We start from the raw sequence: 71,651 nt of genomic DNA, 5'->3' as shown, positions 1-71,651 counted from the left end.
GAGTCCGGACTTGAACCCGATCAAACATCTCTAGAGAGATCAGAAAATAGCTGTGCAGCAAAGCTCCCCATCCAACCGGATCTGCAGAGAAGAATGGGAGAAACTCCCCAAATACAGGTGTAACAAGCTTGTACCGTCATACCCAAGAAGACTCAAGGCTGTAATCACTGCCAAAGGTGTTTCAACAAAGTACTGAGTTAAGTGTCTGAATACTTATGCAAATGTGATAGTTGAGTTTTTTTGTTTATAAATTTGCTAAAATTTCTAAAAATCTGTTTTTTCTTTGTCATTATGGGGTATTGTGTGTAGATTGATGAGAGAAAAAAAACAATTTAATCCATTTTAGAATAAGGCTAACATAACAAAATGTGGAAAAAATGAAGGAGTCTGAATACTTTTTTGAATGCGCTGAAGCAAAATGCAGTAAAGAGGAACAATGGGTACATATTGAAGATGCGCATGCTCATCCCCAGAATCTTTACACGTGTCTATTTTCAAAGGAAAAAGACAAGAACATTAACAATTTCATAGTTAAGAACACTATAATAATATTGAAGAAAATATCACTCCCTAGAAACACAACCTTATGGAACAATCCTTGGATAGCTTTTCAGAATTCATTGATAAATTGACCCACATGGAAAACTAAAGGCAAAGTATATCACAAAATCTTGAGGGAATCCTATTTGAGTCAGAAAATGATTTTCATATAATAGGTCAACTGTACAAATAATTATAACGTCTATTGGAACTAAGATTTAAAATAACTGATATTAGCATAAGATGTAGGGAATGTTGGAACATAACTAACAAGACTACAGTTAACAAAGATTTACGTTTAATCCAGTATAAAATAATGTATAGAATATACAATAGACAAAATTCACACATTATACAGCGTTATGCATGTCTGATAAATAAAACTACTGCTGACTTAATAGTTCATGCCTTCTTGAAATCTTACAAAATTCAAAAGTTATGGGCAGAGTTGGAAAGATGCATGTCAGAGGTACTGCAATGTAAATATGATCTGTCTGCAGTGAGATACCAGATGGGTTGGACAATATTTTTCAAATCAATAAAAAAAACATACAGTTGAATTTGGAAGTTTACATACACTTAGGTTGGAGTCATTAAAACTCGTTTTTCAACCACTCCACAAATTTATTGTTAACAAACTATAGTTTGGGCAAGTCAGTTAGGACATCTACTTTGTCATTTGTCCAACAAATGTTGACAGACTTATAATTCACTGCATCACAATTCCAGTGGGTCAGAAGTTTACATACACTAAGTTGACTGTGCCTTTAAACAGCTTGGAAAATTCCAGAAAATTATGTCATGGCTTTAGCTTCTGATAGGCTAGTTGACATCATTTGAGTCAATTGGAGGTGTACCTGTGGATGTATTTCAAGGCCTACCTTCAAACTCAGTGCCTCTTTGCTTGACATCATGGGAAAATCTAAAGAAATCAGCCAAGACATCAGAATCTGGTTCATCCTTGGGGGCAATTTACAAATGCCTGAAGGTACCACATTCATCTGTATAAACAATAGTACAAACAAGTATAAACACCATGCGACCACGCAGCCATCATACCGCTCAGGAAGGAGACACGTTCCCTCTCCTAGAGATGAACGTACTTTAGTGCGAAAAGTGCAAATCAATCCCAGAACAACAGCAAAGGACCTTGTGAAGATGCCGGAGGAAACAGGTACAAAATTATCTATATCCACAGTAAAACGCAAAAGGCAAGGAAGAAGCCACTGCTCAAAAACCGCCATAAAAAAAGCTAGATTACGGTTTGCAATTGCACATGGGGACAATGATCATACTTTTTGGAGAAATGTCCTCTGGTCTGATGAAACAAATATAACTGTTCGGCCATAATGACCATCGTTATGTTTGGAGGAAAAAGGGGGAGGCTTGCAAGCCGAAGAACACCATCCCAATTGTGAAGCACAGGGGTGGCAGCATCATGTTGTGTGGGTGCTTTGCTGCAGGAGGGACTGGTGCACATCACAAAATAGATGGCATCTTGAAGTAGGAAAATTATGTGGATATATTGAAGAAACATCTCAAGACATCAGTCAGGAAGTTAAAGCTTGGTCGCAAATGGTTCTTCCAAATGGACAAGCAATCTTCAAAAGTTGTGGCAAAATGGTTTAAGGACAACAAAGTCAAGGTATTGGAGTGGCCATCACAAAGACCTGACCTCAATCCCATAGAAAATGTGTGGGCAGAACTGAAAAAGCATGTGCGAGCAAGGAGCTCTGTCAGGAGGAATGGGCCAAAATTCACCCAACTTATTGTGGGAAGCTTGTGGAAGGCTACCCGAAACATTTGATACAAGTTAAGCAATTTAAAGGCAATGCTACCAAATACTAATTGAGTGTATGTAAACTTCTGACCCACTGGGAATGTGATGAAAGAAATAAAAGCTGAAATAAATCATTCTCTCAACTATTATACTGCCATTTCACATTCTTAAAATAAAGTGGTGATCCTAACTGACCTAAGACAGCAAATTTTTACAAAGATTAAATGTCAGGAATTGTGAAAATGTATTTGGCTAAGGTGTATGTAAACTTCTGACTTCAACCGTATACTCAAAAACTGGAAATCAGCCAATCCTCTGTCGTTCACGCAATGGAAAGGTCAAATACAATATTATAAGAGAAAAACAAAATTCTGCAGTTTGAGGCCATGTGGCAGAAAGTGATAATGGTGATCAACATCACCAGCTGTCATCATAGGCAGCTCTATGGTGAGAATCATCTCGGTCCCAAAGGCAAAAACCCTGTGCTACCCAGGAGCACGAGTACAGGACATAACAAGGTTGCTTCCGGCTCTTCTACCACAGATGCTGGAAGCTGACGCTGTTGTAGTCCATTTGGGGGCAAACGACATCAGGAGCTCTGAACACTTGAAAATGTATTTTAAAGAACTGATTTTAGCATTAAAAGACTCCAGAAAAACTGGACATTTCAGGTCCAGTACCATCGTTGGGCTGCGGGTGTGAAAGATTCAGCAGACTGCTGGCATTACACATCTGGCTAAAATACTACTGTAGCTCTGCTGGAGTCACTTTTATTGATAACTTTGCACCTTCTGGAAACAGAATATACTCTACAGGAATGACGGAGTCCATCCAGATCATCTTGGCTCCTGGACTCTTTTCAAGGCTGCGTTGAAACAATGACTGGTATGACGATCCAAGACCAGCTCAGTTAATCCTTACCATTGTGACAATGAGTCGTCATAATGCTGCATCAAATGTAAATGATCTTAGGTGCATTGAATACATCTGTTACAGCTATTGAAAGCAGTAATAATGAGCCTATAAACCAGAGTTACACTGTTAGAACTGAGGTGGTGTGCAATAGTAGGAAGACCACTTTATGCAGTTCACCCTGCACCTCATCAGCTCCAATGTAAATAACATGAGTAAGTCTAACTCTGATAAGCTTCACAGTAAAGCATTAAAAACAATCAAGCAACCAAGAAGTGCTACAAATAGCCTAAGAAACAAGGTCCATGAAGTCAATAACTTGCTTGTAACAGATGACATTCATATTCTGACTATCTCTGAAACTCACTTAGATAATACCTTTGATCATACAGTGGTAGCAATACATGGTTAGACATGGTTATAACATCTACCGAAAAGACATAAATGCCAACGGAGGCTGTGTTGCTGTCTATACTCAGAACCACATTCCTGTAAAGCTTAGAGATGATCTAATGTTAAATACAGTTGAAGTAATATGGCTACAGGTTCATCTGCCTCACCTAAAGCCCATTATTGTGGGAAGCTGCTATAGTGCTAACAGTCAGTATCTGGATAATACGTGTGAAACGCTTGATAATGTATGTGATATGAACAGAGAAGTATATTTTCTGGGTGATTTAAATATTGACTTGCTATCATTAATCTTCCCACTCAGGAAAAAACTTCAAACTGTAACCAGTGCCTGCAAACTTGATCAGGTTATCAGTCAACCTACCAGGGTAGTTTACAAACAGCACAGGAATGAAATCATCAACATGTATTGATCATATTTTTACTAACGCTGCAGATATTTTCTTTAAAGCAGTATCCAAATCCATAGGATGTAGTGATCACAATATAATAGCCATATCTAGGAAAACCAAAGTTCCAAAGGCTGGGCCTTATATAGTGTATAAGAGGTCGAACAATAACTTTTGTAGTGATTCATATGTTGATGTAAAGAATATTTGCTGGTCTGTGGTGTGTAATGAGGAGCAACCAGACGTTGCATTTATGAAACTACTTATTCCAGTTACTAATAAGCATGCAACCATTAAGAAAATGACTGTAAAAACTGTTAAATCCCCTTGGATTGATGAGGAATTGAAAAATTGTATGGTTGAGAGGGATGGCAAAAGGTATGGCAATTAAGTCTGGCAGCCCAACTGATTGGCAAACTTACTGCAAATTAAGAAATCATGTGACTAAACTAAATACAAATAAACTACAGTATGAAACAAAGATAAATTATATAAAGAATGATAGTAAAAAGCTTTGGGGCACCTTAAATTACATTTTGGGAAAAAAAGCCAACTCGGCTCCTTCATTTATTGAATCAGATTCATCACAAAGCATCCAACTATATCGTACCCAATTATGAAAGACAAGAATTGTACTTTTGAATTCCGTAAAGTCAGTGTAGAATAGATGAAAAAAATCATTGTTGTCTATCAACAATGACAAGCCACCAGGGTCTGACAATTTAGATGTAAAATTACTGAGGATAATAGCAGACGATATTGCCACTCCTATTTGCCACATCTTCAATTTAAGCCTACTAGACAGCGTGTGTTTAGTAGGCTTAAATTGTAGGGAAGCTAAAGTCATTCCGCTACCCAGGAATAGTAAAGCCCCCTTTACTGGCTCAAATAGCCGACCAATCAGCCTGTTACCAAACCTTAGTAAACTTTTTGAAAAAATTGTTTTTGACCAGATACAATGCTATTTTACAGTAAACAAATTGACAACAGAATGTCAGCATACTTGTAGGGAAGGACACTCAACAAGCACAACACTTACACAAATGACTGATGATTGGCTGAGAGAAATTGATTATAAAATGATTGTGGGGCCGGTCTTGTTAGACTTCAGTGTAGCTTTTGACATCATTGATCATAGTCTGCTGCTGGAAAAACATATGTGTTATGGCTTTACACCACCTGCTATAATGTGGATAAAGAGTTACTGGTCTAACAGAACACAGAGGTTGTTCTTTAATGGACGCCTATAAAATATAATAAGTATCAGGAATTCTGAAGGGTAGCTGTTTAGGCCCCTTGCTTTTTCAATTTTTACTAACGACATGCCACTGACTTCAAATCAAATCAAATCAAATGTTATTTGTCACATACACATGGTTAGCAGATGTTAATGTGAGTGTAGCAAAATGCTTGTGCTTCTAGTTCCGACAATGCAGTAATAACCAACGAGTAATCTAACCTAACAATTTCACAACAACTACCTTATACACACAAGTGTAAAGGGATGAAGAATATGTACATACAAATATATGAATGAGTGATGGTACAGAACGGCATAGGCAAGATGCAGTAGATGGTATCGAGTACAGTATATACACATGAGATGAGTAATGTAGGGTATGTAAACATATAAAATTGGCATTGTTTAAAGTGGCTAGTGATACATGTATTACATAAAGATGGCAAGATGCAGATGTAGATGGTATAGAGTACAGTATATACATATGAGATGAGTAATGTAGGGTATTATTATTATTATTGTACATTATATTAAGTGGCATTGTTTAAAGTGGCTAGTGATACATTTTTTACATCCATTTTTCCATTATTAAAGTGGCTGGAGTTGAGTCAGCATGTTGGCAGCAGCCACTCACTGTTAGTGGTGGCTGTTTAACAGTCTGATGGCCTTGAGATAGAAGCTGTTTTTCAGTCTCTCGGTCCCTGCTTTGGTGCACCTGTACTGACCTCGCTTCTGGATGATAGCGGGGTGAACAGGCAGTGGCTCGGGTGGTTGTTGTCCTTGATGATCTTTATGGCCTTCCTGTGACATCGGGTGGTGTAGGTGTCCTGGAGGGCAGGTAGTTTGCCCCCGGGAGTGATGCATTGTGCAGACCTCACTACCCTCTGGAGAGCCTTACGGTTGTGGGCTGAGCAGTTGCCGTACCAGGCGGTGATACAGCCCAACAGGATGCTCTCGATTGTGCATCTGTGAAAGTTTGTGAGTGCTTTTGGTGACAAGCCAAATTTCTTCAGCCTCCTGAGGTTGAAGAGGCGCTGCTGCGCCTTAATCACCACGCTGTCTGTGTGGGTGGACCAATTCAGTTTGTCCGTGATGTGTACGCCGAGGAACTTAAAACTTACTACCCTCCCCACTACTGTCCCATCGATGTGGATAGGGGAGTGCTCCCTCTGCTGTTTCCTGAAGTCCACGATCATCTCCTTTGTTTTATTGACGTTGAGTGTGAGGTTATTTTCCTGACACCACACTCCGAGGGCCCTCACCTCCTCCCTGTAGGCCGTCTCGTCGTTGTTGGTAATCAAGCCTACCACTGTAGTGTCGTCTGCAAACTTGATGATTGAGTTGGAGGCGTGCATGGCCACGCAGTCGTGGGTGAACAGGGAGTACAGGAGAGGGCTCAGAACGCACCCTTGTGGGGCCCCAGTGTTGAGGATCAGCGGGGTGGAGATGTTGTTACCTACTCTCACCACCTGGGGGCGGCCTGTCAGGAAGTCCAGTACCCAGTTGCACAGGGCGGGGTCAAGACCCAGGGACTTTGTCCTCAAAGTGAGCAAAGAAGTTTACTCTGTCTGGGAGCAAGACATCCTGGTCCACGATGGGGCTGGTTTTCTTTTTGTAATCCGTGATTGACTATAGACCCTGCCACATACCTCTTGTGTCTGAGCCGTTGAATTGCAACTCTACTTTGTCTCTATACTGACGCTTAGCTTGTTTGATTGCCTTGCGGAGGGAATAGCTACACTGTTTGTATTTGGTCATGTTTCCGGTCACCTTGCCCTAGTTAAAACCTTTTTGGGATAGAGGGCAGCATTTTCACTTTTGGATGAATAGCGTGCCCAGAGTGAACTGCCTCCTACTCTGTCCCAGATGCTAATATATGCATATTATTATTAGTATTGGATAGAAAACACTCTGAAGTTTCTAAAACTGTTTGAATGATGTCCGTGAGTATTACAGAACTCATATGGCAGGCAAAAATCTGAGAAAAATCCAAACAGGCAGTGGGAAGTCTGAGGTTTGTAGTTTTTCAAAGCTTGGTCTACCGAATACACAGTGTCTATGGGGTCAAGTTGCACTTCCTAAGGCTTCCACTAGATGTCAACTGTCTTTAGAAAATTGTTTCAGGCTTCTGCTATAAAGGAGGGGGAAATGGGAGCTGAATGAGTCATGGGTGTGGCAGAGTGTCTCAGGCTCATGACGCGCGGTCCCGACAGAGTTAGCTCTCGTTCCAGTGCTTTTCTACAGACATTGGAATTCTCCGGTTGGAACCTTGTTGATGATTTATGTTAAAAACATCCTAAAGATTGATTCCATACATCGTTTGACTTGTTTCCACGACCTGTAACGGAACTTTTTGAGTTGTTGTCTGGACGTAGTGCTCGCGCCTCATGAAGATGGATTACTGGGCTGAACACGCTAACAACAAGTGGCTATTTGGACATAAATTAGATATTTCTTTGGCTGGAATGGGCTCTGAGTGCCGTACTCAGATTATGCTTTTTCCATAAAGTAAAAAAAAAAAAATATGACACAGCGGTTGCAATGAGGAGAAGTCTATCTTTAATTCTGTGAATAACACTTGTACCCTTTATCAATGTTTATTATGAGTATTTTTGCAAAATCACCGGATGTTTTGGAATCAAAACATTACTACACGTAATGGGCCAGGTTTTCCTTGCAAAACGTTTAACACTGCAAAGTGTTTCACTATGGTTGGCTATGGTCTTCAGATGCATTCACACAAATGGAGATGTCATTGAATATGAATTACGTTTGTCAAAAATATCTAGATATAGCTACTAAGAGACAAAGCCTGTATGTCACACCCTGACCATAGTTTGCTTTGTATGTTTCTATGTTTTGGTTGGTCAGGGTGTGATCTGAGTGGGCATTCTATGTTACATGTCTAGTTTGTCTAGTTCTATGTTTGACCTGATATGGTTCTCAATCAGAGGCAGGTGTTAGTCATTGTCTCTGATTGGGAACCATATTTAGGTAGCCTGGGTTTCACTGTGTGTTTGTGGGTGATTGTTCCTGTCTCTGTGTTTTGCACCAGATAGGGCTGTTTTTGGGTTTCCACGTTTATTGTTTTGTAGTGTTCGTGTTTATCTTTTTTTATTAAACATGAATCAATATAACCACGCTGCGTTTTGGTCCGCCTCTCCTTCACCACAAGAAAACCGTTACACTGTATGTATAATGACCCTTATGTAATGTATATGCTTGGAGTCAGGAAGCAGGTGCAGAAAGTAAGTTTAATGATAAGAAGGGTTATAAATAAAAACAGGAGAAGCGTACTGAATGTGACAAAAAACAATACTGCTTGAACACTGAGCCTACTGAGGGCTAAATAAAGGGAGAGTAATCAAAGTGATGAGGTCCAGATGTCCATAACGATGGGGAGCAGGTGTGCGTAATTGCCAGGACCGGTGATTAGTAGAATGGCGACGTCAAGCGCTGGAACAGGGTAGCGGGTAGGAGTGACACATTAGCTAGATACAGTCTAATAACAGAGCTAACGTTCACTAGCTAACTAGCTGCTGTTCATGCACACTGACTTTCATACACTTCTTTTCACATTCACATTACATTTAATTAATGTACCGTTTTTTTTATTTTTTTTTTATTTTTTTACAGATAGTTCATGTTAACACTGCCCATTAAATGTATTAACATCAAATAAAATAACTACCTTAGCTTTCAATACAACATACCTACGAAGTCCTGTCTTGTCTCTTCCATAGAGGTATAAAACAACGGTATCTGTCCGAACAAAAATAATGCACCATTTTCTATAGTTTATTTTTCTTCTATGATATAAATAGTTGCTCAAACGCAACTGGTTACTCACGAGTGCTGAACTGTGTTCATATTAATAACTAAGCGTCAGTGACAATCCTCAAGAGCGCCACCCTGTCAGTAAAGGTCAATTAATTACCAACTCACTAACGCCTCACTAGCGCCTCACTAGGAATAACACGTCAGCTCGGTATTCAGCTCACTAGCGCCCCTCTGAAAGGAAGAATGTCAGAGGAATATGTCAATAGTCACCTGACAGTTACTAGACAGTTGGAACGGAATGACCTCAGCCAAACTGCCCTTTTCTCTCATTCGGGACGATATCTCTTCATAAATATCTTTATTTCTAAATGTGTGAACTAATTTTGACTGGACAGTGGCATCCGACCACAGTGCCCGTAGGCACTTGGTTTCCAATGAAGACCATGATCTTTATTCTGGAGGAATTGTAGATGTATCGTCGTCCCAGTGACATACAGTAAGGTCTGAGGCCAGGTAGGCACTTTAAATTGAGCCTTTTCCATTATTTCTGTTGTGCCCACTCAGATTGAAAATATCATGTTATTTTCTGTCCCTTCTTTTGATGTATGTCCCTAGGCTCAGGTGTTGGTCTTCCATCTGTTATAACGTTTCGCTAGAAAATCCAACTTTGAAAACGGTTTCAGATACAATATGTTCGCTATACTGATCACCAAAAGGAAGCAGATGACGTGTGACGTCCATTGGCAAGAGCGAGCTCTGCCTGTCCTCCTTCCTATCCCATTACTTTTTTAACAGCAATATGCATGCACATTTTATTATTTGAGTGCAATGAAAATTAATGGGACATATTGGCCTTACTTGAGAGCATCAAAACGACTGCAGGCAACTGCCGACTGACTGATCTACAAGTCACCTTGCATCATAAATAACGACTCATTATTTGTCTGTCAGTCAGTCACAAGTTACCTCTGATACATTGAGGTTTTGATCCTATCAAACACGGTAGAAACACGCATGCACAAGTCATGTCAGTGGGCGCATTCGAGCGGATGACTTCTGTAAAGTCGGTGGCGCCTTTCAAAGGGTGCTGCATTATGGGGATAAAAAAAAATCTGTTTTGTGTCTACATGTTCGACTGCATGAACGTTGCAAAAAACGTGATCAAAGGTCACTGTATTATGAGAGGCTCTATTGTCAAGCAATCGTTAGGGTGTTTTGTTTGACCCACGCGAACGTGACCAAAGACGTGACTGAAACAGGAACCAACTTTGCCGAACTTCATTTATACAGTGGATATGTACAAATAAGTATGATATGAGTCACTCTCTCACCAATTAATTGTACAATGTACACACATACAGTTTATTAGGTACACCCATCTAGTACAGGGTTGAACACCCCTTTGCCTCCAGAACAGTCTGAATTATTTGGGGCGTGGACATGTTGCTGAATTGGTATAAAGGGACCTAACGTGTGCCAGGAAAACATTCCCCACAGTATTACACCACCGCCATCAGCCTGTACCGTTGACACCGGGCGGGATGAGGCCAAGAACTCATGCTGCTTACTCCAAATGTTGACTCTGCCATCAGCATGATGCAACATGAACCGTGATTCATCAGACCAGGCGATGTTTTCCACTCCTCAATTGTCCAGTGTGCCCACTGGAGCCTGTTTATTTTTGCTTTTAGCTGATAGGAGTGGAACCCAATGTGGTCGTCTGCTGCAATAGGCAATCTGTGACAAGGACCGACGAGTTGTGCGTTCCGAGGTGCCGTTTCTGCACACCACTCTTACACTGCGCCCTTATTTGACAGTTTGTGGCCTGCCTATCAGCTTGCAGGGTTCTTGCCATTTTCCTTCGACCTCACATCAACGAGCTGTTTTCACCCACAGGACTGCCGCTGACTGAAAATCGATTTTATCATGCAGAAAAAACTAAGATGAAAACATTTATATTTATTTTTTATTACAGTTATTTTTTCATTCATTTGTGTGCCTACCCTGACCGCAAGTCACTGCGTTGTCCACAATTATGGCGCCATCACGTGCTAGTCGGAACTAGGAAACTCTGAAATGTCCCACTTGCGAACTGGTTGAACGTGGCACTTGTATAACTACAACCAATTTGCAAGTTATTTCGTGACATTGGCCAAACGTATATGCTTTAGTTGTCAGGATTAATTTACACTTCAAGACTATCTGTACAATACACGCCTTCGACTACCTCTGGATGTGGTCAGGAAGATCTCACAATCAGATCCCAATGTGTCTTGATTGTCTACACCTGCCGACAAATGTGGGCACAATCAAAATGTGGACAAGATCGGGACAAACAGACGCATGTTAGAACCTCTTGTGTTCATGTAGATTATTTCAGGAGAGGGAGTTTTGGGAAAATCTGTCTTGAATTTGAGAGAGTTAAAGGGGAGGTGTTGTTGACAGACGAACACTAGCGTGTGACATTCTATATGATTAATGTATGAACACAGATCCCCAAAGACTAGTAAGGCTGAAACAGACACAGGTCATCAAAGGCACACACTTAGTGCAGGTTAACAGGCAAATACTTTATTTTGAGAGGTAGATTAGATGGAATTTAGCGCTGCTGAAGAACCCAGTCAACTTGTCATTCCCTCGCGATCTAGAAACGGAGCAGAGGTGCAACTGAAAAACACCCTAATGCTCTTTCCTCTGATGGTGATAGAGTCAGACAGGTACATGGCACACATACAGTCCCCTCGGTTCAGCACAGGTGACGCTATAAACCTACACTCCAACAGCCATATTAACCTTACCTGAAAACACTTATCAACCATAACAGGTTCTGTCTCTTTTACATGTCTCTGTGAATAACAATAAGAGCTGTTTGAGAACCTATAGTGGGTCTTTGTTTGACATTGAGAATTCCACATGCCAACATGAAGTAATACCTGTGAGGCTTCAGAGACCTGTGAGGATGCCATATTGAATAATAAACAGGATCTTTAAAAGGCCCGTCTACGCTCATTACCAAGGAGAGCAGGTGTTGAGTGACACCCAGGTTCAGTGTGGGTGAAATATAGATGAGCAGTGAGTGATCTCTCTCCAGTTTCACACGCACGTGTTGACATGGTCCCTCCTTGAGCTGTAGAGACGCATTAATAGGAGGGTCTGGTTCTGAGTAAGCAAAGCCGCATCTTATAGGATGGCATGGTGTCAATCAATATTCATGGAAAATGTTAAGGCGGGCTAAAAAACATCCTGAAAATTCAAACAATATATATATATTCAAACAATATAGTACTGCATAACAAAAATACATAGGTGTGCCAAACTGAAAAATTCAAGAGTTACTATGTCCATGCTGGGTGAATATTTCTCATAGCATAGGGCAGTGTTACCCAACTCGGATCCTCGAGTACCCCCAACATTATATATTTTTGTTGTGGCCATGGACAAGCACATCTGATTCTACTTGTCAACTACTCTTCAAGCCCTTGACAAGTTGAATTAGTTGTTTTTGTCAAGGAGCTAAAACTAAAATGTGTGCTGTTGGGGGTACTAGAAGACTGGAGTTGGGAAACACTGGCATATGGTCTGAAACAACCACAGGCAACCTAAAGTGCAAATCCCACCTTGGCCAGAAGAGGGCAACATATGTCCAATATCATTCAATTGATCTGTTTTACAATCTACTGTAGCCTAGTTTCATATAAGATTACTAACTGAAAGTCAAGACTGTTGCCAAGTGAGTTTTCCACAACACTTAATCATTGTCTTTCTACCACCACATTTACCACCACTTTTCAGGACTATCACAAAGTTGAATGGAATGTATGTTATATTTATTTGTATTTATCTGTGTCATGTCGATTGTAATTTACACTATTTTAACTTGCATGATTTACATTTGAATATTAATAATTTAAATCCTATGACTGAACCAAAGAAACAGAACATGTATCATGGAGGCATAGCCTATATGTCGACAATTATAGGCTACTGTTAGGCTTCATTTTTAGACCTGAGTTACAACACATTTGATTTATTATTATTTATATTACTTTTTAAAATAGGGGAGGGGGTGCCAAATGTAGGCCTAGATCATGCACAAAAAAAGACAAATGACAATTTTCTAATTATTCTACTTTGAGTAATTTCCCTACTTTGAATGAGATGTATAGGCCTATACCCTATATACGTATCTACTGCCTGAGCTCAAAGGTGAGAGACGAGCGGGTCCAAGGGCTCTCGCGGTCTCAGAATGTGAATATCAACCTGACGAATCACGAGCGCAGTTGATGACAGAGGGGACACCTGGGACAAGATTGCACTTGAATGTGAAACATTGCTTCACTGATCAGATTTAAGTCATGCCTCAAGCTGACAGAAGGTTAAATAAGATGCCATAGACCTGTGGCCCATAGGGCCCCTACCTCTTGTGAAATTGTTTGTCATTAGTGTACTTGATACATAATTAATTCATGGCCATTATATTCCTTCTTTACCAATTATATACGTTGTGAGGATGAAAGAACAACTGATCTCGAGGTTTGGAAGTTTTGCACCTTATTGAGCCCGGCTCCACTGTGGTTTCGGGCTCCTGCTTGTCGCGCTATGGCCGCGCCTTTTATTTGGGATGCAAGAAGCGCTCTCGTATTCCTAACACCCTGCCATCCCAAAGGAGGACAAAAACAAATGTTCGTCCTCAAAATCAAACCGTTCTCATTTACCACGGTTTCCTTGTGGAATATTAAACAGATCAACCTCGCCTGGCTGTGCCACGGTTTTAATATAGGTTACACCAGTCCAGCTTACTTTACGGTGATTTTTACGCAAGCATGCATGATGGAAACAAATTTGGAGATTTTAGCTTTAATTACATATTTCAAACCTATTTTGTTTGGGTTCATCGTGACTAATATTTTCATTAATGCAGACATGGAAAAAAAACATGCAAGCTACACAGCTTAATGTTAATATCACAAATCCCTATTGGAATGCATGCATACCCTTCACAAGTCATTCATTCTTTCAGTTTCAAATGTTTTGATCGTATGTTCAATGAGGGGATGTAAAAGTTGTAGACAACAATGAATTCAGAGAGAGTTGGTTGGTGTGTGATGAAATGGTGATGAAACCCGTACTAATGTGCCATACATGCACTTGGCATGCTGTGCTCCTAGCTTTCTGACTTGCTTACTTCATGTGCTGTATGTTCACTTTAGACTCACAAATAAATAAAATAACTGCAGACAAGGCATTATATCTGGCTTTGACTATTTCAAATAGCGACAAGGCATTATATCTGGCTTTGACTATTTCAAATAGCGACGGGAGCAATGTTGATGACATTAATTAGGTTATAATTTTCTAATTTCACCTGAAGCTGGTTTGGATGGATGACAGGCATACGATTGCTTAGTTTAATTTACAGAAACTATACATTGAGAATAGATTGATTGGTAGACCTATCGATTTGCAACAACATTCTTTAACCAACTGTAGTCGTTGTGTTTTCAAGTTGAAGGCCAAATAAGAAAATCCACAGTTCTTTTCCCCTTGTAGACTAGGCTACTTTAAGTAGGCCTACCTTGCGTTTCTTTTTTTTTAAAGCTTCAATATTTGCTGCACTTGTATACACTTGTGGAGACTGGAGATAAAAAATATTGACAGAGGGAATTAAATCTAGGTTTAGTGGAGTGGAGACTTGGGAACAAATCCAGCATAAGGCCATGTGCGGTACACTGGATACCTCTCACACTGCGCAAACAGTAGTGCTCTCCGTGGACCAATTAACACGGCCCGCGAGAGGAGTCAGCGCTTTCCTGTGAGACATACTCACTTTAACAACCATTATTATATCTCACTCTCGTCTCCGTTACGATCGCGCTTATCTAGATTGCATCAGGTCGCTCTTCTACAACTCAACTGTGGACCGTCATGTGCGTTAGTACAGTGTTACAACTTCAAAGGATGTGCTATGATACTCGAAGGTTTAGTGTTATTTGGGACGGCAGGTGTAGAGAGGTTGTCTCCATCCTTTGGCTGTAATTAGGCTACTTGTCTCAATGAAACAGGGTGTTTCCCATGCAGATTAAACCCCATTGACCTTTAGTAAATACTCTCTTTTGAGTTAGGCTACTCTAACTCTCTGGGTAGGTCTGCTGGTTATCGGGAAGCGTATAGATGACAAGTTAAAAAATGATCACCTGAAAACATTACTTCTAGACAACAATATAGGTAGGCTATGCGACCCAACATAATGTGGTGATCCTGAATAGATTACATAAGGTGAGGTCCACGTTATCCATATGTTGTTATTTTTTATGTTTTTAGTTAGACATCCAAAAAACAAAGACTCAAGAGCCTTAGACATTGTACACAGACATAAGCAGTTTGTCCTTATGAATGTGGCAAAAGAATACTGCAAACAATAAAACTTTTTTCGGAGATGCAACTCAGCAGGTGTGAGCTGGTAGAGGGGAAACATGGTTCGAGCTCGAGACAAGAGGAGAGAGGAAAGGAAAGAGAGCAAGCACTGCAAATCCCATGGCAACAGCAACCAGAAAACACGTCTAAAATAGGGGGCAGTGTTCGCTATTACTATAGCAACAGGAAGACACCGCTCCTTCAATCAGCTTTTGGATTTGCTGAAAGGGGCGAAAAACAAGGCATTATTCTTTTCATAATCGTCATTAGCTGGATTTAATGTATCAGTGTATTAATTTGATTAGACCAGCTGTGTCTCCCAGGGCAAGCCTTTAGGCTTCTAAGTACAGACATAAACCTATGCCTAAACATAACCCCCATGAGATGCATGCCATTTTCAAGTGAATTAGGATACTACCAAAACAAAGAATTTAGCCTAACACTTATCCAGTGCGGTTTGTTTACATCACAACATATCATCCAGTTACAGGAGCGCGCGTGTCAGGTGTGCCAAGGCAGCAACAGGCAGAGGGGAGTAGGGGGTGCGAAGTGGAAGATTCCTTCAAGCCAACCCCCTACAGGCTAAATAAAATGTGCTGAAGATGCGATTAAATGAGTCGTTTCCACTTGCTATCGTTTAATCACAGTAGGTAGTAGCTACACTTTCCACATCACCCCGTGGGTCTAGAGTGTAAATTGGTCTACATATGATACAACATTAGGCTACGCACGAACAAGGGATGGGGTGATTGGAGTGGTTGTTTTTCTTCGTCTGTTGTTAATTTACTCACCAAGCAGTTGTCTATAGCCTAGATAAGACACTTGAAATTGAATACAAGCTTAATAGGTGTTTAATCGGTGTGACCGTGTTATCTTTTTCAACGTGGATTTTGGGCCGCATTAATAATTTCCCATAGCCTACATTTCTCACACGTTCTTTGTAGCACATCTTTATGACAATGTTACAAACCAGGTATAATCCACTTTACATGAGTAATGCTTGGGCTACAACGTAGTTTATAGTGGAATCCCAATACAACATGCTAACCCTTTTCAAAACATAGATGATGTGCCGCAGCCGCCTCTTTGGAAACGTTCCTTCTTCCTCCGTTTACACTCGGGATGTTGTTTACCTGGAGCATGTGCACACAGAGCGGTAAACTGAAAAACCACCGGGATGAATCCATAGCACCGGGTAGCCAATCGGGCAACATATCTCTCCTTCCACAGCCAATAGCGGAGCGACAGGTTCGGTGCATCCAGCGAATCTGCGCTCTGCCTGAAGCGCTGATGCAACTGAGTTGCAATAGCAACCAAGCATCCCCTGTATAGCATATGGTGTCCTTCCTCGCAGCATAAAATTAAATAGTCCCCATGTAAACAATGAGGCGCATAAGTGTGTTTACGCCTCGTGGCATCAAGAATAAGTCACATTTTTGGCATCAGGCATGTTTACATTTCCTGTGCACCTGTTCTGATAGGGAACCAGCTGTAGCCTACCTCCTCCTCCTCCCACCTAAACATCGATTTTCAATATAATTGTAACGACATCTCCACCAATAGCAAATATATTGAATAGATATTCTTCAAGTCTAAAAACTGGAACGTGCGTGGATGTCTCGAAAACAGGTTGGAGAGAGAGGGCGGAGGAATCTACAGCATGGTTTGCCTGCCCATCGTGACGCAGCCGGTTGCTAGGTGTGAATGAACTGATGCTCTCACTCAATAAATCGTCTCTCAGTCATCAAGTTCATCACAACAAAGAAGCAACAACAAGACTTCACTTCTGTCCCGGATTTTCCAAGGGAGCCATGGCTTGTTAAATTAGAGAAGAACTCGGACCCCCGAAAGACGCCGTGCTTTGCTCTTGCAACGCACCCCAAACTCACAAGAATTTTCAGCAAGAATGGAGTAAGTGAAACTTGTTACATTGTATCCTTTCTGAAGCGTTCGAAACTTTGTTGCCAGCGCACTCACCTGAACTGTTGTGCATATTACATTGTATCTGTTTGAGATACATTTAACTCAATAATGTAATCTACGGGTGGTATGTTTAACCGAACGTTTTTAGTGCTTATAATAGCTACAGCGTTGTGATGACTGCTGAAAACTTTGTCAACAACAACAGTAATCACACCACTACAATAGAAAGAGGCAGCCCATAAATGATAATGACAATGGCAGCAAAAGGCAAATAATAACAGTATGCTATGTTATTGCTGTTAAACATTTTGAACACACTATTTTTGTGATAAATGTACAGTATGGCCAATACTGTAAACTTTATTTGCTCAGTATATTTGAGTCTGCCTTGGCAAAAGGTGTTGTCATGTGGGAATAGGTTTGTTTAAAAAAAAAATGTATTCACTTTGTCTGAGTATCCATTAATTAAGCTGTTGTTATAGTTAGACAACCATTAGGCTAAGGTGTTTCTCTATTATCAATGACGTCTTAAAATGGTGCATGTGAAGGCTGATTGTTTAGAGTAGGCCAATTAGATAGTTAACCATATTGAGGAAGTAACGGTGCTCCAGATGAGTCTGGGTTATCCTAGAACATAAACAGGTGTGCATTATGTCATTTGCTTCAGCCCACGTGTTTTGAATGCATCAAGTGCATCAACATAACATTTGTGGTGTGGTCATTATGACAGCACACCCACGGACTCTCAGATCCTGTGAAGTTATTCTGACTTTTGAGAGATCTTTTATTTCTGACGATTATATATTTTTTAAATATTTTTTTTTACTGTATGTAAGTGAACATAATGTGTGAATGTTGCTGTCTCTATTGTGGGTTTGGCTTGGGCTGTTATCTCAGCTTTATGATCTGAACCTTTAAGATTTTGTAAGGTCAGATAGTTCAAAAACCCAATAACCTCAGTTGGGAGTGGGACCTTGAGGACATGTGTTACTTGCACTAATAACAATATGATAACATGGTAATAGTGCAACATTAGGTTATATTTCTATTTATTGCGATTGCCTGCTAGTCAAAAGCACAATTTTTTACGTAATGTTGTAAGTGTTGGGCTTGCAAACCTGTTGAGGTCATTACCTACCTAGCCACCTAGAGACTGAATGGGTTCAACCCAATATGTTTTCTTCTTGTTCCTTTGTTAAGTGGGACATCTATTCTTTTTGTATGATGAGTGACCCATACTGTTTTAAGAAATGTTTCAGCCACTGTTTTTGTGATGATGATCAGCAACCCAGTGTCAGTGTATAGTTTTTAATGATTCGCTTTAAACACCTCCCTACTCATTCTTTATCTCCTATAGGTGTCATTATGCTCACCCAGCCCTGCTCACTGTGGCTCAACTCTCAGACCCCACCAACTCATATTGTACGATCGGACTAATCGGATTGAATCAAAAGACCAATAGACAAAATGATGGCAACGTCAGCAGCTCCTCTCTGGAAGACTCTTCGCGTCTGCCCGGCAGACCCCCTCGCTCTCTCTCACCCACAGGCTAACCTCAGCCAATCACAGGAGTGCAGGGGGGAGGTGCCAGAGGAGAGCCAGCACTTAATTGGTGAGTTGCAGAGTACGCTTTTTTATTTTTCCACATTTCAGGTGGGCACCGCACTGCAGCACATTCGTTCTCCTTCGAACAGTGAGTAATAAAGTAGTTAACGTCTGAAGTTTTTTCCTGTTGAAATGTAGCTACTTTATACTAAACGATTGAAGTTGTTTTCACTCATTTTAATGTTCAAGCTTTAAAATACAAACACATTATTTGTTTTTCCATTATCGACGTTTAAGATTTCATTACCATTGCTATGTAGTTTTAATGAATTACAATCAATTAACGATGATGTTTGTTGCATTTATGACATTTTGTATTTTTCTTCTCTCAATAGGTGATGGTCTCACGGACTGGATGACGGAAGAAGTGGATTTCTCCTCGTACCTCCCAAACCCTCACCCCTCTCCCTCCCCCAATTCCTCCCTTCCTCCCTCACCCCTCCAGCATGACATCCAGGTGCCCTCTGACTTGGAGGTCATGACTTCTCTGCTGCAAGAGGAACTCGCTCAACTGGAGGACTACTTCCTGTCTGAACCGCTGCCGGAGAAAGGACCAAAACTGGGAAAATGCGACAAGGGTCCACCGCCAGTGGGTCCCCACCAGTCATACTACCAGTTGCCCTTTCATGCGTCATCATACTCCACCTCCAACCAATCGGAACACAGCCCTCTACTTGTTACCCTGGCAACTGGGGAACTAGACCTGCTGAGCTTTTGCGGAGGTGGGCCCATTGGGCGATCAAAATTGCCTAGACACACCCCTTACAGTTGTAGCAATCGCCCCAATGGGTGTAGTCGCAAAAGAGTTTCAGATGGGGTGAGGGTGGGCGAGGTCTACGAGAATAGCATATGGAGTTCCAAAGGAAGTAACCCATCGGTGACTCTAAGTGGCAGTTACAGCTGTGTAGAGGACGAGCGGGTAGTCGGGAAAGGTTACTGTCTAGGCAGCGGAGTTGAGATTCGAAGATGCCCTTTTTTACCCAAGGAAGAGAAAAATTGTCAGTTCGCGGAAGAGGTCATAGCTGTTGGCAGTGGGTATGGTGGCTTTGGCGGGCCGCTGGATATCCCACACAAGAAAGAGGAGCTGTTGATGTATGGCATGAGAGAAGTGAATGTCAGTTGTGGTGGTGGAGGATGTGCTAGTAGCAGTGGGATAGAATTGTTGAGTAGTAATGTCAAAGTTGGCGTAGTCGGTGAGTTGTCTTCCAAGATGCCCACTATTCCTTGGAAGACAGAGACTAGTGAGGGTTGTTATCTTCAGGCACCGTCCCAATCAGAGGCCTCCTACCACCACGGCTTCCAAGGGACGGTCAGCGAGCAGGTCAAGGCAGAGGGTTTAGAGATGGGCCGTCAACATCATGACTTCCACTGTGGTGGGTTCCTAGAGGACCAGCAGGGCTCTGAGTGTCTGGCAATGGATAGGGAGGCTCTTGACAGGCAGGTGGTGTTGGGGTTGAAGGAGGACCCCTGTCCCCTCGCGAAGCCTGAGCTGGACGAAACAATGCCAGGGGAGGTCCACCACCCACCAGAGCGCAAGCAGAAGAAGAGAGACCAAAACAAGACTGCCGCTCATAGGTATGATGATTCAACCAAGCGCTGAAAACTTAAGGTGGTGTTCAAATTTGAGATCTGCGCACAATTTCTACACAAGTCTCCCATTGACATCAATAAATGATTTTAGCGAAAGTCTGAGTTGTGTGTGCTTCTCTCAACTCTAAATTGACAGGTTTGTGGTTATCCAAATGTTGTTGTCTGATTTGTTGATAACAGAACTAAATAGAACATTGCCACTGGCATTTGACTTTTACTTTGATTTCACTCAGATTAATCCTATCTTCTCCCGTTTGACCCCACCCTACCAGGTATCGCCAACGTAAAAGGGCAGAGCTGGACTGCCTTGAGGAGCAGCTGCACGGTCTGGAGGGGCATAACCGGGAACTTCGGGACAAAGCAGAGTCAGTGGAGAGGGAGATCCAGTATGTTAAAGACCTACTGATCGAAGTGTACAAAGCCCGCAGTCAGCGGCTCAAGCAATCGGACACCGACGCCTGATGATGAAGATAAGATGACGAAGACTTTCTGCAAGTAGATTTGAAGAAAAAATGACAGGGAAATGTTAGTTTTTCAATGTTTTGAAATTTAATATTACATTTTTCTTTTTCTTTGGGAGGGTCAGGGTGGGGGGCAACAAAGGGGTTCAATTGCATGTTTTGATGACGTGATTATTATTTTTTTACGAGTCAAACAACTACTTTATACTTCCACTGTTTCGGCAATCGGCACTAACCAAGCAAGCCTGCACTGTGATGCTGTAATGTCTCAGCTGACAATCAATTTCTGAATGGGTTTCCTGTTGAATGGCGATGGGTTTGATTTCCACCATTGGTGTTTTTTATATACTGGTTAGACTAATGTGATTCAACTAAGGCCTTACACTGGTCTTGATGTCAATAACTTAGCTACTGGTTCAATATACTCATTAGCTTTTTATCAAAAGACAATCTTTGTTTATTTGTGGGAGCTTTGCACTATTTGTATATTTTCCCAAATTATTATTCCAATAATTGAAAGCAAACTAATATAAATATGAATGCAAAAACAGCCTTTTAGGGAAGACTTAAGATTTTGTTGAAAGTGTTGTCCCCTTAAATGCTAATTGCAATATGATACAATCAGTTTTATAGCTCAGGTTATGCAATTCATGCCCAAAGTTCTAGAAGTATGTAAGTTGGTAATTCTTGACTGAAGATTTTTTTGCATGGCAAAGACATTCATGGCTACTAAAATTAACGAGTTCTGTCTGTCTATATGATGCTGTATAGCTACTGTGCACTGATTCCATAGCAGCCTCACATTCCATGCTCTCTCTCAGCAAATTCACTTGTCTCTAGCTCTTTCCTAGTTGTTTCTCTTCACTGGATTAGATGGTATAGGATTTCAGAAATCAATGTGGGACCCTCTGTCTCTTTACTTGCTGTAAAAGCAAATCAGGGTTTGTGATTTTATATGGCGGGTATGCTCGTCTGATTTATAAAGACTTTTTCAATTGTGTCTTGAAGGAGAGATGGTAGGTAGGTAGTTAGCCTTTGCTTTTTTCTAAAAAAGAACAAAAAAACTATTTTTCACTAGAATGTTTGTGATAGCTTTTCATGTTGTTTCCCGCTTTTGTCTACGAGGATGCAGTGTCAATTAATTTAGTATAAACCTTTATTTTATAATTAGGTACAATTCTAAATTTTTCTAAAAACGGTCAATCTGCTTTAAGCAAATGTAACAATATATCATCTTTAAATTTGAAAATCTAATTGGATCTTTAGTGAATTAATCCAATTGAATTGCTGTTGCTTTTTTAATGAATTTAAGTTGAAATGCAATAACTCTTAAATGTCCTAACGAATAGTTAAGATCTTAATATAATGTAATTATCTAATTATCTGTTATCAATCTTTTGGATGAATGAGTAGGACACTGCATCTTTTTCAAATATGGTCTGTTATCTTGGCGATATACAATCATGTTTCTGAAATACAGCTTTTAATGCAATGTGTATTAATGTTATTTTGTGATATTGAGATTCTATTACTTTCAATATTAAGCCTCACGCATTTCAGCAACACGATTACGACCAATAAGTTACACCAGATAAAATAACCAACCATTTAGTAATTTGGAAATAATTCCAATGTTTCCTCTCAATATATTTCCTTTGTGTTACATGTCACTCGTTTTATTCAAATAAAGTGATTTGTGTCTACACAGTAGCCTAACAGTTTATTCTTGTTTTGAGCTCATCTCCGTTATGCATGGGTAATTTCTGGTGAAAAGCCAGGGGAGATTTAGCCCACATAAATGAAATAACGGATAGATTAGGATACTTCTTGGAACTGTTTTGAAATGAGGCATTAAAAGTATTTTTTTTTTGGATGCTTACGCTATGTTGTTGTCTTTTACACAGCGTGGATTACATGGACTGTTGTACAGAATCTGGCTCGATTTCAAATATATTTAACGTTCTATTGCTTTATCAATCTGCTCCTCGGAGGGTAAGGCCAAAAACACCCGTCTCTATATTTTTGTTATGGAGGGCAAGCAATTTTTATACAAGACAGGATTTTCTTTGACATACATACATACCTCTAGCATATATATTTATACATTTTTTCAAACAAGTGCAACCAGTCATTCCATGTGAGATGGACCCAGTATTCACTCCAGAGGGTGTCATTTTCTGTGTAAAGAAGACAAGTTCTAAGTGGTGTAGACCTACATATAAAAAAAAAAATGACATGCTAAAAATCCCAACATGTCATTTTACATATAAAATAGTGTTACTACATACATATTAAACTGTCATATAGGCCCTATTCAGCACGAAATCAGGCACTAGCCTACTCAAAAACACATTAAATTATCATTGAAGGTGTGTATCGACTCTATCAGTCACATTATATCACACAGCCTAGGACCAAATGTTATCAAGCATATAATGTTCAACAGTATTTGAAATATATTTTATCTCCTCAAAAATGATGTTTTAAGGGGATGCATTACACTCAAATATTGATTTATATACTCTGGGGGAAAAACATTTACTTTGACAAATACTAATTTGAGACATTTTCACAAGGGACCTTATGCCCATCTAAAATGGAATTGGATCATACGAAGCATATTTGTGCCACAAGGAAATCCACAACATGATCTCTCTCTTCCTGGTAATTGCCGCAAACTGCACTTTGGCAAGAAAGTTGTACAACCAACATGTGCAATGCCAATGTTCTAAATCCCTTTATATTCATACATGAATGATATTCCGTCTCATAAAATGGGCTAATTTAAATGTTGACAACATCTTAATAATGCAATCAAAATAAACAGATTTTTTGAATATTATTTTGTTCTGAATACTTGCTCACTTGGCCACCTGTAGTTTTTTTGTTTTACAATTGAGTTATTATACTTCGTTAAATTATGATTTGAATGAATGCATTGATAGTGTGTGCATATGTCATTTTTATCTAATTATTAAGATTGTTTTACCTGCTTTTGAGCCAAACTATCACAAATTTAACCAAGGGTTACACACAGGAGGGTTTATTAATACCAGTGCATAACAAATCAAAAGTCTTCGTCAAGAATTACTTGAAAACTACCTTTTTACATAGTTAAACAAAATCTATCAATTTATGATAGGCTTACACTACATACTTTATTCAAATTCAAAGCATTACAAATTACATTACACTTAAAAAACTTGACTTACACCGTACAAGTCCAGACCACATTGCCCAAACTAAACAAATCAATTACGCACCTTTCAATTCAAGAGAGTAAAACATGTTAACAAGCTATCCCAAATTACAAATGACAATCCCTAAATGTAATGAAATGTACTTTTATCTTCTAAAACAAAGACATAAAATATTGATGGCAATAATTTTATCAACCAGCGTGCTGCACAGATGAGTTATGGGTAGGGGATATAACATCCGGCATCCAGCTTATACATTGAATCCCGGTATTAAGGCAAAGGCAGATGGGCTGATCCACAAGTCTGATCTTACCAAATATACACACTATTCTCTCACTCGCTGCATTGGACTTCATAGCAGCTTGATGATCTGACAGTAGTCACACTGTGGAGGTGCGACATGCTGTGAAGCCTGACGAAGTTTCTCACGTGCATCAAGGGACAGCAGAGCCTTAAGACACAGATGAAAGAGGTCGGAATATGGCCTTAGTAGAGACAGAGTTAGTCTGTTTGTGTATGTGTTAGAGAGAGCGAGAATGTGTGTGTGTGTGTGTGAGAGTATGTTTGTGTGAGAGAGTATGTGTATCTGTGTAAGCATGAGAGTGATAAGAGAGTGAATGTGTGTGTGTGAGCAGACATGCAGTGTTGCATCCAGAGTTAAATTACTAAATAAAGGCAATGGTGAGTAAAGAAAGTTTTGGTGTTTGATCATGACATGAGATATGGCAACATTTAAGAAACTCAATAAATTATATAATAGAAAGACTAAATAAAAACTTTTTGTGTTTGGGTTCTTGGCCAATGGGTTCGGAGGGGATAACATTCTACAACAGCCTGGCCTCAACACACTGAAAACGGTTTTAGAAATGTAGAAAGTCTAATAACTACATAAACACTTCAAAGAGTAGTATTATTTGCATTCTAAATTAGATAACAAGCCAGTTATTTTATTTTTTTATTTTATTTTAAAATGTGTGTTAGATAGACATTCACCATCTCATGGAGGATATGAACCCATTTTTCTTTAAAAAAAATGAAGTTTGATCCACTGTGACTAAACTATTCTATGGTGCTTATATTTATTTCAATGTCTACCCCTTGGTAATATCACCCTCTATTACCTGTCGTAGTGCATCCTGTTGGCTGTATAAGCTCAGGGTAGCAACAGCCGCTTGTTGGACTGTATGCTGGGAGTCGGTACATGCGGCCTGTAGGAGGAGAAGGGGCACGTCTCCCTCCAGCAGTGAGGCCACACCCCCTTCCACAGCAGCCATGTTGCCCAGGGCAGCGCAGCAGTGGCGGCGCGTCAGGGCATCAGGGTCCGCTATGAGGGAGAGTAGCTCAGTTGTTGCCCAATTGGCTTCCGCCATCCATCCACTTCCATCCCCCTGGTCTGCTACTTGCTGTTTGAGTGTTGTGGATGAGTCTCCTCCGTCTCCTACCAGGGACTGGGAGGACACAGTTTTGTCTGGCTTGCCCTTCTTCCTGTCCCGGGCTGTAATAGGGGCACTACTGTTCTCTCTCCCATTGGCTCTCCGTGTTCTAAACTCTGCCTTTCCAATAAGCCCCAGCCAATTGCCCACAGCCTTGCAGGCCATCCTCCGTACGGACGTGGAGGGGTCGTGGAGACAGCCAATTATGTCTCTGAGGATGGCGGGTTGCAGCCGGGTCCATTGTGGGTCACTGGTGGAGGGAGGAGTATGAGGTGTAAACGGGTCCAGGTTACCTAGCAGGCTACAGGCAGCAGCTCTGACCCTGTCGTCTGGGTGAGCCAGGGCCTGGTGCAGGGGAGCAGGCTCCAGATAGAGATGAGGGGTGGAGGGTCGGGACCTGGGGGAGCAGCGGGCAACCTGGGATAGTAGGGTGAAGAGCTCCACGGCCGACCCCCACAGGGCTTCACTTTCAGGCTTTAGCAGGTCAGAGAGAAGGGAGCTGGCAGTCCTAGATACAGACACTGGGTGCCCAGCCTGGTCCCTGACCCTGGAGGCTGGGGCCTGGTCTCTTCTATCCTCCTTGGGGTCACTGCTGGGTGGAGAGAAGAAGCCTTGGGCCCTGGCGGCAGCTGTGAAGCAGGGGACAGAGCGGCCGGGGTCACACAGCAGTAGGCGACATAGTAGAGAGAGAGGCAGTTCCAGTAGAGACGGAGGAACGGACTGGATAACCTGATCCAGAACAGAAAAAAACAAACACACACAATCCAGTTCAACCATCAAAGACACCAGACATTGAACAACACAATGTTCTCCCAATGGTGTCAAGACAGCAGTGTGGTGGAGTAGCAGTTCTGGGATGTGTGACTAGAGCAAGCGGTGTCTTAAATTGCATCAGTCACTCGGTATGTCAGACAGACATATCAACAGAGGGAGATTAATTAAGAGTGGGGTCTTTGCACATTGTCAATATATACTCATACATCCAAAGGCTTAACAATGTTCTTGTAAGGGTGCTGTAAGGGGAGAGCCTGACCTGCAGCAGGCCAGAGACAATGCCAGCGCTGTGGTACAGCTGGAGTAGTCTGTCCATGGTCTCTGAGGACAGGTCCAGGGCAAAGGGGAAACACAGCAGGTGGCAGCTCAACACTGATAGGCTGTTCACACTGGAGTCACAACCCCAAAGCTGGCCGTGAGTCTCGTCAGACGGCCTGGAAACACTGGAAAAGAGGCACTCTCCACATATCACCACCGTAACAGTATGGTATTGATTGACTGTTGATATGCTATAAGTATTATTAGGACAATCACAAGTGAATTAGAAGATGTGTTATGCAAGAAGACAGCTAGACGGAGAGAGAGCGAGAAAGAGATGGAGAGGTCACTAACCATTTAGTGGTGAGCAGGTGGCCCAGGGTGAGTATGCAGTTTGTGTCGCTGTCTGAGAACAGGGGAACACAGCAGTACGGGTCCCTGGTAAGGACAAAAAGGGCGAGGGACAGGAACACATACAGTCCTGATGGGAGAGGAGATGGAAACCATTTATATTAGATTGGTGAGAGCTCAACCTAAAACTTGTCAAAAAAATGAAGGGTAATAATAATAACAATAAGACAGAATTCCAGAAAATAATAGTTTGTTGTTCAATGTCTTTTTTAAGTAGGCAGGGAAACAGATTAGACAGACGTTTCGGTTTTAGCCTTCTTCATTGTGTTCAACGTTGGTGAGAGACCAACATCATCAGGTAGTGTAGTTTATACCATTTGAGGAGCAGAACTTTGTTCTGGCTGATGTTTTCTCCAGTGAAGTACCAACTTTCACCCACAGGAGGCACAGAATGCTTGGATCCAAAGAAGGACTTTCATGCTATTCAGAGAATAAAAGGGGATCTTTTTTTAAATGGATCAAAATATTTTTTGTTATTGACAAATCTGTATGCAGGCACAATTAACCTCAGTTAGGGTGTGGAGAACCAATGACAAGAAGCCATCACAGAACCCCCAGCCTGATGGTAACGGGACGCGTGGCTGGGAGAGAGAACATTTCAGGGAACAGTCTAGTCAGACACAACAAATCATATAGATTTTTTCATTGCAAAACTATTTCTAGAAGTAAAAAGCTGTCATACAAATAATTTGTATAAATATTTACACACAAAGATAACACCATTCAATCATACACAATCATTAGCTATGCAAGTCATAGCCTACCTCATCGGAGTCTGAGAGAAGCTTGTTGAGCTGGGCAGTGATCCTGTCCATGCTAACAACCACAGAGACTCCACACTGGCTGAATATGGCCAGAATGGCTGCAGCCAGAGGCTAGATGAGAGATGGAGAAAAGGAGTCTGTCCAGAGCCAATTCAACACGACTAGCCTACTGCATTTCTTTGAGTGGTTTCATACTTACTGCCAATGGGTTAGGGTCAGGCCGAAGAAGAATCTTGAAAAAGGGCATGGCGTAATCTTCCAGTCTACAGTGAGAAAAGGTTTTGTGTCATATGACATTGAAATATTGTTAAACATTGTCATTTTAAACTATGACCTCTAACTATGTAAACATGCTAAATACAAAAATGTTAAACCACTAAGAGGGGAGAAGAAATAAAGAAACAAACCTGTTCTCTGCTTGTTGCCAGTCACGGTGCTTCTCCCAATAGTTCAAGAGTAGAACAATAACTTCCCCCAGTACTGTCACACTCCATGGTTGCTGATGGAGATTATTAACATGATGAGAGAGACAGAAAAAGCGAGTTAGCAGTTGAGGGGATATCCACCGAAATTAACATTGCAGTCCTTACTGGCACATATTTACTTGAATAAAACAGCCATCAAATAGTTCTCACAATCTCATTGGATTATTGAAGACCAAGTCCTGATCTATGAAAATATAACATGTATACCCAGGGCCCAGCTGTAAAAGAGACCTTGGTCTCAGTCTGTGTTCCTTGTTGAAATAAAGGTAAAATAATAATACTGGTTAATATCACCAAATTAACCTTAACCACCACTGGATTCTCCACAATATCCTGGACTAGGTTGAACAGGAAATGAGGTAGTCCAACTTCCTGTCTAAGTCGATGGGAGTCCTCTGAGTCGGAGGTCAAGATCAGGTTGGACAGGACCTTCAGTGGCTGACGGATCTGACATGCCCCCTCCAGGATACCATCCAATAGCTGACCAAGAACACAGAACAACAGGGTTTATGTCAAAGAAAACATGTGAATAAACGTTATTGATCCTTAGAGGGGAGATTGGATTTGTCACCAGCATAGAAGACATCCCACACTTTACGGTGTAATTGAATTCAAATCACACCAAATAATTTTTTTTCTATCCAACTTGAATTCAACTAACTTGATTCTACTGTAGTTGCCTGTAAGTAGTAGTTACCCGGGTTTTGGATGTCAGCAACTTCTCTTTCAATCGAGGTATGATTTGAATGGTTTGGCCGCTGGAAACGGAGGTCTGCTGGATCAACCTCTCCCACTCCTCATCACTGTCAACATCCTAACAAAAAGTAGTAAAGAACCAACAATGAATTACAAACCAAGAAAAACTCATGAAACCCAAAACCCTATCCTAGACTGTGTCTTCGTCACTCAAAGAGCACTTCTCTCCAGCAGCAGTGACACTAACCTGGCCGTGGAGCCTCACAGCACTCAGGCTGGTCCTGGCCTGACCCCGCTCCTGAGTCTCAGGTCGCCTCAGGGCCTGTCGGGGCCCAACCTCCACAGAGGGGAACTCCTGTTCGTAGTCCCGGCTGATCTGACCCCTGCTAGGGACACGGGGGAAACCCCTTTACATTTACATAAACAACTTTTATAAATTAGTAACGTTTCAGGTTGACATCCTTTGTCAAAGCTTTGAACATTTACGATGCACCTGGAGAAGCAACCCTCAGATGTGTGAGTGCTTTCCATTGATCATTTTCATAGAACACACCTGTCTGTGGGGAGTAGACTGTCTGGAATTTTAAAGGCTCACCACATTGTACCTGTTAGTGGAAATCTCAATGGCAGACTGTTTTGGGGTAAGGCTCAGATTGGCGGTTAATTGTGACAGATCTTGATCCAAACCATCTGAGGGAGCCACCAGGCTGTCTTTGGACAGGGGCTTCACTACAGGTGCTGTCCTTGAAAGTGCCCGACTAGATGATTCAGTCTTTCCGTTTCCCACCTGAGCATAGAGTGTATGAGTGTTAAAGTTACAGTGAATAGAACAGCTTGTCCTTCCTTTCCATTTCTATGTACGTTCATGATTACGACACACACAATTATGATACACATGATACTTTACTTTTACAACATTTCTGGCCTGATACTGTGTGTTGATTCAACAGCTCTGTCTGTCACTTTGTGCACACAGTGTTTGACATTAACCTTCAGACAAGTAGGACAGATTTTTGAAACACAATTTTTACATCATTGTATGATGCAAGGAACCACTTTACAAAATAAAATGCATTATTATTATTACCATAGAAAATCTGTTTTTTTAGCCTACATTCTGCCTATCAAAATACAACAAGGCTCCCTTGGTTGGCCACCCTAAAGGCGTCCACATGCTTCCCAGTTTAGTGGAGTTCGTGAATTTATTATGATGACATTTTGTGACATTTTTGTTTGTTTTGGACTTAAGGGTTTTCTTGGCTTATCAGGCACACAAAAAGTCTATGCCCCTTCGTCAGTGATTGGTCAACAGTAGAGATTCTTCAATAAAGTGTTGTCGTTCAATGAGAGACAACTTGTTTTCATGCACATTCTTTAATAGAAAAATACTGCACCAAACATCTGTTTGAAATTAATGACAGATTTCTTGAGTTATCTTAAATTAATTCGGACTCTTTTTAGGAAGTGCATACTGGCTACTTCGTCTCAAAACGGACAAAGAGTACTATTGCAGTTTTTGTTCTAGTTTTTCAAGCAAAGATCTTTTAAGGGAATATGCACGCACACTCATTCGGTTAGGCTAGGCACCAGCCGAACTGAAGCATTCGGATGCCTTAAGTAGCCTATAAAATATTGCTACACTACAATTAAAACTATTACTTTATGTCTTTATAAAATAATTCCCTCATTCAATTAATCAGGGATCAAATGGCTAAGGTAGGCTATTTCAAAGCAAGGTAACAAAGATATGTTTATCTATAACCTTGTAAGGATAAAATATTCTGAAACTCCCAAAGCCACCAACTGTTAATAAATTAAAGCAATATAGGAAGATATTATAATTTCAGCACTGTTTTGATTGGGACAGCGCCATCGTGATGCTTTGAGACAAGTTTGGGGGACATGTCTTGATAAATCAATCAATATCAGACTTGAGTTTTCACTGAATCCCCATTTGGATATTTGGTTGCAATTAGGTCAGGAAAATGTTAGCTTAATTGAGGTGAGTGCTTATGATCATCCTTAGTCTAGTTTGCTCATCTCAACAAGTGGATTATTTTTCTCTTCACTCCCAACCAAAAACCCATGACATGTCTGATAAACAAAACCACATTGATTGATTAGCCTAACTGAATCGGTCTGTGTATTTGGTTAATTAATCTCTAGCTGGGCAAATAAGTGGAGGTGATAGCTCATCTATTTGTTGTCTCATCTATCACTGATAAGAAACATTTAGCTTGCTAATGTAACCTTAAATAACCTCACGCATATGCAACTCCAAAAGCCTGCAGAGTGTGTGTGCAATATGAACCCGAGACACTTAAAAAGTGTGCTAATATTTTCTTTGCCTATCATGATGTAGTCCCAATTTAACACCATACGCCTGCTCCCCACTAGTCGTTGAATTTGCGCCATTTGTAACTCATAGAAGGGCTGGTGCAACCAGTGATTGGTGATTGAAAAAGACTGCTCGTTCCTGTCATTACAAAACAATTCTACTCCGATGCGCTCTGTTGAAATTGGGAGAATAGTGCGCAAATCATTGCATCCGGATGACATTCTGATCAGAGTAATATATTGTTTAAGATAGAGATTTGTGTGATTTTTTTTACTTGTCCATTCGGTCTACTTAAATCTTTAGTCTGCTATTTTTTATTATTTAAAAAAAATTTTTTTTTACTTGTCCCGAGCAAGTGTTCATTTTTATTTAATTTATTTCACCTTTATTTAACCAGGTAGGCTAGTTGAGAACAAGTTCTCATTTATAAACTGCGACCTGGCCAAGATAAAGCAAAGCAGTTCGACACATACAATAACAGTTACACATGGAATAAACAAACATACAGTAGAAAAAGTATATATACAGTGTGTGCAAATGAGGTAAGATAAGGGAGGCAATAAATAGGCCAAAGTAATTACAATATACCAATTAATAAACTGGAGTGTTAGATGTGCAGAAGATGAATGTGCAAATAGAGATTTTTTATTTTACCTTTATTTAACTAGGCAAGTCAGTTAAGAACAAATTCTTAATTTCAATGAGGGCCTAGGAACAGTGGGCAGAACGACAGACTTGTCAGCTCGGGGATTCGATCTTGCAACCTTTCGGTTACTAGTCCAACGCTCTAACCACTAAGCTACGCTGCCGCCTCAGATACTGTGGTGCAAAGGAGCAAGACAAATAAATAAATACAGTATGGGGATGAGGTAGTTGGATGGGCTATTTACAGATGGGTTATGTACAGGTGCAGAGATCTGTGCGCTGCTCTGACAGCTGGTGCTTAAAGCTAGTGAGGGCCCTTGCCCAGTCTACCTACCTGTCTGTTCCTCTTGTCCCTCTGTTCCCTGGCCTTGCGCAGTAACCTCCCCTCTCCACCATGTGGCGCTGCTTTCTGTACTGCCTGCTGGAGTTTCAGCACCTGCAGGTCTGGGCTGGCGGCCACTGTCAGCGGGCTGGACACAACGGGGTCTGAGAGAACTACAGACAACAACAACACAAGGAATAGACAAGGTCTCTATGTCTACTATAGAAGCCTGTTATTTAAAAAGGTCTATCATAAAAAGTAAAATATAGAATAAAAAAAGGGTCTTACCTAGAACTCCATCAGCAACAAATGGGTGTTTTAGGAGGTGTGGCCACGACAACCTCTTCTGTGGGTCTTTGGTCAACAAACCTTTCAGGAAAGTCTGGCATGGAAAGATTATAGACAAGCCATGTGGTGATGGGATGCTATCTTAATTAATATACATGAGCTTAAAATCAATAGTTTCAATTCCAAATTGAATTACACAAACTAAATGTTTCACTATTAGTTTTACTATAGTGTCACTGTGAAATGTAGCCTGATTCAGTTTGTATTTCAAGGTAAAACACTGGATTAATTCAGAGTTAACATGGACTCTGTAGTACCATGCAGGTCTGGCTCATGGTGTCCGGCCACTTGACCGGGTCTCTGACTATGAGCTGGACCAGCTGAAAGATGGAGTTGGTGTAGAAGGGTGGCGCCCCCGTGTGTAGCTCATAGAGGATGCAGCCCAGAGACCAGAGGTCGGCTGTGTGGTCGTAGGGCTTCTCCTCTACCAGTTCTGGGGACATGTAGAGGGGCGTCCCCTTGATGGAAGTCAGGACCAGGGTGGACACACTCATTGCTCTAGCAAATCTGGAGGATAGGACACACACAGGTACAGTTAAAGGCAGGCAGACAGACAGACTCGCTATAGGGTATAATTAGGCATCATTCTCCACTTGAGTTTCCTCTAGTTTCCTCTTCTCATACATATAATGAAGAGTGTACCCTCATCAGTGAGATTTCTATAACTGATTGAATCAAAATTCAAAAAAGCACTCGCACATCTGAGCTGTCTGTTGCAGGTGCATGGTAACAATGAGAATACTTGAAAGAAAAGAGAAACCCGCAGACTGTTCTTGCTAATAGCTATCACTATTTTTATTCAAGCTTACGTTTTGGCCTTTTGGCCTCGCCAGAGCTTTTCTTAACAGATTGAATGTCACAGCTTTCAACACCACAAAGTTCTCCTTCAACACAAAGGCTGTCCTTTCAGCACCAAATATACTCACCCAAAATCACACAGCTTCACCACCCCTCCTTTACCCAGCAGAATGTTCTGTGGTTTCATGTCACGATGGAGAATCCGATGGGAATGCAAATAATACAAGGCAGAGACCAGCTGGCAGGCAATATCACGGACCTTTGCATAGGATGAAAAATACATGCATGAATATCTACTGTTTGATTGATAATAGGTTTCATTTTACAGTACTTTGTCGTTCTTATTGTAGTACGTTGAGAAATAACCTACTACATCATGAGTCAATGGCTTTACCTGGCTCTCTGGTAAGTTACCATCATCTTCAAGGATCTGGAACAACTCTCCCTCTGCATACTCTGTCACAACAACAACCTGCCATGAATATACAGCATTATCATCATGTTATTAATGCAATTAAAATGTATTGTAGGCATGTATCTTCCATACTAAGTAATAATGTAACGTATAAGTGATGACATTATATGAAGGTGAAGACAACAGCTTTTACATACCTCTCTTTCGGTCTCAAAGCTGTCTAAGAGCAGGACAATGTTCGGATGTTCAAGTCCCCTCATGATGTCAATTTCCCTTTTGAGATTGCGCAGCTCCTTCTCAGAACGGCCCACCTTGGGGATAAACTTTAGTGCCACGACCTACAACGGACCAAAACAAAATGGATGCGCAATGAAAGGGAGCACTACAAGCTATTAATGACAGACCAAGCTGATGTTAACGTACAGCAGAAAGGTCAGTGTGTAACTTTATATTTTCCCAATATACCATATACTCACTTGGCCACTGAACTTTTTACGTCCTTTATACACTCGTCCAAACGAGCCCTCTCCTATCATCTCCAAAACGTGATACAAGTCCATGCTGAAGAGTGTTTGAGAACTTAGCTAGCTCGCTTAACGACGTTAACGTTCGCTAGAAAAACTGTAATATCCACGTTATCCCTCGAAAAATGATAGAGAGGTGAAGTGAGTCGCAGAAACTAGTTATTTGAAGGACCTTAACATATATTAAATTTGCTCCATGAGTATAAAATATATGAATATTTGTTATTTTTCTGCAATGAAGTGCTAACCAATGTGCAGAGGAAGAAAACAAAGAGCGCTTGACCACCTGTTGCGTCTAAAGAAAGCGCCGTTTTAAAAACAGTCTCACAAAGAAGCATAGAGACAATACTAATGATTATTACTACATCGCATGAATTATTTCATAACAAATTATTATAATTATTGGTAAAATACTTCATTACGTTACTTTGAATGGTTTGTATTAAACCGTAATACATATTCGAGGCAGGCTACTGAGAAGACAGCAAATTTAACATGGGTCCTTAGCCTAACAACCGATTTTGCGTCTCAGTAACCGATGCTGTCGGTGGAGTTGGGCCATATAAATATAATGAATAGATGGATGTGGAAAAAGATTGATAAACGAGTTTTTAAACCATACTAAACCATATTTGGATAAACTACAGCTCTGGATGATCAAAAACGACAACCTTTTTTCAGTTTCATTTTATTAACTTGAAAAATAATTATGGCAATCTATAAAAAAAGTTCCTTATCTCACTTTCTCTCTCTCATACACTCACACACACAGCTGGTAGACCCTGCCAGCCCTAAACCTCAGGTTGGTCTCCAGATGGGGCACAGAACAGAGTGCGCCCAGCCAGCCACCATCTCCCCGCCACCCTCCAGAAACTCTGTATTTAAACATGACTCATGCTTGACATTTTCCATTTATAATAACAGTTGTCCAAAGTTGACCCATAATAACCTGTGCTACTTAGGTCAGGGCATCCACTGTATTGTAGAGGTCGATTCAGTAGGGTTTGAGTACACAGAGGTATCATATTGAGTGACATTTGTATTAAGCGATATGTAAGTGGGATCCACAGGGTCTGAGTATTCTTGTAGTGAGGAGGGGAGATGATGGGTGTCCAAAGGATTAATTTTCTCTGGTGTGCAGGCCGGAGTCCAAGTCTCTAATGAGGACCAGGAGGCCTGCAAAACATGAAAAGATGATGTTCAAGAAAATATGCATCCAATTGTACCCTTTTCATGCACAAGACACGGTCAATCGCGAAAATGGATAAATTACAAAAAGGGCCGCATCAGAAGCCTCTGTACCTTTTTAGACTGTAGAATTCTGCTCCTCATAGAATGTTCGGGATTGTATCCACGACAACAATAAACCTTACATATTGATGTGCTGTTGTGTTGCCTTTCTGTTTTTTTAATGGTAGGGTAGATATGTGTTTTCTTTCTTACTAAATGTATTGGAAAGTCATTGTATTTAACGACTTCAAAGTAATTCTCTTAGGATCTAGTGGTCTGCACGCAGGCAACATGCAGACAGCTCAAGATAATTTGATTGACAGTGCTGGATGCCTTGATGGACGTTAGACCCCCTTCAGAAGCATCATTCCTTCCCAGACACGTTACACCCCTGTTCGGTGGCGCTTCGAAACTACACTATTTCCAGAGAAGTCTTCGCTGCGGCATTTAAAAAGTCGTAGTGTGTCCTTTCAGACAACCAAATATGCCTTAGCCAAGGCGCTTTCAAGGCGCCACATTCCGAAAGGGATATTCAAGACTTGGGAACATTCAAAGAGGCTATTTAACAGTCCTAGACATCTAGGAAGATAATCAATTAGCCTACAGCTAGAACAGAGGGAATTAGCGCTAGATCCACCACATAAGCATTTAAGAAGGGGGAAAAAACAGGGGAGGAAGCTAAAGGATATCACTGTGTGAATGGCCATTATGCGTACCTGTCCTTCCCTATAGTCCTTGTGCAATATATGTCCAAGGGACCAGGGCTGTTGATGAGTGTAGTTGCAGGGTTCACTGTATGCTGCAGGTTCAGTCTGTTGAGCCGAGCTGAAGTTATCACTGTATAATGAGAGACACTCTGTCCCATAGTCACTGGGGTTGTCCTCACAGGGCCAGGGTTGTGCACTTGGCTCTGGCACCAGACTTAAGGAAGGTGTGGCAACAGCATCTTGATACCAAGAGTTTGCACATTCCTGTAAGATATCAAAAATGTGTTATTTTACACAAAATCGTATGTTTAATATACCACATAGTAAAGGTGCGTTGTGAAGTTTATCTTATCATATTTTACTGCACGTTACTTTTTTGCAAAGTTATTTAAAGTGGAAATGATGATGATGGCGAGAGCGAGCATGTGTGTTCTTTCTCTGGTTTTGGAACGAAGGATCTCAGCTTACCGATGACAATTTCATTTGACGAGCTCTGCGCTTTTCCAGCAATTCCTTTACCGTGATCTTCACCCGAACACCTTCGTAGACCTTTGGCTTTTCTGTGTCAAGGAAATTAGTATATTTATACATAGGAAAATGGCTTTTCCCGCGGCCTTCTCACTAATGCATTTACGCAGGTGCTGAAGTTTGATAGCCTATCCATTTTACGCAATGTGCTTAGTTTCTTTTTTTGCGCACTTAAATCCGTAATTGGTGAATATGCCGCCAGCCTTATTGTCGACCGAATCTTAACATTAGGCTACACTTCAGTAATTTCCTGCCAATGATCCATTTAAATGAGTTTGAGCATGAGAATAACAACGTCCTCAACTTATTTTATTTCATTTCACTTACTTACTTGCTGATGCTTTTTCAGCCAACCAATACACAGTTATCAAAATATAAAATAACTCACCACCCGACATTTTGCTTGGAGACACAAAACTGAGAAGAATGCAGTGCAAAGCCGATCAGGTAGAGGATTCAGTCAGTGGACAGCGGCAAGGTGCTGGATCAACTCACTCAATTGAAACAAACGAAACACGAGGTAGGACCTCCAAACGTGGCTAAGACGTGAACCAGAAATACAGGTCCGTTGTATTTATTCTGTATTTACTTCTGCGTTTTGTGATTCATATATATACACAGTGTACAACCTTGTCGTCATAACGATTAACAATGATTGTGGGGTATGTATTTGAATATTCAAATATGCATCTCAAAAAGAGAAGCGTTTTTTCCTGGTCTAAGGCGACCTCTATTGTCTCATCCATGTTGTTACAATGCTCCCAAAAGAGGTAGGCCTAATGGTGCATTTTCATACTAGCTTCTTGAATAATGTTTTTAAATGGTTATAAACACACACACACAGAGACAGACAGACAGACAGAGAGTTATAAAACACAGACACATATGTCACAATCAAAGATTTATATCTGTATTTTATCATTTGCACAATTAAATGTTTATATACAGGTCAAACGGAATACAAAGTATATAATTATATTGTATAACAAACCCACATCCACATTCAGCCACATTCTCTGTGGTAGTGACTCTGAAGTGAACTGTACTGTAGCTATCCATTAATGTCCACAACAACATGTCAGTTCGTGTCTCAGTCAGTGTCCATGCGTATCAATAGGCCTTCCTGGGTTCATATGGCAACCAAGAGCCAGTCCCGTCATCCTTGGCCCACGAGGCATCACTGAGGGTGACGGCTACACTGCCAGGGTCCTCTGAGGGCACAGGTGATACCTTGACCCCTGAAGTCTCCCCCGGGGAGGTCAAATATGTGTAACTGGAGGGGTAGCTGGATGAGGGGCTGTACGAGGCACCAGGGTAGTGCACCTCTTCCAGGGGGTGTAGAGAGTAGGGCTGGGAGCCGGACAGGGTGGATCCTCCACTACGGCCAGGTATCAGCCGATAGAGGGAGGGGCTGTCAGTGTCAGGTGAAGCCAGGCCAGAGGTGGCTGTGGTGGGCACTGGGACCTCATCCTGGCTCATTGAGTGTCCGTCAGACTGCTCCCAAGAGTCTCTCTTTTGAGGGAAGACATATGAGAACAGTGAGGGGAAGGTTAAGAGAGCAACACAGATCTACTGTATTCACATAATACTCAGAGGTTGTGATGATAAAACAAATATGAAAGTAATGGAGAAGCATTTGAGGACTGACTGGTGTCTTTTACAACTTAAAGGTCTTACACTTGACTTGACCGTAAAGGGAGACCTTTACGTTTTATAAGACAGCAGCTGAAATGCACTGTGACACACTAAAGGAAGACTCTCTGTCTCTCTGTTATTTTTTAAACTGTCTCCATAGCAGTTAAGGTGAAATGTGTTTGTACCAAGAGGAGATTTGATGATTCCCCAGGGAGAGGTGGTAGCAGATGAGGTAGAGACGAGGTGGGGAAGAGGGATCCTCCGCTGGTAGAGAAGGCTGTGGCACCACGGTAGTCCCCAAATGACTCGGGTGTATAGTAGCTGTCAATATAGGCAGGGTAAGTGGAGGTGTGGTCGAAGGAGAGGGCCTTTCCCCCCAGGGCTGAGCTGTAGGGATCTGAGGAGTACTGTTTAGTGGACGGGCTGAAGTCTGAGTCAGTCAGGTAGGGGGGCCTCCTCATGCTATAGTAACCAGGAAGCATATGGGATCCTGTAGAAAGAGTCTAGAGGTGAAGCTTCCAGTGTAACAGTGGAACCCCCCCCCCCCATAATATATACCATTTAGAAGATACTTTTATCCAAAGAGACTTAAATTACTGTGTGTCCATACATTTTAGTATATGTGATCCCAGCCAGACTTGAACCCATGACCCTGGCGTTGCTAGCGCCATGTTCTTACCAATTGAGCTAAATAGGAGCAGGTATATTTACATATGAACCCCACATACTGTATGCTGTGGTAAAAAGCTTCAGCCATAGTGATTATTACAATAGGCTCCAACAATAGACTCACCTGGCATCTGCACAAAGGCTGCCTGGGAATTACTTGTCCCAGCCTGCTGGTGAGACAGAGACTGATGAGTACTACCTACCACACTGGCACCACTTGTGTGTGTGTGTGTGCGCGCATTATGCAAAACAATGCACTGAACTTGGATCAAGCACAATTCCGGTGAGACAGAGTGAGAGGAAGTAAGCAATGAGCATGAGAGAGAATGGGAGAGACTGAGTGAGACCGAGGGGGAGGGAAGGAGGCGGAATGGAGGGCAGGCAGGCAAATGTTGTGGGTAAAAATTTGAATGTAATTTGCCAATTCGCCATTGGGATGTGCCCTACCCCCTCCAAGTGCCATTTCCCTAGTGAGTACACGTTGCTTGCTCTTTGGGGTTTTAGGCTTGGTTTCTGTATAAACCATTTGTGACATCTGCTGATGTAAAAATGGCTTTATAAATAAATGTGTTTGATGCACAAACTAGTATACTACAGCACAGACAGAATACAGAGCCAATACTGACTGAGAAGACATCACACCTGCAGAGTTGGACTGGTTTATTTAATTATACCATACCTATCTAAACACTTGACTAGTGAAAAATATATGAGTGTTAAATGGACTTGTATTTTCCAATTACTCTGAGTAGCAATGCACGGGCAAAATGACCCCAGTCTATCATTCCGTTTAGAATAAATCAATTGTCCTTCCAGTTAGTCCATTTTATTCAAATCACCACCAAAATTCTCCTTCACACAGGTTTTGTTATTCTTCTCAACTGTTTGGACGGTATGATTACAGGGTAATAGCAGAACTAGGTAAATTCCCTCATGCTCTGCTGCATGAACCATTTGAAATGGTTTCACATAAACTGTCATAAGACGCACATGTGAACCAAGCTTTTCAGGCAGCCAACAATGACCAACCATGTATCTGCATTCTATTTTCATAGAGGTGCGTGAACCAAGCTTTTCAGCCAGCCAACAATGACCAACCATATCTATGAGAATACAAATATATGTCAATTGACAATACATCAGTTTATTTAAACAGTCCCCATTCCCATTGAGAGTTAATGAAAAAGAGTCGAGCTCTTTGTGATCGGTCATCAGACTGACCTGTCCCCAACTGAAAACGAGCAGCCATTTTATGATTTGGTGGTGACTGATGAAAGGAGCTTGTTGTCTTTCCCTGTTTGATCTAGGCCTGGGTTTAGAGATGGCCTAACCTCAGCTTAACTGCCTGGGGCCCAACAATGGCTTGCTTGTCTGAAATGATCTGCTGGGGAGAAGGCTAGTAGCATTGGCAGGTGTGTCTGATTTCAGGATTCTGATAGGTGACCTGCTAGTGCTACCACAGAAAGCCCAGCAGGGATGTAGCCTACTGTCAACCGAAGCCTCTTGGGAGCACACACTTTCACTCTCTCACACACTCTCTCCATGGGTATTTCCTTTGTGTGGTCGGTGGTGGTCACGTTGATTGTTTAATTGAAAGAAAGACGATACAGAATGTAAATAATCTGAGAGGCGACTAGGGAGCGAAAGACCGAAACAGAGAAAATGGATGGGAGCAAAAGAGGACAAGCCTGAAAAGTAAACTCACGTTGAACCTGGGAACACTTGTCTGTCTCTGCCTCTTCTCTGCCAGAAGGTCTTTGACAGTGTGTTTGACCCTGACACCCTGGTACACTCTTTTGGAGTATTCTGCAAAGAAACCACGGGAGAGTCATAACCTGTTTATCCAGAGAATATTAATTCATGATCATTGTTATGATAATGTTATTAAACATTTGACCTGTATGTATTGGTCAATATATTAGTAGCCTACAGGCAGGATATTCTCTCTCTCTCTCTCTCTAGACACATTGTACAATCAAATGAAAAGGAAAATCTGCTCAGTCTAGTAGCTCCAAATGTAATAAGTTTTTCATCAGGGTTTCAAATGAGACAACATGAATATTATGCAAGAGCTGCGGGACAAAATAATACTTTTTTGGCAGCATATTTTCCTCAGGACTGTCAAAAGAAAAGATATGATACAGAAAGTCCCTATTTGAGATATTATATTAACAATGGCTACAACGTGCATTGGCATTGTCCAATCTGATTTCTTTCATCCCTTGTGATGTTCTAGTTTCCATACCATGAGATCATGGGAGAAGTTAGATGGAACCCACCCTGTCATATGATTTAATTTCAGATAAAATAATTTTAGATAATACAGTCTAGGAGATGCAAGATACGCCTAAACAAAATCAAATCAAACTTTATTTGTCTGATGCGCTGAATACAACCTTACTGTGAAGTGCTTACTTACAAATCCTTAACCAACAGTGCAGTTCAAGAAAGAGTTAAGAAAATATTTACCAAATGAAATAATAATAAAAAGTAACACAATTAAATATTAATAACGAAGCTAGATTACAGGGGGTACTTGTACCGAGTCTATGTGCGGGGGTACAGGTTAGTCGAGGTAGGTAGGGGTGAAGTGACTATGCATAGATAATAAACAGCGAGGAGCAGCAGTATAAAAACAAATGGGGGGGTCAATGTAAATAGTTCGGGTGGCCATTTGATTAATTGTTCAGCAGTCTTATAACTGAGGGTAGAAGCTGTTAAGGAGCCTGTTGGTCCTAGATTTGGCGCTCCGGTACCGAATGTCGTGCGGTAGCAGAGAGAACAGTCTATGACTTGGGAGTCTTTGACAATTTTTGGGGCTTTCCTCTGACACAGTCTAGTATATCGGTCCTGGATGGCAGGAAGCTTGGCCCCAGTGATATACTAGGCCGTACATCAATGATATAACAGTGATGTCAGCAGTCATTCTAAGAAATGGTAGGCTATTTCTTGCTACTCAGAAATGTTACAGATCCATAAAAAGTGTTATGGGGAAGAAATTGAGAAATAAATTAAATATTGACATGGAAAATGTCATTTTGATTTATTCAGTTGGCTAACGGTGAGCCCTAGTGGCTTAAACTTCAAAGTTACCAGATACCAGTAATATAATATGCTAAACCTTAAGCAAAATATTTTAAGGCATTGAACAAATGCCATCAGAACACAAAACATACATGTTGTTTTTCCTCAGTTGTAACCTAACATGGCTTCAACGTCAATTAAATCTATAATAAGGACTTAGCCACGCTCTTTTATACGGCCACTAAACATAAACAATTATTGTTTGAAAATGTTTTGCACAAAGGCCTTTCCATGTTGAGATGAAACATGAGAAAATATACTGTACCGTACCCTCCATGAGCGTACCTGCTTCCATCGTGTAGGCCTAGTTATCCACACAAGGATCTTAAAGGGTATTCTCTTAATGTATCCAGGAGTTGAAGTGAACAGTGTTCATGATACCAAACTTCAGCCCCTTACAATCTAACTCTGTGCCAGTCCTATAGAAGTTCAGATGTGATAACCCAGTCATTGAAGTGCCTCTGAGGCAGTCTTTTTGCTTTGTGTAAATGCAAATTATTGGCTGGACGTTTAAAAAAAAATCATTTGCATCATTATTCCAGATTAGACAGAGAGAACCTAGCTTTCCCATCGTACTGATGCAGGGGGATGTGTTTTGGGAATTGTTTTGGTGATGGTGGAGATGATGGTGTTGATGATGAGGAAGAAGATGAGATCGGTAAGAGAAAGAGGAGGGCAACAACTTTTGATGATGAATACTACAACATCATTTTTCTTTTTTTTTAAGCTTTCAGCTTGTTCACCTGTCAAGCTACAGTATATCTCACAAAGCCAACTTGTTCTAGTAGAGGGGGTTTTCCCAGGACTCAAACGGCTGTATGTAGGTAGACCTGATGACCCCACACTGGGTAGGGGATTAAACAGGTGTCCAATATGAATCTCTGGTAAAAGTCCTGTAAAAGTCCTTTATGCATGACTGTAATTCGCTTGTTGTCTTCTAAAATGCATATATATTTTATTTTTTTATTTTTATTTTTTACCCCTTTTTCGTGGTATCCAATTGTTTAGTAGCTACTATCTTGTCTCATCGCTACAACTCCCGTACGGGTTCGGGAGAGACAAAGGTTGAAAGTCATGCACAACCCAACCAAGCCACACTGCTTCTTAACACAGCGCGCATCCAACACGGAAGCCAGACGCATCAATGTGTCGGAGGAAACACCGTGCACCTGGCAACTTTGGTTAGCGTGCACTGCGCCCGGCCCACCACAGGAGTCGCTGGTGCGCGATGAGACAAGGATATCCCTACCGGCCAAGCCCTCCCTAACCCGGACAACGCTAGGCCAATTGTATATCGCCCCACGGTCGCGGCCGGTTGCGACAGAGCCTGGGCGCAAACCCAGAGTCTCTGGTGGCACAGCTGGCACTGCAGTACAGCGCCCTTAACCACTGCGCCACCCGGGAGGCCCAAAATGCATATATTTTATCATTATTATTACCGTACATTTATTTTCTAGGATTTATTAAGATATTTTGGAATTTGTTGACATTGATTGGTAAGGCATGTCAGTGGGTCATGTACAGTAGTAGTGAATTACAGTATATGACACAGGGGTGTTAAACAGGAAAGGGTAGTTATTTTGGAGGGGTTAAATGGGAAAGGGGAATACCTAGTCAGTTGTAGAACTGAATGCCTTCAACTGAAATGTGTCTTCCGCATTTAACCCAACCCCTCTGAATCAGAGAGGTGTCAGGGGCTGCCATAATCGACATCCACATCTTCGGCGCCCGGGGAACAGTGGGTTAACTGCCTTGCTCAGGGGCCAAATTACAGATTTTTAACTTGTCAGCTCGGGGATTCGATCCAACAACTTTTTGGTTATTGGCCCAACACTCTAACCACTAAATTACCTTCCGCCCGACTAACCGCTTTTGTAACCCCCTGCAGGGGATCCTATGTAGAAAGCACCATCTCTTTCCATGGAAATGGCCAGGCTTAGTGAATCATTATAGTTTCAAGCTGCATTTCTGTTTTCATGGGAACATTATAATCAGGCTAACTAACTCCACCCTCTCCTAGAGAGAAACCCCCTGCCCATGCTCTGTGTGTACAGTTTGATAACGCAGTGCCCTCTTTATCTCTCTCTGGCAACACAGAGCTACAAAGGCCAGTGGCCACTGTCTGCTGGTTTGCAGAAGAAGCAAACATTGAACAGACTCAATATCAATGGAGCCTGGGCACCTCAAACTTGTGCATGTTTGTTAATATGATACATGTTTTGTACCCAATTGGGTCATGGTTGATGTGGGGGGTATAGGCCTGTGGGTTACAGATGGCCTGACAGAGTGGAGTACAGCCTCAGGCGCTGGGTGTTCGTTATTGTCTGAGTGGTACATCAACAAGTGCAGTTGCGTTCAGACAGTTAGGTGGGAGTCGTCGATCAGAGATATCATCTCGTTCAAAATAACAGTACAGTATTAATAGCACAACTTGACCTTATCTTTGCTCCAGTTCTTTCCATGGCAGGCAGACAGACAGAGAGACACATGTAGGCACAAGCAACAGTCATTGCAGGACTTGGTCTTCATTGACTTTATTCTATAGACAATTTCTCAGGTCAGTAGGGACAGGCATTGGCTCAGGATGCTTCATGGCAGATCCAATATGGTGGGTGAACAAAGTGGACTTTGACACGCAGCCACCCGCTCCCGGGCAGCTGAGAGGAGGAGGACGGCAGGAGGAGGCGCATGAGGACGTTCACGCTCCTGACCTGTCAGCACTCTTAATTAAATACAGGAAGGAGCACTAACTAGGCCCGCAGGCTCTGTGTGTCGATGGCTATCGAAGCGAGGAGGAAGTGGGCAGAGGGAGCGGAGGCAGTGTGACATGGTCTACACCTACGACAGGCCGGGCAGTCTTTGAGGTTTAAGAGAGGCTGGCTGGCAGCAGAACACAACAGATGAACCTGTGACATCAAACTCTCTTTATAGTTAATTTGATCATGGCTTTGTAGTTTGTCTTTGGGGCACAAAATGACATGGGTTTAAACTAAATGGTTTCAAAAGATGAATAATGAATTGATTCCTTTCTCACCTGGCCGTGGTCTTTGACTTCAAAATGGACTTTGAAGTCTTGAGGAGAGTGGTGATTTGTGTTGTGATGTGGGCTTAGCTCAGGTGTGAGAGAGTGTTGATGGCAGAGAGAAAATGTAGCTTTTTGTGTTTTAGGACCTTTTCTTGTTGCAGTGGAATTTCAACTTCTTATCAAGGAGTAGCAGTGGCTTCAAACATTTTCCCTTCTTCAAAAGAGGGATGTCATCAGAGGGAGAGAGAGAGAGGGATGGTTGTGACTGACATCGTAAAGAGACAAACAACCAGAGGAGAGATCAAAGAGCATCCTAGAGCATAGAATGAGAGAAGGGATGGAGACAGACCAGTTAATCATTTTGGAAAACTGACCAAAAAGTCCCTAACATTGCAGCATCCATCTTTAATTAAGGCCACAACAGCACAGGCATCTGACACTCATTCACATATCAGAACGAGACATCCTCTGATAGTCAATCCACAGGATGTAAAGTATCTGTGTCTTTAGCCTATTTTTTTATCATAAAAACCACATGAAAAAAACTAATTTCAGAAACAAAGGACCCTTATTACTTCTAAAGCCCACATCAATGGATCCCTGATTAAAAAACAGCCTCAATAGACCTACAAAAGGATATTCTCAGTCAATGTCAGTGCCATCTCTTCTCTAGTCTCTTTTAATCAGTGGAGGGTACTGAGAGTACTGTCTGGCCTATAGTGCAGGCTACTGTCTGGCCTTGGTCTTGTAGCAGGTGGGGTACTGTAGACACTGCAGGACTGACACCTGAGGCACACTGGGCCCTGTATCTGTCTGACACTACAAAGGAGCCAACAGGAAATCCCATCCTGACTCCTTCCTGGCTACGGGTGAATCACTGTTCTCTCCTTCCTGGCAATGGGCCAATCACTGCTCAGGATTCAATATACTAAGGCATTCTTATTCGACCTACAGTATATCACCACTAAACTAGATGACCATGGAGATATATTAGTCACAATCAAAAAACCAGCAGGTTAGACGGCTGTAAGAACCATATATTTATGAAACATCAGCTCTTTGACCAACTGGCTCCGAGACAGCTTCTACCCCCAAGCCATAAGACTGCTAAATTGTTCATTAAATGGTTACCCGGACTATCTGTACTCGGTCTATCTTCCACTGACTCTATGCACACTCACACTCCTATATATATACACAGTATATAGACACTCACTCACACACACTACACTGACACTCTCACTCATAGACAAACATTGGCAGTAGAATGGCCCGTACTGAAGAACTCAGTGACTTTCAATGTGGCATCGTCATAGGATACCACCTTTCCAACAAGTCAGTTCGTCAAATTTCTGCCGTGCTAAAGTTGCCCAGTCAACTGTAAGTACTGTTATTGTGAAGTGGAAACATCTAGGAGCAACAACGGCTCAGCCACAAAGTGGTAGGCCACATACTCTCACAGAACGCGATCACAGAGTGCTGAAGCGTGTAAAAATCATCTGTCTTCGTTTGATACACTTACTACCGAGTTCCAAACTGCCTCTGGAAGCAATGTCAGCACAATAACTGTTTGTTGGGAGCTTTATGAAATAGGTTTCCATGGCCGAACAGCCGCACACAAGCCTAAGATCACCATGCACAATGCTAAGCGTCAGCTGAGTGGTGTAAAGCTTGCCGCCATTGGACTCTGGAGCAGTGGAAACGCCTTCTCTGGAGTAAAGAGTCACGCTTCACGATCTGACAGTCAGATGGACTAATCTGGGTTTGGCGGATGCCAGGAGAACGCTACCTGCCCAGATGCATATTGCCAACTGTAAAGTTTGGTGGAGGAGGCATAATGGTCTGGGGCTTTTTTATCATTCGGGCTAGGCCCCTTAGTTCCAGTGAAGGATAGATCTTAACCTTCCAGCAACAATGATATTCTAAGCTTCCAACTTTGTGGCAACAGTTTGGGGAAGGCCCTTTCCTGTTCATCATGACAATGCCCCCTTGCACAAAGCGAGGCCCATACAGAAATGGTTTGTAGAGATCAGTGTGGAAGAACTTGACTGGCCTGCACAGACCCCTGACCTCAACCCCATCGAACGCCTTTGGGATGAATTGTAATGCCGTTTGAGAGCCAGGCCTAATCGCCCAATGTCAGTGCCCGACCTCAGTAATGCTCTTGTGGCTGAATGGAAGGAAGTCTCCACAGCAACTTTTCAAAGACTAGTGGAAAGCCTTCCCAGAGGACTGGAGGCTGTTATAGCAGCAAAGGGACAGTGGCAACACCATATTAATGCCCATGTTTTTCGACAAGCAGGTGTCCACATACTTTTGTTCATGTAGTGTATCTACCTCATACCTCGTGCCCCTGCACATTGATTTGGTACTGGTTCTCCCTGTAAATGGCTCCATTCTTGTGCATTTTATTCCCCTTGTGTTACTATATTTTTCATTTTATTATTATTTTTTAACTCTGCATCGTTGAACAGTTCGTAAGCAAGCATTTCCCGGTAAAGTCTACACCCTTTTTATTCGGCACAAGTGACAAATAACATTTAATTTTATTTGACGATTTACGAGTTGTTCGTTCACTCATTAATTCATTAATTTAGAGCAAGATAAATTATTAGAAAATCGTCATTACTGTCTGTTGGTTGACTAATTTCTATGATGTAAAGACAGTGATAGAGCACATACAGGTACATACAGTAGATGACATCTGCTGATTATGTTCATTGACGGATTTGTTCAGGAAACTCTGCCCCTAAAGGCAATCACTCATCTGCCAAGTTTTTATAGTCAGATGACAACGTGTTGCTATCCTTCCATGATGCTGTGTTGGGGAGCCAAGCTAAGGGCAGATCCTGACAGAATACAATAATGCCTAACAACCTACCTGTTTATCCAAAACAGGTAGATAGGTGTCGTCATCCAACTGAGAATACTGTAGCATCACCTTTTCCCAAAGGTGTGTTACTGTTAGTTACCTGTGTTTCCTCACTTGGGGATGATGTCAGAGGCAACTGTCACCTCACCTGTAGTGGTATTATGTTCGCTTAGTGACCACACCCAACAGTTGAGGAGTCAATACTGCTTACAATAACATTACATTTATCTGTCTGTTTACCGCTGTGTGGGTGATCTGATCAGTACACACTCTGTTGCTATGCTGTTTCATTCATACAGTTGTGTCATCCTATTTATAAATCCTAAGTATAAATAATGTCATGGGATCACTCATGGGCCTTCGGATCTGAGAGATGAGGTAGGGTGACAGGGCAAGATAAATAAACATCGGGTTAAGGAGCTTTAATTTCAGTCAACCTATGTCTCACTGTTGACATTCTGCGTTAAAACCAGTGTAACACCCAAGTTATTGATATACTTACTGTACAAGGTAATGGAGAACTGTAAAATATCCCTCTAGTTCTATTTTACCTTCACTAGGTGTCAGTATTCCCCTTGCTTACAGTAGGCTAAATCTGTCTGACTGTCTCAGATGGTTAAACAGGGAGCCACAAGACCAAGCCACAAGCCACACAGTTTGATATCCGAACCAGGAGGCCACATGCCAAAATCCAATAGTCTTCTGAAATACCTGAGCACAGCCTTTGCTTATGGAACTTTTGAATGAGCCCCATGCATGTTGCTCACGACATATTCTCTGCATCCAGAATCCTGTTGCTTTCCAGGAAACTGCCTGGGATATGTTGACCATACGAGAGAGGATATGGTGGTGGAGCCTGGGAGATGAGGCTCTGTCTGTCTCATCCATTGTGTCTAGATGACGCACACAGGCACGCATGAACACACACACACACAGTCTGGAGTTACAATCAGGAGTCAACCATGACCTCAACCTGCACCGTCAGCCTCCATCACCTCATCTCTTAGGCTTAGGGTTAACCTCAACATCCTCTCATAACAACAAGCTGTAAATTCACTCCATTCTTCTGATTTTATTCTCTCTCTACGCCATCATCTTTCCTCTTCCTCCTCTGATCCTTGATCTCTTCTTTCCTCCCCATTCCCCATTTTCACCCCCAAAGTCGCCAATTATTATTTCAAAAGAAATTGGCAAAACAGTCCTGTATTGTCAATGAATGTTGGTGTTAGGTATTGTGCAGTATACAGTAGATTCTCATTGTTCACTTTCGAGGTTCTGTGATAACTGCTTCCGTTGTTTCTGGGATAGCAATCATTAATAAACATCCAGGGGACCAACAGACGAACGTCACAGCATGAGGAAGTGACTGAGAGGTCAGCCATGGCGCTGGGTTCCTGGAGGAGAGAACCAAGCCAGGAGTAGTCAAGTCTGGTCCTTTCCTTCCCATCATAAATAAGCATAAGTGTTAGCTGCCTTACTGGGCTCTGGACTCCAACTCAGTGACCAGGAGCTAGCTAAACCTGATGACACTACCATCTGTGGACTGCACTCTCTCTCTCTCTCTCTCTCTCTCTCTCTCTCTCTCTCTCTCTCTCTCTCTCTCTCTCTCTCTCCAAGTCTCTTTAAATCCAAGTCTCTTTAAATCCCTTACAATAGCTTTCACAGATAACAAGAACCTACGTTCTATCATTCTCTCCCCATGCCCGGCCCGCTTTTGTCATTCGACTCGGCCGATTTCTTTATTTTAATTTATTTGTCTTATTTTTTCCACACCAAATACAATCACACACGTACAAACAACAATTTACAGACGCACATAACCAACTACTACATCTCCTCTGCCCAGTTCTGCACCTCACTGTAAATAGATTTTTTTTTTATTGTGTCATTGACTGCACGTTTGTTTATCCAATGTGTAACTCTGTGATGTTGTTGTTGTCGCACTGCTTTGCTTTATCTTGGCCAGGTCGCAGTTGTAAATGAGAAATTGTTCTCAACTGGCCTACCTGGTTAAATAAAGGTGAAAAAATGCTTACACCTCCATCACTAGTGCCTGCATTATTGTTTGCCACATGGCTTTAAATTGTACCAATTCGTTTTTCTCGGTCGCCCCCATGCTATTTTAATAATTAATCATTCGATTTTTACATTTTGTTAATGATGGCGGATTAATTGATGTCCATTTTTTTAATATACATTTTTTTTCAAGATGAGTGATGAGAAGAGAATCGTCCAGCTCATGTCATGTCTTGAAATATGCAGACAGACGGATTAAAAGTAACTTTACATTGCAATACTTCTGACAGCCAACTATCTAGCGCCGCCCATAACTTTTGGACTTTGTAGCATTCCCAGAAAGCATTGATTATTGAATCACTGTTAGTTTGAACTTCTTTGGGACTGGGGGGCAGTATTGAGTAGCTTGGATGAACAAGGTGCCCAGAGTAAACTGCCTGCTACTTCGGCCCAAAAGCTAGAATATGCATATAATTAGTAGATTTGGATAGAAAACACTCTGAAGTTTCTAAAACTGTTTGAATGATGTCTTTGAGTATAACATAACTCATATGGCAGGCAAAAACCTGAGAAAAAAATCCAACCAGGAATTGGGAAATCTGAGGTTTGTAGTGATATACAGTGTCTATGGGGTCATATTGCACTTCCTAAGATGTCCACTAGATGTCAACAGTCTTTAAAACATTGTTTCAGGCTTCTACTATGAAGGGGGAGCGAATAAGAGCTGTTTGAATCAGGGGTCTGGCAGAATGCCATGAGCTAAGTCACGTGCGCGGCTGTGAGCGTGAGCTGTGTTCCCTTTCATTTCTAAAGACAAAGGAATTGTCCGGTTGGAATATTATTGAAGATTTATGATAAAAACATCCTAAAGATTGATTCTATACATCGTTTGACATGTTTCTATGAACGTTATTGTAACTTTTTTGACTTTTCGTCTGGACTTAGTGCCCGCGCATTGTGCATTTGGATTACTGGACTAAACGCACAAACAAAAATTAGGTATTTGGACATAAATGATGGACTTTATCGAACAAAACAAACATTTATTGTGGAACTGGGATTCCTGGGAGTGCATTCCGTTGAAGATCGGTAAGGTAAGTGAATATTTATAATGCTATTTCTGAGTTTTGTGACACCTCTCCTTGGTTGGAAAATGGCTGTATGGTTTTCTGTGGCTAGGCGCTGACCTAACATAATTGCATGGTGTGCTTTTACGTAAAACGTAAAATCTGACACAGCGGTTGCATTAAGGATAAGTTTATCTTTAATTGTATGTTTAACACTTGTATCTTTTATCAATGTTTATGATGAGTATTTCTGTAATTTGATGTGGCTCTCTGCACTTTTACCGGATGTTTGTTTGAGACAATGTATTTCTGAACATAACGCACCAATTTCAAACGAGGTTTTTGGACATAAAGATGTACTTTATCGAACAAAACACACATTTATTGTCTAACATGGACTCCTGGGTGTGCCATCCGGTGAAGATCATCAAAGGTTAGTGATTAATTTTAACGCTATTTCTGTCTTTTGTGAAACCTCTCCTTCTTTGGAAAATGAATGTATGGTTTTCTGTGGCCAGGCACTGACCTAACATAATCGCAAGGTGTGCTTTCGCCGTAAAGCCTTTTTGAAATCAGACACTGTGGCTGGATTAACAAGAAGATTATCTTTAAAATGGTGTTTAATACTTGTATGTCTGAGGAATTTTAATTATGAGATTTCTGTGGTTTTGAATTTGGCACCCTGCAATTTCACTGGCTGTTGGTGAGGTGGGATGCTAGCGTCCCACTTAAGACATCTGACTCTAGTGTTGCCCTGTAGAATTTGCGAATTTTGTATAATACATTTTTTGTATAATATATTATATGCAACAGTTTGTACTGGATTAAGCGTACATTTTTGTGAACAGTAATTTCATTACTGTCTTAGAATGGCGTCGGAGGGGATGGCTGCCATTTTACAGGCTCCAAACCAACTGTGCTATTTGGTTAGTTTTTTCCCGCGTTTTTAAAATTATTATGAAACATAATATTGCTGCTACCGTCTCCTATGACCAAAAATATCTTCTGGACATCAGAATATCGATTACTCACTTTCTATAATGAGTCTGACTCAAGAGATATACTGCTTTCTCGGGAATGGGCCCAAATCCCCAGGCAAACTTCATTCATTCATTCATCCTCATTTCTACTAGCATGTCACATGTGCAACCAGATGAAAAAAACTATAGGCCACCTTTACTCCACACACAGAGACGCATACAAATCTGTCACTGGCACTCCATTTGGCAAATCTGACCATAATTCTATACTGCTGATTCCTGTGTGCAAGCAAAAACTAAAGCAGGAAGTACCAGTGACTCGCTCAATACGGAAGTGGTCAGATGACGCGGCTGCTACGCTACAGGACTGTTTTGCTAGCACAGACTGGAATATGTTCCGGGATTCATCCAATAGCATTCCACCTAAGTAATCTGCTTCATCAATAAGTGCATCGACGACGTTATCCCCACAGTGACCGTGCGTACATATTCCAACCAGAAGCCATGGATTACAGGCAACATCCGTATCGAGCTAAAGGCTAGAGCTGCCGCTTTCAAGGAGTGGGACACTAATCCAGAAGCTTATAAGATATCCCTCTACGCCCTCAGTCTAACCATCAAAAAGGGAAAGCGTCAATACAGGATTAAGATTGAATCCTACACCAGCTCTGACACTCGTCGGATATGGCAGGGATTGAAAACTATTATGGACTACAGAGGGAAAGCTAAATGCCTTTTTTATGCTCGCCTAGAGGCAAGCAACACTGAAGCATGCATGAGAGCACCAGCTGTTCCGGACGACTGTGTGATAACGCTCTTGGTAGCCAATGTGAGCAAGACATTTAAACAGGTCAGCATTCACAAAGCCGCAGGGCCAGACTGATTACCAGGACATGTACTCAAAGCATGCGCGGACCAACTGGCAAGTGTCTTCACTGACATTTTCAACCTCTCCCTGACCGAGTCTGTAATGCCTACATGTTTCAAGCAGACCACCATAGTCCTTGTGCCCAAGGAAGCGAAGGTAACCTGCCTAAATGATTACCGCCGGTAGCACTCACGTTGGTAGCCATGAAGTGCTTAGAAAAGGCTGGTCATGGCTCACATCAACACCATTATCCCGGATACCCTAGACCCACTCCAATTCCAATTCCATAAGAATAACAAATAATTAAAGAGCAGCAGTAAATAACAATAGCGGGGCTAGATACAAGGGGTACCGGTAAAGAGTCGATGTGTGGGGGCACCGGTGTCGAGGTAATTGAGGTAATATGTACATGCAGGTAGACTTAGTAAAGTGACTATGCATAGATAATAACAGAGTAGCAGCAGCGTATGAGGGGGGGGGGGGGGGGGGGGAGGCAATGCAAATATTCTGGGTAGCCATTTGATTAGCTGTTTAGGAGTCTTATGGCTTGGGGTTAGAAGCTGTTTAGAAACCTCTTGCCGTGCGGTAGCAGAGAACAGTCTATGACAAGGGTGGCTGGGGTCATTGACAATTTTTAGGGCCTTCCTCTGACACCGCCTGGTTATAGATGTCCTGGATGGCAGGAAGTTTGGCCCCGGTGATGTACTGGGCCGTACGCACTATCCTCTGTAGTGCCTTGCGGTCGGAGGCCAAGCAGTTGCCATACCATGCAGTTGCCATACCATGCAGTGATGCAAGCCATCAGGATTCTCTCGATGGTGCAGCTTTGGGGTGACAGGTAGCCTAGTGGTTAGAGCGTTGGGCCAGTAACCGAAAAGTTGCTGGATTGAATCCTTGAGCTTGCAAGGTAAAAATCTGTAATTCTGCCCCTGAACAAGGCAGTTAACCCAGTAGGCCGCCATTGTAAAGAATAATTTGTTCTTAACTGACTTGCCTAGTTAAGTAAAGGTTAAATCCCAAAACCTTTTGAGGATCTGAGAACCGATGCCAAATCTTTTCAGTCTCTTGAGGGGGAATAGGTTTTGTCATGCCCTCTTCACGACTGTCTTGGTGTGCTTGGACCATGTTAGTTTGTTGGTGATGTAGACGCCAAGGAAATTGAAGCTCTCAACCTGCTCCACTACAGCCCGTTGATTAGAATCGGGGCACTTTTGGTCTTCCTTGTCCTGTAGTCCACAATCATCTCCTTAGTCTTGGTTACGTTGAGGGATAGGTTGTTGTCCTTGCCCCACACGGTCAGGTCTCTGACCTCCCTATAGGTTGTCTCATCGTTGTCAGTGATCAGGCCTACCACTCTTGTCATCAGCAAACTTAATGATGGTGTTGTAGTCGTGAGTGAGTGAACATGAGTGAATAGGGAGTCAGGAGACTGAGCACACACCCCTGAGGGGCCCCCGTGTTGAGGATCAGCGTGGAGGATGTGTTGTTACCTACCCTCACCACCTGTGGGCAGCCCGTCAGGAAGTCCAGGACCAGTTGCAGAGGGAGGTGTTTATTCCCAGGGTCCTTAGCTTAGTGATGAGCTTTGAGGGCACTATGGTGTTGAACGGTGAGCTGTCGTCAATAAATAGCATACTCACATCCTTTTGTTCCTTTTGTCCAGGTGTAAAAGGGCAGTGTGGAGTGCAATAGAGATTGCATCATCTGTGGATCTGTTGGTGCGGTATGGAAATTGGAGTGGGTCTAGGGTTTTTGGGGTAAGGGTGTTGATGTGAGCCATGACCAGCCTTTCAAAACATTTCATGGCTACAGACGTGAAGTGCTACAGGTCGGTAGTCATTTAGGCAGGTTATCTTTAGTGTTTTTGGGCACAGGCACTATGGTGGTCTGCTTGAAACATGTTGGTATTACAGACTCGGACAGGGAGAGGTTGAAAATGTCAGTGAAGACACTTGCCAGTTGGTCAGCGCATACTCGGCGCACACGTCCCGGTAATCCGTCGGGCCCTGCGGCCTTGTGAATGTTGACCTGTTGTTAGATGAATTTAATTATTATGTATTCATTAACCAATTCAATTAAAATACTCAGTCTGTACCCAGTTTTTGTAAGGTTCTGGGGGAAATGAAACAGACGGAGACCAGCCAAAAATAGTCAGTGACGTTTATCCTCGAGAGCTCTGCCTATCATTTCCTGTACATTGGTTTATATACCTCTCATTTCATCATGAATGTACCTCCTCCTCTCAGACAATGACAAAGCTGCTTTTCAATTAAATTCCAACACATACACATTGCTTATCTTCTGCTACCATATGTTGCACAATCTACTGCAGCCCAACGGTTTCTCCCCTCCCTGGTTGAGGACCAGACATATTTCCTGTTGTTAGTTTCACTGTGATCACGGGTTGTCTGTTGACCCTACCACTTGGCCTATGTACCAACATATTATTTTAACAGACGACAGACCACTCTGTGAATCATATTATAACTCTACGACCAATGTATACATTATTTAGTCATATTTGATAAAAACCCTTCACCTGTTTGAAGATCTTACTCACATCGACTGCAGAGAGCATGCTCACATAGTTGTCCGGAACAGCTGATGCTCTCATGCATGTTTCAGTGTAACCTGCCTCAAAGCGAGCATATAATTTATTTAGCCCGTCTGGTAGGCTTGTGTTACTGGCCAGCTCTTGGCTGCTTCCCTTTTTGTAGTCTGTAATAGTTTTCAAGCCCTGCCACATCCGAAGAGTGTCAGAGCTGGTGTAGTACGATAAGCTTCCGGGATAATCAATCAAATGTATTTATAAAGCCCTTCTTACATCAGCTGATGTCACAAAGTGCTGTACAGAAACCCAGCCTAAAACCCCAAGCAGCAAGCAATGCAGGTGTAGAAGCACAGTGGCTAGGAAAAACTCCCTAGAAAGGCCAGAATCTAGGAATAAACCTAGAGAGGAAGCAGGCTATGAGGGGTGGCCAGTACTCTTCTGGCTGTGCCAGGTGTAGATTATAACAGAACATGGCCAAGATGTTCAAATGTTCATAGATGACCATCAGGGCCAAATAATAATAATCACAGTGGTTGTAGAGGGTGCAACAGGTCAGCACCTCAGGAGTAAATGTCAGTTGGCTTTTCAAAGCCGATCATTCAGAGTATCTCTACTGCTCCTACTGTCTCTAGAGAGTTGAAAACAGCAGGTCTGGGACTGGTTGCATGTCCGGTGAAGAGGTCAGGGTTCCATAGCCACAGGCAGAACTGTTGAAACTGGAGCAGCAGCACGGCCAGGTGGACTGGGTACAGCAAGGAGTCATCAGGCCAGGTAGTCCTGAGGCATGGTCCTAGAGCTCAGGTCCTCCGAGAGAGAGAAAGAAAGAGAGAGAGAATTAGAGAGAGCATACTTAAATTCACACAGGACACCGGATAGGATAGGAGAAGTACTCCAGATATAACAAACTGACCCTAGCCCCCGACACACAAACTACTGCAGCATAAATACTGGAGGCTGAGACAGGAGGGGTCAGGAGACACTGTGGCCCCGTCCGATGACACCCCCGGACAGGGCCAAACAGGAAGGATATAACCCCACCCACTTTGCCAAAGCACAGCCCCCACACCACTAGAGGGATATCTTCAACCACCAACTTACCATCCTGAGACAAGGCCGAGTATAGCCCACAAAGATCTCCGCCACGGCACAACCCAAGGGGGTGCGCCAACCCAGACAGGAAGATCACATCAGTGACTCAACCCACTCAAGTGACACACCCCTCTTAGGGACGGTATGAAAGAGCCCTAGTAAGCCAGTGACTCAGCCCCTGTAATAGGGTTAGAGGCAGAGAATCCCAGTGGAAAGAGGGGAACCGGCCAGGCAGAGACAGCAAGGGCGGTTCGTTGCTCCAGAGCCTTTCCGTTCACCTTCACACTCCTGGGCCAGACTACACTCAATCATATGACCCACTGAAGAGATGAGTCTTCAGTAAAGACTTAAAGGTTGAGACCGAGTTTGCGTCTCTCACATGGGTAGGCAGACCATTCCACAAAAATTGAGCTCTATAGGAGAAAGCCCTGCCTCCAGCTGTTTGCTTAGAAATTCTAGGAACAATTAGGAGGCCTGCGTCTTGTGACCGTAGCGTACGTGTAGGTATGTACGGCAGGACCAAATCAGAGAGATAGGTAGGAGCAAGCCCATGTAATGCTTTGTAGGTTAGCAGTAAAACCTTGAAATCAGCCCTTGCCTTGACAGGAAGCCAGTGTAGGGAGGCTAGCACTGGAGTAATATGATAACATTTTTGGGTTCTAGTCAGGATTCTAGCAGCCGTATTTAGCACTAACTGAAGTTTATTTAGTGCTTTATCCGGGTAGCCGGAAAGTAGAGCATTGCAGTAGTCTAACCTAGAAGTGACAAAAGCATGGATTAATTTTTCTGCATCATTTTTGGACAGAAAGTTTCTGATTTTTGCAATGTTACGTAGATGGAAAAAAGCTGTCCTTGAAACAGTCTTGATATGTTCTTCAAAAGAGAGATCAGGGTCCAGAGTAACGCCGAGGTCCTTCACAGTTTTATTTGAGACGACTGTACAACCTTTAAGATTAATTGTCAGATTCAACAGAATATCTCTTTTTGATTCTTGGGACCTAGAACAAGCATCTCTGTTTTGTCCGAGTTTAAAAGTAGAAAGTTTGCAGCCATCCACTTCCTTATGTCTGAAACACATGCTTCTAGCGAGGGCAATTTTGGGGCTTCACCATGTTTCATTGAAATGTACAGCTGTGTGTCATCCGCATAGCAGTGAAAGTTAACATTATGTTTTTGAATGACATCCCCAAGAGATGTCAAATTCAATCTAAAAACTCCAGATTTTCCCTTGGATATACAATGAAATCAATGTGTATTTTTCACCATGTAAGGTTCAATTCAAAATTAGGAAATGGCCTCCTTGGTCCCGGTGCTGGGATATATGGGGAAATGTTGTATTCTTATTTATCAGGATGCCTACACTTATGCTGTTACTACAGTAGGTGGTAGTGTAACAGTATTACTTTAGTCCGTCCCCTCGCCCATACCCGGGCTCGAACCAGGGACCCTCTGCACACATCAACAACTGACACCCACGAAGCATCGTTACCCATTGCTCCACAAAAGCCGCAGCCCTTGCAGAGCAAGGGGAACCACTACTTCAAGGTCTCAGAGCAAGTGACGTCAACGATTGAAACGCTAATAGCGCGCACCACCGCTAACTGGCTAGCCATTTCACATCCGTTACACTAGCATGGGCCTCTCCAACACAGCTCCTCTTTAAATGTTACATTTCTCCTTTTTTAATGTAACTCTTGCAAGAAAACCACCTCTGCTGACAATCTCTAAGTGTTAGTGAACCATATGCTTTTTTTCCCATCATGGAGCCAGTGCACATTCCATGTGATACATTGGATTTTGTTGGTCTTTACTTGTATAGAATCAAAGTTAACCTTATCATTGAAGAACCAAGGAAAACATTTTAGCAGACATGACATATGAGGGTGGTGGGCATTCCATAGAATGGGAGGTTCGTAGTATAAATACATAGTTACTGTATACATGACATATACAGCACGTGGGCTGAGCAGACATTTAACAAAAAAAATTACCTTTTTGTACTGGAGGTGCTATGCCTTATTAGGACATTTTAGTGCCGACTTCTTAAGTACCCCAAAAAATGTGAATACATACATTGTACATACATTTGAAGAATGACTGCCACTTAAGTACTGTGGTTGGTTTGTATTACCTTATCAATTAAAGTATAGTGGCTGTTGGGTGTCTACTTGGGGCGAGTGGGTCCTCTGAGAGATTGAAATGGGATGAGTGGAGGACCCAATTTTAAAAAACTGGACATTATGGTCATAAATGTTTGTCTGTAAAGAGAAAAAGTATGTGGGCAAATCTGACCCACAGATTGACCCCTGTTAATCGTGCATGTGTGTAAAATCACTCTACTAGGGTTTTTATGCAACGTTATTGTACGGGTGTTCCAACTTCAGCCTCTGTTAAAATGCCATAAATATGTGGTTAAGATATACTGAGACGAACCAAAGTAATGACTATCTAGCTCTTTGATATGGCTTCAGTTGCCATCTGTCTCCTATTTACTGTCATTAGAAATAATGTTCAAATACCTTGAGGCTGTATAAAAGCCTTTCCAATAAAAGGTAACTGGACTGACCTGGTCTGCATATGACTGTCACTCTGAGGCCTTGGACTCTGTGTTCTTTCTACCTGACTGCAGCAGAAAAATTTAACAGTCAGTGAACCCTGGGAAGGAACGCCCTCAGTTTATACAGACAGCCATTTTTATGTGTCTATACTCGAACAGACTGACGGGGAGAATGGAAGGGCTGATATGGAGGATATTAGGCTCATTGAGAGGACAGGGGAGTGAATTGTTCTTCCCGCTGCCTAGCCCACCAACGCCAGCCTCATGCAGCCACACTGCGGAGGGGAGATGGTGGCTGTTTGTGTGTGTGCACATGTTCTGTGCTATATGCCACTCATGTCATACATTTCTAAGCTGCATCTGTATCCAAACACTTAGAAAATGTAATAAGAAGGGAAAAAAGCTGCTGACTGGAATCTTCCTCTGCTCTGCCCACTCAGCCAGGAAATGATGGGATGATGCTCTCCTCTCCACCATCTGTCTCTCTGTCTGTCCCAGAGCAGCTGCCATGGTAACAAACATTTCCTTGGAAGCCAGAGGCTGGAGAAATGCTAGGGCTTTTTACGTCCAAGACTTTGGATCGTGCTGCATGGTGACATTCTTTTATCAGATCAGAGACAGAACTTGGCTATTTTCTGCTGCTGCAGTGGCTCGGCTACTGAGGCAGTGCTTTTGGAGAACTTCTCCCAGTTGTGTCTGGTCATTCAAGGTAGGCCGTCAATATAAACAATTATTTGTTCTTAACTGAGTTGCCTAGTTAAATAAAGGTTTTAAAAAAAGACTCATGACCTAAATTCCTTGCCATGATTGGTCTTGTCCAGCGGTGTAGTGGTGCCTGGAAAAGTGGGTATACAAACATTTTGCCTTACTGTCTGCCCAGAGAAGGAAAGGCACCCCGTGTGATAAATTATGACACACAGTGCATTTGGAAAGTATTCAGACCACTTGACTTTTTCCAAATGTTGTTACGTTACAGCCTTACTCAAAAATGGAGTTAAAAAAAAATTCCCCTGACCAATCTTCACACAATACACCATAATGACTAAGCCAAAACAGGTTTTTAGAATTTACATAAGTATTCAGACCCTTTGCTATGAGACTCGAAATTGAGCTCAGATGCATTCTGTTTCCATTGATCATCCTTGAGATGTTTCTACTTGATTGGAGTCCACCTGTGGTAAATTACATTGATTGGATATGATTTGGAAAGGCACACACCTGTCTATACAAGGTCCCACAGTGCATGTCATAGCAAAAACCAAGCCATGCGGTTAAAGGAATTGTCCGAGACAGGATTGTGTTCAGACACAGACCTGGGGAAGGGTACCAAAACATTTCTGCAGCATTGAAGGTCCCCTAGAACACAGTGGCCTCCATCATTCTTAAATGGAAGAAGTTTGGAACCACCAAGACTCTTCCTAGAGCTGGCCGCCTGGCCAAACTGAGCAATTGGGGGAGAAGGGCCTTGGCCAGGGAAGTGACCAAGAATCTGATGGTCACTCTAACAGAGCTCCAGAGTTCCTCTGTGCAGATGAGAGAACCTTCCAGGAGGACAACCATCTCTGCAGCACTCCACCAATCAGGCCTTTATGGTAGAGTGGACAGATGAAAGCCACTCCTCAGTAAAATGCACATGATAGCCTGCTTAGAGTTTGCCAAAAGGCACCTAAAGGACTCTCAGACCAAGAAAAACAAGATTCTCTTGTCTGATGAAACAAAGATTGAAACTTTTGGCCTGAATGTCAAGTGTCACGTCTGGAGGAAACCTGGCACCATCTCTTCAGTGAAGCATGGTGATGGTAGGTAGCATCATGCCATGTGTATGTTTTTCAGTGGCAGGGACTGGGAGTCAGGATCGAGGGAATGATTAATAGAGAAAAGTACAGCGAGATCCTTGACGAAAACCTGCTCCAGAGAGCTCAGGACCTCAGACTGGGTCAAAGAAGGGTAGACACTCACCATATACAGGTGAGCCAAGCTGTAGCATCATATCCAATAAGAATTGAGTCTGTAATAGCTGAGTAAAGGGTCTGAATAGTTATGTAAATGTCATATTTCCAGTTGTATTTCTTTTCTTTTTCATTATGGGGTATTGTGTGTGTGTAGATTGATGAGGGGAAAAAATTATTGAATCCATTTTAGAATAAGGCTGGAAGGTAACAAAATGTGGAAAAAGTCTAGGGGTCTGAATACTTTCTGGATACACAATACACTCTAAAATACCAAAAAAGAATGATAAATCCCATATTGGTCTTTCGCAATCAGGCTAATAGTAGGGCTACTTTTGAATTAGGTAAATTACGCTGTCAACTGATTCAGAAATTCACAGGGTTCTGATTTTTCATTATTTTTGCAAGTCACACTTTATTAATAGAACACAACAAAATTGTATGTTCTACAACAATTCTACAACCATGCTTAAAACACATTAGAAGATCACTTTTGAGGCCTGGAAAAAAATCTAAGATATTTAGAGTTTTGAGTGTACTTAATTCAACTGTGCACTGTTGTTTGGTTAGCGATATTTCTGTTGTGCACTTGAGATCAAAATCAAATGAAATTGTATTTGTCACATGCGTGTAATATAACAGGTGTAGACCTTACCGTGAAATGCTTACTTACAAGCCCTTAACCAACAATGCAGTTCAAGAAATAGAGTTAAGAAAATATTTACTAAATAAACTAAAGTAAAAAAATAAATCGAATAAACAAAAATCGAATAAATCAAACCGTAATAGGGGGGGGTCAATGTAAATTGTCTGGGTGGCCTTTTGATGAGTTTAGTTGTTGAGCAGGCTTATGGCTTGGGGTAGAAGCTGTTAAGGAGACTTTTGGTCCTATACTTGGCACTCTGGTACCTCTTGCTGTGCGGTAGCAGAGAGAACAGTCTATGACTTGTGTGACTGGAGTCTTTGACAATTTTTTGGGCCTTCCTCTGACACCGCCTAATATATACAGTAGGTCCTGGATGTCAGGAGGCTTGGCCCCAGTGATGTACTGGCACTACCCTCTGTAGCGCCGTACAGTTGCCATACCAAGCGGTGATGCAACCAGTCAGGATGGTGTAGCTGTAGAACTTTTTGAGGATCTGGGGACCCATGCCAAATCTTTTCAGTCTCCTGAGTGGGAAAATGTGTTGTGCCCTCTGTGTTGGTGTGTTTGGACCATGATAGTTTCTTGGTGATGTGGACACCAAGGAACTCAACTCTTGACCCGCTCCACTTCTGTCCCCGTCGATGTTAATAATCATGATATTATTCTGCCAGGTAAGCATAGGCTACTTTGTAGCCAGTTAACATTTAATTGAGAATGTTTTTGGGAAAGCCTTTCCATCTACCAGAAGACGGTTAGGCCTATCATTAGCCTCACTATATTTTTCCTGTTCCTTATTTGTTTGAAACCTGGACGTTTTACTATGAGGAATATCTTCGATTCAATGTAGCCTAGCCAAAATCCCACCATAGAAACATGGAGGCAATCATTTTATAAAGACTTCCTCCTATGCGCTCTCCTGTTCTATTGGTTTTCAAATCAACTTTCTTTCATTGTCTAGCAGGCAAAGCCATTATCCTAGTCATATTAGTAACCCTTGATAGTTGTTCCATCTCTGTCCATGAAACTGCTTGCATGTGTAGTGCACATTTTAGAACGGTGTTTTCCTACAAATTGCATTTTGGAACATTTGCTTGTAGGCCTACTGCCGTGTGCACATTTCTGCACTTAAAATGTGAAGAAATAATAGTTTATTAACATTTTAAGCTAAACATTCTGATTTGTTACATCTGCATTATTAATTGATTACTTTGATACATATCGTTGGGATTAAGAAGTCAGTATACACAATGCCCACTGAAAAAGAAGTGTGAATGCGGGAAATACCTGCATATACCCTTCACTACGCTACTGGTCCTGTGCTATTATTTTGGGTGTAAGACAAGGACACACACGACAAGGTCCATCTTTGCATTACCCCTGTCTGAGTAAGGATTATGTTGGCCCCTGTCTAGGTTATAGTGTATTTATGTGACAGGATCAGGTAGTGTTTATTGGGGGGTGAAAATTAGCTGGGGGATGGTGTTGAAGAAGTTGAGTGATAGATTAAAAATGTTATGAACCTGCGGGCAGAGATAGAGGGAACAACAATGCAATTATCACACAGGTTGTAATATAGCTTTTTTTCTGGCTTCCCCAGTGATTTTTACCTACGCACCGCTACTGGGTGCAGTGCACCTGTTCCTACAACACCTTTATTTTTCTTCAAATATTGACTCTTATATTCAGGTCAACTGTTGGAAGTTTGCCCCTTTGATGGAACAAAGTATTTGTCTCTTTAAAAAGAGAACAATAGGGATATTTACAATTTCTGTAAAAAAAAATCCCCCTCTCAACATTTAATAGTCAGACAGACTTTTTGGGGGTTTGGCATTTCCAGTTATTTTCAGAGCAAAAAATAAGTGATAGGTTTTAATGGGTATCCTTTTATACATTCTCGTCTATCATCTGCTGGGGTTGCTGGTAGAGAAGGAAGATGTCAAGGAAGTTGTCAAGGAAGTTGGTGACATGAAAGTTACATGGAAGTCCCCACAACATTAGAAACTGAGCCCTATTTCGTCTAGTGGTTATGATTGCATCTTTAGGACAGTGGTCAATCGATCGACTGATCGATCTTCAAGGCATTCCTAGTCAATCACCAAACATTTCTGTAGAAAAGCCAACGATAAAGCCTTTGGAATTTGTCTTGCGCAGTTGGCGGTAGGTGCACTTTATTCAGAAGGCCTGCATGCCGGGTATGCAAAGTGTTCCCATTTTTAACCATTTAATTTGTCTGATGGGACTAACTCTGCCTACCCGGTGAACCAGGAGAGCTAAATCAAGTGTGCCTACTGTGCAGGCCAATCGGATAGCTCAAATCACCATTCCTACAGTTTCCATGACCCGACAGCAAAGTTTGATACTAGCCTTAGTGATGTTTCAGAACTTTTAAAATCATGAAAGAATACAGCAAAGAGCTCCTGTTTTTATGAGTGAGTTCACGTTTAAGTTTTTATTCAGCACTTTTACAAAACATAAAATGCACTTCTACCTACTGCCACTCGTGCTACAACCAGCTCTGCATCTGCAATTAATGAGAAGCCAAGTGTATCGATAGGCCTGCTTTTTTTAAATTAGCAGCTCATCGTTTTTATTTTAATATCGAGGAATATTTAACTTTCTTTGGTCATAGGAACAACATGAATTTGTGCAAGAAGCAGAAGTAATGTGTGCTACTCGAGTTTCGCTATCAAGTGAAAGACGTGTTCCCTCTCTCTGGTCAGTCTCACCAGAGGAAAGGAGAGAGCACCATCTCTCTGGTCAGTCTCACCAGAGGAAAGGAGAGAGCAGGGCCCGTGAGAGACGTGTTCCCTCTCTCTGGTCAGTCTCACCAGAGGAAAGGAGAGAGCAGGGACCGTGAGAGACGTGTTCCCTCTCTCTGGTCAGTCTCACCAGAGGAAAGGAGAGAGCAGGGACCGTGAGAGACGTGTTCCCTCTCTCTGGTCAGTCTCACCAGAGGAAAGGAGAGAGCAGGGACCGTGAGAGACGTGTTCCATCTCTCTGGTCAGTCTCACCAGAGGAAAGGAGAGAGCAGGGACCGTGAGAGACGTGTTCCCTCTCTCTGGTCAGTCTCACCAGAGGAAAGGGGGGGGCAGGGACTGTGAGAGACGTGTTCCATCTCTATGGTCAGTCTCACCAGAGGAAAGGAGAGAGCAGGGACCGTGAGAGACGTGTTCCATCTCTCTGGTCAGTCTCACCAGAGGAAAGGAGAGAGCAGGGCCCGTGAGAGACGTGTTCCCTCTCTCTGGTCAGTCTCACCAGAGGAAAGGAGAGAGCAGGGACCGTGAGAGACAGACCCTCTGCTGCTTTTTTCTTCTTCTCCAAATTAATAAAAAATTAATTTGAAAGAGTCTTGAGTTAAATAAGTACAGTTGTTATGGCAAGCCTACATACGTTCGGGAGTAAAAATGAGCTTAAGTCACATAAGTTGCATGCAATAATAGTATTTAACATGATTTTTGCATGACCTACCTCATCTCTGTATACAATTATCTGTAAGGTCCCTCAGTCTAGCTGTACATTTGAAACATGGATTCAACCATAAAGATTGGGGAGGTTTACCAAGGCCTCACAAATAAGGGCTCCTATTGGTATATACAGTGGGGCAAAAAAGTATTTAGTCAGCCACCAATTGTGCAAGTTCTCCCAATTAAAAAGATGAGAGAGGCCTGTAATTTTCATCATAGGTACACTTAAACTATGACAGACAAAATGAGGGGGAAAAATCCAGAAAATCACATTGTAGGATTTTTTATGATTTTATTTGCAAACTATGGTGGAAAACAAGTATTTGGTCACCTACAAACAAGCAAGATTTATGGCTCTCACAGACCTGTAACTTCTTCTTTAAGAGGCTCCTCTGTCCTCCACTCGTTACCTGTATTAATGGCACCTGTTTGAACTTGTTATCAGTCTAAAAGACACCTGTTCACAACCTCAAAACAGTCACACTCCAAACTCCACTATGGCCAAGATCAAAGAGCTGTCAAAGGACACCAGAAACAAAATTGTACACCTGCACCAGGCTGGGAAGACTGAACGTGCAATAGGTAAGCAGCTTGGTTTGAAGAAATCAACTGTGGGAGCAATTACTAGGAAATGGAAGACATACAAGACCACTGATAATCTCCCTCGATCTGGGGCTCCACGCAAGATCTCACCCCGTGGGGTCAAAATGATCACAAGAACGGTGAGCAAAAATCCCAGAACCACACGGGGGGACCTAGTGAATGACCTGCAGAGAGCTGGGACCAAAGTAACAAAGCCTACCATCAGTAACACACTACGCCGCCAGGGACTCAAATCCTGCAGTGCCAGACGTGTCCCCCTGCTTAAGCCAGTACAGGCCCGTCTGAAGTTTGCTAGAGAGCATTTGGATGATCCAGAAGAAGATTGGGAGAATGTTATGTGGTCAGAACAAACCAAAATATATCTTTTTGGTAAAAACTCGACTCGTTGTGTTTGGAGGACAAAGAATGCTGAGTTGCATCCAAAGAACACCATACCTACTGTGAAGCATGGGGGTGGAAACATCATGCTTTGGGGCTGTTTTTCTGCAAAGGGACCAGGACGACTGATCCTTTCAGCATGACAATGATCCCAAACACACCGCCCGGGCAACGAAGGAGTGGCTTCGTAAGATCTCCAGATCTCAACCCCATAGAAAATCTTTGGAGGGAGTTGAAAGTCCGTGTTGCCCAGCAACAGCCCCAAACCATCACTGCTCTAGAGGAGATCTGTATGGAGGAATGGGCCAAAATACCAGCAACAGTGTGTGAAAATCTTGTGAAAACGTTTGACCTCTGTCATTGCCAACAAAGGGTATATAACAAAGTATTGAGATAAACTTTTGTTATTGACCACCATAATTTGCAAATAAATTCATAAAAAATCCTACAATGTGATTTTCTGGATTTTTTTTCCCTAATTTTGTCTGTCATAGTTAAAGTGATGAAAATTACAGGCCTCTTTCATCTTTTAAGTGTGAGAACTTGCAGAATTGGTGGCTGACTAAATACCTTTTTGCCCTACTGTATATTAAAAGAAGACATTGAATATCCCTTTGAGCATGGTTAAGTTATTAATTATGTGTATCAATACACCCAGTCACCACAAAGATACACACGTCCTACCTAACTCAGTTGCCGGAAAGGAAGGAAATCTCTCAGGGATTTTACCATAAGGCAAATGGTGACTTTAAAACAGTTAGAATTTAATGGCTGTGATAGGAGAAAACTGAGGATGAATCAACAACATTGTAGTTACATTGTAGTTACTCCATAATACTAACCAAAATGACAGAGTGAAAAGAAGGAAGCCTATACAGGATAAAAATATTCCAAAACATGCATCCTGATTGCAATAAGGCACTATAGTAAACTGCAAGAAATGTGGCAAAGAAATAAACTCCATGTCCTGAATACAAAGCGTTATGTTTGGGGCAAATCCAACACATCACTGAGTACAACTCTTTATATTTTCAATCATGGTGGTGGCTGCATCATGTTATGGGTATGCTTGTAATTTAGAGATAAATAAAAAAATATATATATACAAATAAACAGAATAGAGCTAAGCACAGACAAAATCCCAGAGGAAAACCTGGTTCTGTCTGCTTTCCAACAGACACTTGGAGACAATTTCACCTTTCAGCAGGACGATAACCAAAAACACAAGGCCAAATATACACTGGAGTTGCTTACCAAGACAACATTGAATGTTCCTGAGTGGCCTAGTTAGAGTTTTGACTTAAATCGTCTCGAAAATCTGTGGCAAGACTTCAAAATGGCTGTCTAGTAATGATCAACAGCCAACTTGACAAAGCTTGAAGACTTTTTAAAAGAATAATGTGCAAATATTGTACAATCCAGGTGTGCAAAGCTCTTAGAGACTTATCCAGAAATACTCTCAGCTGCAATCACTGCCAATGGTTGAATACGTATGTAATGAATATATATTAGTGTTTAAAAAATAATAATTCTATGACAATTAAATATATTTTAATCCAACTTTGTAACACAAAATGTGGAAAAAGTCAAGGGGTGGCACTGTAATTGCCTGTATTGTCCTCTCTATGTCCAATGTTTCACCTGTTGACATCAACTCACCTTGATTAGAAGGGCAGCTCTCTAGATTTTCAACACCAACCACACCCCAGTTACAAATTCATATCTGTTGGAAAATATCACTGTTATTGTGTGATGTTGTCATTTCGTCGCAAATGATCATATCACACAACAAATGTACAATGGAAAACAGCAATGGAAAAAATCTCTGAGCATACTACTCATGAAAGAATGGAACATACAACAAAATATATATATAACCTATCACTTATTTCACAGGGCTTGGCCTATCAGCAACATTAGGACACAGTTATGCGATACTTAATCCTTGTCAAGCGAAATAAAGGACAATTGTCCTCATGAAAAATCACACCGCTGCTCTGTGACAATGGAAAAGACATTGTGCCAGTTGAGCTTGAAGCCCACAAAAGTAGCTCCCTATAAATCAAGCATGAAATGTGATCCAAATGTTTATTATCTAACATCTGTTGAAATCCATTTGAAACCTTGATAGGTGTTATGAAATTATACTGTAGTTTATGAAATGTTGGAGAAATACTCAATTGGATCCAGTATATCAGGTTAAAAGTCTATTACACAAATGTATGTTACTTTTCATAAAAACACAGCCAAAGCAGCCAGGAGATTTTGACCTGAGGAGACACTGTTTGATAGCCTGGTCCCAGATGTGTTTGTGCTGTCTTGTCAACCAACTCCCATGGTCATTGTCATGCCAAAGACGATAATAGTTGGCAACACAGCTCAAACAGATCTGGAACCAGGCTACTGTGTTGATACAATACAATGGTCCCTTTAGAAGTCTGATGTTGATTCCTATAAATCATAATAGAATTACTCGTAGTATAATCATGTCAGATTGAAGACGTCAGCAGTTGACAATGACCTCAGTTTGATTTGGGCTGAACATAACCGGGTGTCATCATCATATCAACATCATCTATGTTTGAGATATCGTAGTGAGGAAAGAAAAGGGTTTTGAGGGAGAGACTTCGTCACCAGGACATTTAATCCTTCTCACCTTTACAAACTCTCTGAGGAGACAGACACAGTAGCTTCCTGCCTGGCTCTCTCTCTCTGCACTCGGCTCCAAGGTACGTGGATAGTTTCCTGGCAACAGTGGCAAACGTCAGATGACAGTATGAGTAAGTGCATGTTACAGTCAATGGAGTAGTGGAGGGTAAACGCAAGTAAACAAAGTTTACCCCACCTTTTTTATTTTGCCAAAAAGTTTACCTACTTTTTTCAACCCACAACCGGCGATCAGATTTTACCCACCTATTTTTTTTTTACCACTACATCACTTGTTACATACAGTAAGAGACAGTGCCAGAAAAGTGATTTCACTGTTGTGGTAAGAATTTCACTTTAATTTGACAGGAAAATGGATGCATATTCAAATAAGCTATCTCTGCGACCGGTGTGATGGAACAAGACTGTTCTATGTCTGGTTGTTCTATTCTCAGCCAGGCCAATTTTTTTTTCAAAGAAACACCATTTATTTCAACCTCTAGTCAAGCAAAATTTTGGAGTCCAAGATGGCGTAGCAGTAGGACGTATTGTCGTGTCGTGTCCCTTGTATATATCGTTTGTTTTCGTTTTTTTTCTTCACATATCTTTAAAACTTTTTGCTGAACCTCAACTTCTTCTAAATACTCTCCTGCAACCCGCCTCACCCAACGTAGCTATTTTTCCTAAAGTATTTATATTTACTTCGGACCTGGAACCCCTCAACTGAAGCTAGCCAACTAACTACCAGCTTCAGCAAAACATTGCTAGCGGTCTTCAGCTAACCGGTCATCAGCTAACCTTTAGCTCGGAAAGCTCTCGCCAGTTCGAACAACGCGACTCTAACCAGAGCATAACGGACCTATTTATTATTTTATTTTATTTTCCATCCCCGGATTCCCATCGCAAACGGAACATTTTGAGCTCCTGGGCTACAATATCCAGACCCACGACCGGTCCATCGATGTCACTGCATGAAGAGGAATAAACAGATACCCCCATCGCGACGTCCCCAAAGGCTAACTCTCTAGCCCTTGCTATCTCCTTGCTTGCAAATTCGGCCTGCTAACTGCTAGCTTGTTTAGCCCGGTCCGCTAACTGCTACCGTGTTTAGCACCGTCTACTAACTGTTAGCTTGTTAGCACAGGCCTGCTAACCGTCTGAATCGCCGCGTCCCAAACACTCACTGAACCCATATTTACTTTCTATCCCTTTTCGATTTTTAATTTGTTTATACCTTCCGGTAACCTGCCTCACCCAATGTGATACGGAACCGCTATTATCTTTACATTTTTAGAACACACTCAAGAACCTCCAGAAGCTAACCAGCTAACTGGCTACAAGCTATTTGGTCATTGTTAGTTTTCTAACCTGGATAACACTCGCCAGTCCAGCTTCCCTGCCCCATCCACCGCTGCCCCTTGGACACTGATCACTTGGCTACATAGCTGATGCATGCTGGACTGTCCATTAATCACGGTAATCCATTCTGCTTGTTTATGTTTTATCTGTCGGCCCCAGCCGCACTTAGGCTCTGTGTGTAGTTAATCCGACCCTCTCTGCCTAATCAATCGCCATTCTACCTGCTGTTGTTGTGCTAGCTGATTAGCTGTTGTCTCACCTACTGTTTTAGCTAGCTCTCCCAATTCAACACCTGTGATTACTGTATGCCTCGCTGTATGTCTCTCTCAAATGTCAATATGCCTTGTATACTGTTGTGCAGGTTAGTTATCATTGTTTTAGTTTACAATGGAGCCCCTAGTTCCACTCTTTATACCCCTGTTACCTCCTTTGTCCCACCCCCCACACATGCGGTGACCTCACCCATTACAACCAGCATGTCCAGAGATACAACCTCTCTCATCATCACCCAGTGCCTGGGCTTACCTCCGCTGTACCCGCACCCCACCATACCCCTGTTTGCGCATTATGCCCTGAATATATTCTACCATGCCCAGAAACCTGCTCCTCTTATTCTCTGTCCCCAACGCCCTAGGCGACCAGTTTTGATAGCCTTCAGCCGCACCCTCATACTACTCCTTCTCTGTTCCGCGGGTGATGTGGAGGTAAACCCAGGCCCTGCATGTCCCCAGGCACCCTCATTTGTTGACTTCTGTGATCGAAAAAGCCTTGGTTTCATGCATGTCAACATCAGAAGCCTCCTCCCTAAGTTTGTCTTACTCACTGCTCTAGCACACTCTGCTAACCCTGATGTCCTTGCCGTGTCTGAATCCTGGCTCAGGAAGGCCACCAAAAATTCTGAGATTTCCATACCCAACTATAACATCTTCCGTCAAGATAGAACTGCCAAAGGAGGAGGAGTTGCAGTCTACTGCAGAGATAGCCTGCAAAGTAATGTCATACTTTCCAGGTCCATACCCAAACAGTTCGAACTACTAATTTTGAAAATTACTCTCTCCAGAAATAAGTCTCTCACTGTTGCCGCCTGCTACCGACCCCCCTCAGCTCCCAGCTGTGCCCTGGACACCATTTGTGAATTGATCGCCCCCCATCTAGCTTCAGAGTTTGTTCTGTTAGGTGACTTAAACTGGGATATGCTTAACACCCCGGCAGTCCTACAATCTAAGCTAGATGCCCTCAATCTCACTCAAATCATCAAGGAACCCACCAGGT

At 42.0% G+C, this 71,651-nt stretch overlaps 4 protein-coding genes across 5 annotated transcripts; 1 reads left to right on the top strand and 3 right to left on the bottom strand.

Annotated features, from left to right (window-relative positions):
- The first annotated feature begins 17,155 nt into the window (after positions 1 to 17,155).
- Positions 17,156 to 22,922, top strand: LOC139418739 (activating transcription factor 5a). The gene is made up of 4 exons (XM_071168406.1): positions 17,156 to 17,377; positions 18,747 to 19,001; positions 19,330 to 20,569; positions 20,857 to 22,922. Exons 2-4 carry the CDS (start codon positions 18,857 to 18,859, stop codon positions 21,044 to 21,046), a joined length of 1,575 nt encoding a protein of 524 aa, XP_071024507.1. The 5' UTR covers positions 17,156 to 17,377; positions 18,747 to 18,856; the 3' UTR covers positions 21,047 to 22,922.
- Positions 22,923 to 24,074: 1,152 nt separating this feature from the next.
- Positions 24,075 to 34,744, bottom strand: LOC139418738 (serine/threonine kinase 36 (fused homolog, Drosophila)). Of its 2 annotated transcripts, none has more exons than XM_071168405.1 (20): positions 34,409 to 34,744; positions 34,130 to 34,270; positions 33,912 to 33,989; positions 33,646 to 33,776; positions 32,977 to 33,226; positions 32,660 to 32,753; positions 32,384 to 32,544; positions 29,672 to 29,853; positions 29,314 to 29,449; positions 29,068 to 29,184; positions 28,674 to 28,850; positions 28,293 to 28,384; positions 28,085 to 28,148; positions 27,886 to 27,996; positions 27,628 to 27,702; positions 27,436 to 27,541; positions 27,065 to 27,191; positions 26,712 to 26,895; positions 25,367 to 26,407; positions 24,075 to 24,696 (listed from the first exon to the last, which is right to left on the bottom strand). In XM_071168405.1, exons 1-20 carry the CDS (start codon positions 34,490 to 34,492, stop codon positions 24,598 to 24,600), a joined length of 3,450 nt encoding a protein of 1,149 aa, XP_071024506.1. In that variant the 5' UTR covers positions 34,493 to 34,744; the 3' UTR covers positions 24,075 to 24,597. The 2 variants fall into 2 exon arrangements, with proteins under 2 accessions (XP_071024506.1, XP_071024505.1); XM_071168404.1 differs by having other exon boundaries at positions 29,314 to 29,452; positions 34,409 to 34,736.
- Positions 34,745 to 35,419: 675 nt separating this feature from the next.
- Positions 35,420 to 37,453, bottom strand: LOC139419260 (POU Class 2 homeobox-associating factor 3-like). The gene is made up of 4 exons (XM_071169214.1): positions 37,310 to 37,453; positions 36,862 to 36,953; positions 36,403 to 36,657; positions 35,420 to 35,632 (listed from the first exon to the last, which is right to left on the bottom strand). The coding sequence occupies exons 1-4, from the start codon at positions 37,317 to 37,319 to the stop codon at positions 35,420 to 35,422; spliced, it is 570 nt and encodes a 189-aa protein (XP_071025315.1). The 5' UTR covers positions 37,320 to 37,453.
- Positions 37,454 to 37,994: 541 nt separating this feature from the next.
- Positions 37,995 to 39,386, bottom strand: LOC139419635 (POU class 2 homeobox associating-factor 2). Its single transcript, XM_071169618.1, has 3 exons — positions 39,350 to 39,386; positions 38,742 to 39,046; positions 37,995 to 38,433 (listed from the first exon to the last, which is right to left on the bottom strand). Exons 1-3 carry the CDS (start codon positions 39,354 to 39,356, stop codon positions 38,032 to 38,034), a joined length of 714 nt encoding a protein of 237 aa, XP_071025719.1. The 5' UTR covers positions 39,357 to 39,386; the 3' UTR covers positions 37,995 to 38,031.
- Positions 39,387 to 71,651: the final 32,265 nt, after the last annotated feature.

The sequence above is a fragment of the Oncorhynchus clarkii genome, chromosome 10 (genome assembly GCF_045791955.1).
Source record: "Oncorhynchus clarkii lewisi isolate Uvic-CL-2024 chromosome 10, UVic_Ocla_1.0, whole genome shotgun sequence".
Lineage (NCBI taxonomy): Eukaryota > Metazoa > Chordata > Actinopteri > Salmoniformes > Salmonidae > Oncorhynchus > Oncorhynchus clarkii.
The sequence above is the reverse complement of the archived record's forward strand: the minus strand, read 5'-3'. Positions and strand labels throughout refer to the sequence as shown.

Excerpts from the sequence above, each read along its gene's own strand:
- LOC139418739 (XM_071168406.1), top strand. The coding sequence starts at position 18,857 with ATGATGGCAACGTCAGCAGCTCCTCTCTGGAAGACTCTTCGCGTCTGC. Across the intron at positions 19,002-19,329 it reads GGAGAGCCAGCACTTAATTG|GTGATGGTCTCACGGACTGG; the intron begins GTGAGTTGCAGA and ends TTCTCTCAATAG. Across the intron at positions 20,570-20,856 it reads AACAAGACTGCCGCTCATAG|GTATCGCCAACGTAAAAGGG; the intron begins GTATGATGATTC and ends CCACCCTACCAG.
- LOC139418738 (XM_071168404.1), bottom strand. The coding sequence starts at position 34,492 with ATGGACTTGTATCACGTTTTGGAGATGATAGGAGAGGGCTCGTTTGGA. Across the intron at positions 34,271-34,408 it reads GTAAAAAGTTCAGTGGCCAA|GTCGTGGCACTAAAGTTTAT; the intron begins GTGAGTATATGG and ends GGTCCGTTGTAG. Across the intron at positions 33,990-34,129 it reads GCTTTGAGACCGAAAGAGAG|GTTGTTGTTGTGACAGAGTA; the intron begins GTATGTAAAAGC and ends TATTCATGGCAG.
- LOC139419635 (XM_071169618.1), bottom strand. Across the intron at positions 38,434-38,741 it reads AATCATCAAATCTCCTCTTG|AGAGACTCTTGGGAGCAGTC; the intron begins GTACAAACACAT and ends TTCCCTCAAAAG.
- LOC139419260 (XM_071169214.1), bottom strand. Across the intron at positions 36,658-36,861 it reads GTCAAATGAAATTGTCATCG|GAATGTGCAAACTCTTGGTA; the intron begins GTAAGCTGAGAT and ends GATATCTTACAG. Across the intron at positions 35,633-36,402 it reads AGGACTATAGGGAAGGACAG|GCCTCCTGGTCCTCATTAGA; the intron begins GTACGCATAATG and ends CATGTTTTGCAG.